Below are 72,089 nucleotides of genomic sequence, written 5' to 3' on the forward strand. Positions count from 1 at the left end.
AAGATATCCTTGTTTGTGGAAAACAACCAGAAGTGAAGAAAAAGAACAGATCCTTAATGAACCTTTAAATGTGGTGAGCACTAAATGAAAAAAAAAAGTAAATGTTGACATGTAAATATGAATTTAAAGAACACATAAAATAGTACTTTATTTTGAAAAGCATGGGGGGGGGGGGGTGAAGTTCTAAAGTTTTATGTAGTTTTATCTCTTGTCCCAACCAATCAGGGTTCAGGAGGGGCTAGACACCTAGTGATGAAACCCTTGCATGACCCTGAGCAAATCCAAAAAGCAAGGCATGTATCATTTTCTTGCATGATAGAATATCTATTAAAAACAAAACTGGAGGAAGAAGGGGACGGGTTCTCATATTGGCAGATTTTTTTAAAGCTGGTGAAGACAATATGACCTCTGACTGGTGTCCAGGTTTTTCTCAAACACTGCTCTATGAGTTATTGCACAACACCTAGCTAATAAAGGAATGAATAATTCCTTTACATTCCCATCAATGTGTGATCCTCTTTGGTCAAGTTTCTCAATAGGTAAGTGTACATGCATCATTTGTCAATCTGTATGAATCTAATCCGAATGTTGATTCCGAAAGTACTGTTTACATGTACCCTAAACAATCTGATTTAAATATTCGTTTACACTGTGACTTTTTTTTTTATACCAGATTATAACAGATCCACACCACACCATTTCAATCCGATCATTTGGATCGAGCTCAACTGGCTTTTCAATCCAACTGAGCCATCAAGCCAATTAGTAACAGATTATTTGGTTGCATGTAAACATCAATGAGGAAATGTAAATAATCAATAATCTAATAAGGAATAGTAAGTAAATTCAGTCTGAGACCTCAGCTACACTTTAAACAAGGTGAGTGTTTTTGTACACAGTGACAGGCAGTAGGATCTAGAGGAGCCTGTTTGGCAGTTTACTCGTTGGTCAAACCATTTGTGTACCAGTTGTGTTCATGGTGAATTTCATGACTACATTTGTGATTTGGATTTGTCTGTATTTCATCTTTTCTTTGTACAGTATTACTGCTGTGTGCTGAAATGAACATGTAGATAAGTGTGAATGATAAAGCTGTTAAAACAGAAGTATTTGGTTTGTTTTTCTATTATTTGTTGCACTTTCTGAAATGACATGATTTAGGCATCGATCTATGGGAAAAACTGTAATAGCTCTTCTTTGCCAGGGGTTCTCATGTAGATATGTAGAACGGAAAAGGTCCCATCCAAGATGTTTGATTAACCTAAGGCAGCTCAGGAAAGATGTTGGAACACACAGCGGGTGTTCAGATTTAGCTGATAGGTTAAAATGATTGAGTTCCATTTAACCTCCTAAGAGAACACTGGAGGTTTCTTAAAGCACACTTAAGAAAAGCTTTTTCTTGCCAAACAGAAATCTTCCCTTGGTAACAACCAACCTATTAATATGTAACAGTTTTCAATTTCTTTGTCATTAAACATCCATAACGCTTAGCAAGACATACTTCCAGACCACTGACCATGGGTATTTAGTCCAGAAAGGTAAGGTAAGAGAGCATCTGTCATCTTGAATTGTCTTCAGCCATAAAGCCTATAAGCAGTGGTTGAGGAGATGAGTGTAGCTAAGCTGATTTGATAGAGCTTCGCCTCAGTCAGGTGACATTAAGGGACAGGTAATTCTGACACAGGAACACAAGGGCACCTTGGGATCTCCAGCAGAGCAGAAAAACCTCTCTCCACAGGAACCTTATTAGCCTGCAATGAACAAGCACACTGCTGACTGAGAAAACACAATAATTAGGATCATATATTCAATACCTTATCATTTTTCCTTACTCTCCACAACAACTGCTTACCATTTCAGCAGCTATTAATATTTCATAATGACCGTGGATAACACACATACCTGTTAAGCTCAGGAAAAGAACATCGTATTAACAAAAACGTCTTGCAAAATTCTGCTGTGAAGCCGTTGAGTTGGCTCTACCGTTTCATTACTATTGAGGTTAATACTGTCGAACAAAACGAAGATTCATTTCCTTACAAACTGTTTGAAGCTTCACTAGCACTCTAATCTTCTTTGTGTTCTGGATGAGCAAAATGATCTGACAGAACTGGGCACACTGGAGAAAAGCTGTGGACAGTAAAATTGGAAAAAATGGTGTCATGAGTCATATACTAACCAAAACGATTACACTACTCACACACACACTGTAAAACCATCACACCCAACCATACACACCTCTCCTCCCTTTTTCTTATTTTATTTTTGTTTTACAGTATTGTACAATGTATCCATTTATACAATAATTCACATATTAACAAATAAGTCTTTGATGTCGTTCCAATTAAACCAACACAGGAAACATGCTTATTGTGAGAAACCCGAGGGAACCCTGCTGAGACTTTAACAGTGTGTGTGCACGTACACATGCTTCGATACAAACGTCCAAGTCTGAGGGGACACTGCACCACTTTTCATCATCATGTTAATAAGCTCCAGAATCATTCCAACTTCTAAGACATCTTAATGCTCTTAAAAATATTGGCTCAAGAGTTTATATGTTTCTATTTTGCCCTAGCACTTTTCTGTTTCTTCTCAAGAATTCCTGCTGATAACACTGTGATTCTTCATCAGATTGGGCAGGAAGGCATTTTATATCCGTCAATGTTAACAATTTGATCAACTTGATGTTAAGAAATGGTTAAGTGTCCATCACATGGTCTGTCTGATTTTGTTTATCAGGATCATGGGATCAAAAGGTGAAGCAAATATATTGTGATTTTTTAATTATTATTTGTTTGATTTTTGAACAAAACTGCTGCAGCTCAAAGACTTAAAATTTCAGATCTCTCTCTCACACACACACACACACACAAGTAGGTGTAATAAGCTTCCTCAACCACAAAAGCAAAATCCAAAACGCATTTCCCCAAAGTGGAGGGCCGCCATGATCAATTTTCACAAAGCTACACATAAATAACATTTAACAAAAATAGGTTTGAAAATCAACAACGCTGTTATATTCATTCTGTTTACACAGACACCCATATAAATCCATCACACTATAAACACGCTGGCCTTACAATCCCACAAAGCACACACGCAACAGGCACTCACAGATCGACACATGTGACACTCCCAGATTTCCTAATGTTGGCTTATCTTAGCTTCAGCTGCTGGGTGCCCTCAGGAGAGATATTGCAGTGACAGGGAATAGGAAGAAAGGGAGTAGGCCATGTGACCTGAAGATGGCGCCATTCCATTATGGCTACTATTGAGACCCGGGGGGTCGTTGAGGAACATTGTGCTTGCCTCGGAGAGAACACCAGCATTATTCCATATTAAAGCAATCTGAGAACTGCATCTGTGCAGTAAACAATACTTGAGTTTGAAGAGCATAAAATAAGTTAATAGTGTCAGGGACAGACAGAACTTAAATAGCTTTTCTCTTTTCTCTCAGTTACTTTGAGAACCTATGCTACAGGAGAAAGTATCATTTTGCAGTTAAATAACTTGGCAATATGTTTGTTTTTTACTTTTATTTTTAAATATGAATTTAGATCAAATAAAGTAAGAGGTTAAAAAACCTCAGAAGACAGGAAAAAAAAAGCCATGCACTCATCCACTCAAGGGGAATAAGGAAGGAGTGTGCAAGAGGTGGCATTGATGTGGCAACCTCTGCTGTAAATGTGCAGATCCCTGGTTAGTTGAGATTTGGCACTGGCCAAGAAACTCCAGGAACTCTCAGGAAGTGATATCACAGGTGTTGCCAGTCAATGCCCACCAGAGTCTGATTAGCTTCCTGGGCATGACCGATCTCTTCTGTGATGCTGTGCTGGCGCCAGAGCTTCTGAATCTTTCTATAGCGCTCTCGGCACAAGTGTAAAGGGTTCCCCCGTCTGTAAGGGACAGAGAACAGATAATATACATTGTGATTTATACTCTAAGTTACAAGGCAAATTGAGTGCCATGCTTGGTTTCTTACCTGAGCCCTTGGTCAGTTTCTCCATAGTCATCGAGGTATGGGGGAGCATAAAAACAGCCCTTAGTCTTTCCTGCCAGAAAGAGAACCTGACTCTCCCTCACCCTGTAAAAGACAGCAGAGTGGAAGCTAGGGCTTGATAAGGTCTTGAAAAATCAACACACACTTAACATCCGGTATATCAAGAACAATAATTCAGTTATCTAAATCAAAAGCTTTATTTGTTCACATCAATCATCACAATGAATAAAAAATGTGATGTCAGCGACTCTGATCATGGTAAAGATGTGAAGACCACATGGGCCAGTTTGATAATTTCATAAACAGTCTCTGGAGTTGCGAAAAACAAAAAACCCAAAGTGAGTGACAGTTCTGTGGGTACAAATGCTTGATTTGAAAGGGCAGATGAAAATGGGCAACATGAAGGATACAGTAACTCAAATCACACACTATAGCTGTAGTCAGTAACAAGGATCTGAGGCACAGATGTTTGAACATTACCTGAAGCTCATGACCTGTATTTGCATGTTCCTTAAAAGTGGATGATGTGTGTGTGTCATTCACGAGATTTATCATTGAGATTATGGTAAAATTTCACTTTAATGTATGGTAATGGTAAAAAAGTAACTTGTATATTACTTTAAAAAGCATCGAAATCTACTATATTAGCTAACAAGCATGTTAATTCAGCAACATAAAACAAATAAAATCATCAGGAAAGCTCAGAGGGTGCACATCCTTGGAAAGATTCAAGATGCCTCTGTTCCCTACACACCTGATCCAGTTCATAAAGGGTTCTTAGGCTCATTGAGGTGTTCAGGAGTGTTGGGGGTGTAAAAGGCAGTAAGTTTCTAGTATAGGGTAAAGGCCCACTAGTCCAATATGTAATTCAATAATAAACTAAATAGAAACTTTTTAAATGAATAAAATTATTTTGGTTGCTATTATTTCTCCAATATGCCTTTTCTCTAATATGTGTTTGTTGAGTAAGGGCTTATGAACAGAAGGTGGGATTTGGCATTCACCAGTTCTTTCTGCAAGAACTTGTTTAGCAACCATGTCTGCTTGCTCATTTCCAATAATTCCACTATGTGCTGGAATCCAGCAGAAAACAATGCTGTAATTAAATCTCCACAACTGGTTTGCTTTGATTAATATGTCAACAATTATTGGATGATTGAACTTAAATGATCCGGTGCTTGCAGGCAGGATTTTGAGTCAGTAAACACTATGAAGTCTGCTGTATGTTCTAAGACAAGCAGCAGAACATAGGCTTCTGCTGCAAAAATAGAACTTTGGTTTGGGATACAAATGCCATCTTATTTGTGACAGATTACTGTTGCTGCAGACGTCTATATTTTTGACCCATCAGCGTACATAGGACTGTGCTTAGGAAAATTGCTTCTTACGTCAAAGGCATGCTGGCAGTACATAGCGGGGGAGAGTGACAGCCTCCTCATTACAAATCAGTTCCAAGTTGATGCATTAACTTTACCAAACAGGAACTGGACAGTAGTGAGAAAGACAATTATAAAATGGATTGTGTGGGTTTCGCTTAAATGCATATTGCAGGGCATCTGATGTGAACAGATAGTTCAATTGCTTCTGTGTACAATATTTGTTTGAGGTCCTAAGGCATGTCTCAGTCCTTGACAGTCTAGCATTTGCAAGTATGGTTTTCTAGCAAAGCCATAAACCATACTCCCATAATCCAGCCTGGAGTAGACGAACAGTCTACACGGCCACAACAGAGCTGTGCAGTCTGCATACCATTTTGTTTTTGCAATGTTCAGAACTTTCAAGCATCTGTTGCTTAGGGGCTTTAGAAATGAAAGCCATTTTACAATCTCCAAGTAGATGTTCGTTTTTTATTTTAAAAATAAAACCTAAATATTAACACAAAGAACAAGCACTAAAATTAAACGATCAATAATGGCATAATCCTAAATAACTTCAAACTAAAGTTTTAAACAGAGTATTTCAGTCAAGCTGCTGTTACTTTTCTTATATAGTGTTATTTATTTTACGTCTTCATTTCCAGATTGAAGAATTGTTGAGTGTTAGTGATTAATGCAGACTGAATCACCCTAATGCCCAGCCCCAACAAACAAGTGAGCAATGCACCAACATGACATGGCAATCAACCCGGAGGCACATACAGTCTTCCTTCTTACCTGAGGAAAATGCCAACACCAGCTCCGCAAGCAAAGGTGTGTGCAGTACAGGCTCCAACATCCTCACCCTCCAGCTCAGTCTGGCAGCAGTAGCTCTGAGAACACAGCATGGTGCCACAAACCAAGCACAGCGTCGGAGCACGAGACTTATCTCCACCTGACTTAGGACAACTACAAAAACAAAAACAACAAGGTTACAAACACAAAAGCAAGACGTAGAAATGTTGACCAGAACTTTGCTGTAAGCAGATACTGGTTTTAACTAGCACAATCCAGACACAAACACACACTCACGTGAAGCTGGAAGCTTGGTTGATCAGTGCACTGTAGTCCTCTGGCAAATCAATTAGCTTATTGGATTCACGAGGAAAGCTACACACACACACACATTATATATATATATATATAAAAAATGAGAAACCATTCAGTCTTAAAACCCAAAGTACAGCAAATTTTAGATGGCTATGGACAAGAACAAAGAAGGATCACCTTATGAGGGTTTCAGGCGACTGGAGACATTGCTGCATGCTTGGATGAGAGCACCACCTACAGGAGAGACAAAAACAAAAAAACCTCAACCCATTAAAATTTAAAAGTTCTCATGTTATAATCAGAATTCAAAAATTCTGTCATTTTATAACTCAATTAGGTAGTTTCTCACCCCCGAACCAGGGGATCCAGAAGTTCCTGGTGATTATAATAGAGCTGAAGCAGGTTGGAAGGCAGACACAAATATGCACACAGCACCTCCCATTCACCCGCACCTACAACTAAATTTGCGGGCAGGGAAAGAAAAAGTGATCAGATTCAATATACTACATGCAGGTTAAGTTCTTCCAGTGATCATGTTCACATTATGACAGAACTGTGCTTTAATCATAAAGAGGACAAAAAGCAGGTTAGATCAGATTACCCAAGATTAGATAAGATTACTCAAATTCATGGAAATCGAAAAAATTACCAGACAATTAAATGAAAATCTTTTCATTTAAATTAGCCTCAAATATAGACTTGTAGGGTCAGATCAACTTTTGGTCAGAGAAGAAGTGGAGCCCTATGCAAATTCTGGTACAATTTGGACCCAAAATGTGTTTGCATTCTGGGCATGTGAAAGAAAGGGTAAAAATGTAGTTACACGAGTTTGTGGGGAAAAAAAATAAAAAATAAAAAGCACGTACCATGGAGCTCAGGTGGAGTGGGAACTCCGTTGAGATGATGGAAGAACAGAGCAGCTCCTCTGAGGAAGGGCAGGATGCCTGCCTTTACACAATGCCAGAGATGCCAACCCGAGCTAGCTTCACGCAAGCTACTAACACACACAGGTACACAAAGGTTGTGGTTGAATTCACAAGCTCACAAAGGAGTTATTTGAGAAAAGGATGTGAAAGAACACATGGCACTCCAAAAGAATGAACGAATAAATGAATAAATTACACAACTAAATAAATAAATCATTATTATTTTGCTGTCTCACCAGCCTACGTGAGTCCTTAGCATGTTGTAGAAAAGACAGACACTCTCTTCCTCCCCCCGCTCCACTCCTTCACTCTCTTGCTCCATGGTCAGCTCCTCTGTGGACACATAACCAATATTAACAAGGACCATCAAATTAACAGGTTAATAATTTGTTAATCATATACATGTTTGGGGAGAGTTCTTGGACACCGTTCATTCATATTTTTTGACCCACAGACCATGTGCTTCAGGTTAGATGCTATGGACAAAAGCGCAATCTAATAAACACTGCATCAACGTTAAAACATAAGCATAACTGTATTGCAACGTGTGTAAAAACATTTCTTTCATCTAGACACTTAAAACTTAACTTTTTAAACTTAATTCCCATAACCACTACCATCAACCAAAAAAATACAGCTGTTGGGTGCAATGAATATGTGCTAACCTGGCACAGAGGTGAAGAGGATCTGGACCAGGTGAGCCACAATGACCAAGTGAAGGAGATGCAGCTGTGCGGTATCCGCACTCAGGCCTGAGGAGTCTAAGCAGTGCAATGCTGAATAAGATAGCACCAGACTCACCTGTCATACAAACACACAAACACTAGCTGAGAGATTGATTCACACAATACAGCTGAAGAAACAACCAACAAGAACCTGTTTTATAGAAGGTTACAATTCTGGCCTACAATGTTACTTCAATCTGACTCTTATATAATGGTGTCTAAAAGACCATGTCAAAAGTTTGTCAGCTCACCAGTAAGTGGAACATGTCTACATCCAGAATACAGGGAGAACTTTTCACCTGGGGATCAGGAACAAGTGCTGCATGGAGTGCCACACACACAAATACACAATTACTAAAAACTCAAAATCTACAACAAAAGAAGAAAGAAAATGAGTACTAAATATACCTGCCAACAGTCGCATGAAGTGATTTTGTACAGTGGAGTAAGAGGAAACAGTCCAGCAAGCAGAGCCAAACCGAGCCAGAGAACTCAAACAGTCATCCTAAACAAGAGCAGACACCGAATTTGCAGTTTCAAGATGAAATCAGTTCGTTCTCACTTACAAAATACAGACAAAGCCATAGGGTACAGAATAAAGTGGAACTTAAAGATAGCATAAAACCTGAAGATATATTTATGATTCAGAATATTTAGTTTTGTGATCAAAACGACCACTAAACATAATTTAGCAAAGCTCCTGGATATCTTTAAAGCACAAATGATCCAGTGGGCATAAGAATGAGTTTTGGTATGATAAGTTGGGTTTTTATACCTGTCTACAGGGTAAACTTCCAAACAAAGGCTTCTCCTCATCCACCAATAATCTCTCTGTAAAAAAAAAATACAAGCAGACAAAAAAATTCATTGTTCGTTTCCAACAAGCAAAAAAAAAAAAAAAAAAAAAAAGGAAGAAATGTGAGCATACTAACCTATAGACTGGATGGTGTAAGAACAGCTGCCCCAGCAAATGATAGGCACTCGAGGGTCCTGCTCGTTTGGGTGCACCTGAAGGCCAACTTTATAAGATGCTGTCCCAAATGTAGTCAGCATCTCCCTTATGGAACTTGAATAAGGGTTGCTATCAAGACACATCAAAGGTCAGTGTTAGTCATCTTCAGATATCAGAACTCAAATCAAAAGGGAGCAGTGGGCACACTTACACTGGAGTATGTTCCAGCCTGAAACCCTCAGGAGGAGGATAGTCTTCAACGGTCTCTGTCTCACCAGCATCTAAACGGCAAACATAAAATATGACTGTGTATGTGAAGACACAACAACTAAGGAGTATGCACATATATCAGATACTCACTTGTTGGCTTGGCCTTCTTATGAGCACAGTGCAGGGCTCTGATCTGCTGGCAGGTAGTATTTAGCCATTGAGCCAGGCCTGGCTGCTCTTTACTGCTGTAATCACAAACATACAAGCATTTCACTATTTAACCAAAGAAAAAAAAATTACATGACACAATGGGCACAAACGGTCACTAAACATCATGGATCACTGTGTTAGTTTGTTTCTAGACATACAGTAGAAAGTCTAGACTCTACATGAGAAGGCATATAATTCAGTTCAAGAACTTGTTTCCTTTAATATAAATGAATAAAATACTGGAATGAGGCATGTATGGCTACAATGGCAATCTGTACCCATGACATTACCTAAATTGGTTACAGACTAATTGAACTAATTTCCCAATGCAACAGTTAAAATATTAAACAGCCCAGAATCAGTTTTAGGATAATCACAACCACAAGTGTGTATGTGAGTTACCTGCAGGTGGTCTTAGTAAGGGGCAGGAGAGGAATGACTGTGTTACTGAGACACTCACAGAGTGGACACAAGTACTCCCCATTCTCTACATCATAACTGGTGTGCACACGCAGCCTATGCTGTCTGCGCTGTTCCTTAGCCTGTACTGCCTCAAAGTACCTGCAAGGAAGAACATGATATTCATGAGACAATTGTTTGACTAAATTTCATTAGCTTTAAATGTACCGTGCAAACACAGAAACTGAATTTCCATCAAATATGTACTATCAGAAATCTGTAGAACAAATTTATAGATTTGCAGAACAAAATGGAATGAGCACATGAATAAGCACAACATGTGCAGCTGATACGGCTCAGTCAATCTGGTTAACATTGTTTGCTTTGCTCCTCATGATGCATAATGACTTTATAATCTTATACTGAATAATACAAATAATATTGGCTTGAGCTAGACAGTTTAAAAAAAAATGGCCAAGTGTACATAGCAGAAATTGATTTCTGTTGCGTGTCAATGATCAGCTCACTGTACTGGTTTTGGCAGATTGCATATTAAGGCTAAAACATACATTCAATTTCAACCTATTTCTGGAACTGACTAATAAAGGTGACAAAGCCCCAGTTGTCCAGACTGAATTTATTGATGAATTGATGTTCATGCAACATAGTTTTCCGTTAAATGAAATAAACAGAGAAAGCCTCTTGCTCTTCTTACTGAAAAAAATGTTTATTAATTTTTGATGTTTAGTGTTGGTTACTGTTTCTTCTGCCTACATCCCAAAGTGGCAAAACATTTATTTTGGATTTAGCAAAAGTTTGTTTAGAGTGAAAATGTCCTCACCTCTGCCAGCAGTGAGAGTGCATGATGTGGCCACAGCTGCCGGTATGTGTACCAAAGGACAGGTCAGGGTGCATGAAGAGGGGATCATAGCTATCTGTAACACACATGTATCCTCCAGAAATAAGCACACTGGCTACTCAAGCTTAACCAATTACTTGACTTTCACACTGTAACCCATAACCTTACCTGGCTTGTGAGGGGGTCTTTTGCGGTTCTTGGACATGACTGTAGAGCGTTGGACAAAGGCAGCAAGCACCATGGCTCTGCCATCAGGCCTGATCTCCTGCTCTTCCTGACACAGGATACACGTCACCACCTGCCTCCTCTCTGCTCCTCTGGCATGCCAACGCCGAGGTCCCACACACACCAGCGCACTGTCACATGAACTGGGGCTGCATCACGCAAAGATGGACAATTACAAGGATGTTTCAATCTTAGTTTTATGTTACAGTACTCCTGAAACTGTAGTATTAAACCATAAATTTACTGTAGCTGACTTTTTAATGCCTTGTTTTACTCAGCAAAACACTGCTAAAAATGACCTATAATCATCTGTAGATAAAGTTTAGTTTATTGAGGATGGTGATGGGAATTTACTTGGGAATGGTATGCGAAGGCTACCACTACATGCACGAACCTCACGCCAAAGAACAGCCTTTTGCTCAGCAAATTCACTGAACTATTGATGTATCTTAAATAAATAAATAGGTTGCAGTTATTGATGTTCGCTGCTACTATGTACTGCTGTGATTTGATCTGACAAGTTTCTCTAAAATACAAAAATCTTGTATTAAAATCAACCACCATGAGCATGCTTAAGTACCTGTGCTCTGCTGATGTAGAGGCAGTGGCATCCAGATCCTCTAAACTCTGCTGGAACAACTCTTTGTTCTCATTAATAAAGTGTCTCTGCATCTCTGACATTTGAGCCATTATCTTTTCCCTGCGCAGTCTAGCCATCTCAGCCTTTCTCTTTCTCTCTGCTTTGTCCTTGTCCCGCACAGTCTGCAAAAAACACACACACAGGTAGATTTAAGCACTTAAGGGTAAATGGTTAATATATCAATGGATTAAAAAGATGCTTAAAGATTAACCTCCTCTTGGCAGTGTCCTGCTCCTTCACAAGGAGGTGCAGCAGCTGTGCGCTCACGCATAGTTTTAATGCTAACCACCATCTGTGCAGAAAGGAGATACACAATTTAGCAAAACACTTTTTATTAAAAGTGATACAGCAATGCAGTTAGAAATACATGCACCACATCAGCCAAAATCCCATAAAACCAAGCCTATGTTCAGATGATGCATTTTTGCATGATGAATATAAATTTTATTAATTAAATTGACTATTTCTCTTTACAATACATATAGCGCATTATGGAAGTACCGATAATTCATTGTAATAGTGAACAGAAATTGTATAGCTGCCTATTGTCATCTCATTTGTGGGTAGAGAACACAAAGAATGAAGCACTAAGAGAGCAATCAAAGGCAGGACAAACCCACTGAAGATTTTTTTAAATCTAAGGCCACTCTAAATTTTACAACAGGAGAGCAAAATAAATATTGTCCACTTACAACAACCATAAGGTGATGCTATATATATCAGATAAATCATGCTATAGAAAACAGAACACACACACACATTTTATATATATATATATATATATATATATATATATATATATATATATATATATATATATATATAAAATTAATTAAAGTGAAATCAAACAAGTCCATATAAAGGCCAAGGTAGCGTGGGAAAATTTTGTTTCAGATAACTGAATATATATTTCATTTTATATGTATAGGTTCTGATTTCTTATCAAAAAATACAATACATACACCATATGGAAATTCTATTTGCTACAGTTTGTGTAACAGGAAATGCTTGTGTCATTGAAATGTTGAAAATATTCATGTTGGAATAAAAGTACTATGCACAATACTGCCATTTAGAAATCCCTAAGGCCGTCTGCAGATGATCAGCAGCCAAACTACTTTGCGACGGTGAAGCATTTGTATTCCTATATTGACAGTGGTGCTGCTTTGCCTACACGCTTAACCACCTTGGGGTCTTGTGCACTGCTTAGATTTCAAACACGTTTTGATCACAAAGAACTTCATGGTGAAAATCCTTGATCATCTGCATGTGCCATGAAGTTTGGCAGGGTTAGCATACAAAATGTTTTGCTGCCTCCTGGTGGACACACTAGGGGTTTACATAAAGAGAGCAAGCCAAATATCAAGCATAATAAAAGATGTAAATTTACTTTAAGGATCCAGCGAATCATGTCTTTGTGCACTTCCAAGTGAGGAGCGCTCTGTAAGTTCTCCAATAGAGCCAGGATACTGGGAGTATTGCTGGGAGCTTCACCAGGACCTGCCATACAAGAACCACAGATCTAGCTATACGCTTGAGACTTTCTATTGTGTGAGAAGATGCACAACACTTACGGGAGATTTTGAGTGTGAAGTTGAAGGTAACTTCATTGTCATCACTACTGCTCTCTAGTTGTTGCTGCTCCTCCAGCAAAGCCATGCCTATCAAGTGAAGCACCTGAAGCAACACACAACTGTGAACATTACGCCATTAAACATACTGGAGATCACTACGTTAACTACACCGTATCATGTCATGTTAAGAAAATACAGAAACACATACCCTCTGCAGCATAGACTCAGACCAGTGTCCTCCACTAGGCTCCACAGCCCACTGTAGCACAGCTCCCAGCATCCCAAGCAGCACGTCACACTGCAGAATGTTTACCAAGCTGGCAAACAGTGGGCAGAATGGAGGCAGAGCTGGTGGAGGCAGAGCTGTAACACAAACAATATCTTATATATATCCAACCTGCATACAACTGATCAATAATGTTCAGATAGTCTTAGACTATAATCACTGAAGAAATAACTTACCCAGGTCCTCTCCATTTTGTCTCTTAAGCTTTCGCTGAGCTTCCTCTGCCTGTAACCAATAAACCACAAAACCTGAGGCCCTGTGCACATCTGGTATTATCATGCATCTTGTGGATCATGATTTAAAACCATTCACACCTGGCCTTTTCTATGCGTCTCAAATACATCTTCACTAACGATGTGTGTCCATGTGAAAAAACAGAATTGGCAAATATTCCAAAAGCAAACCATCACTTCAAAAACATCCTCTGCAATACCAAACTATCAAAACAAAAATGGATAAGTGAATATATTAAGCTGCCAAAAAGAATTCTGTGATTGTCACTGCATTTCTCCACTGTTTTGCCGAAATAAACGAGCTCCCTCCTTAGGGTTGGGGAGCTGTTTAGGAGGGGAACAAGCAATGGGCCAGCTCTCACCTGTAGGGGTTAAGAGCAACTCAGAGCAGGAGAAAGTTGGTCAGGCTCAACCAAAAGAAATTAAAAAAAAAGGTAGGCCATACCTAGGTGGACCACCCTGGAGCCCCCTTGAATAAACAACCCCCCCCCCACCCCACCCCCAAATTTATTATTACAGTAAGGTGAGGGCAGCCTATTTTTGAGTTATATATTTACATCTTGAAATGATTTTTTCCTCTTTCTTCCTGTATTCTTTTCTCCCTCTTTCTCTCCTTCCTTTTATGTTTTTTTTTCTGTTTTTCTTCTGTGTCCTTCCTCTTCGCTCCCTTCTTTCTCTTTTCCAAAAACAAGCCCTCCATCCATGACCCCGGTGCACTTTAACTAAAGTCCTGTCTTCGAGTCATTTGTTCTTGTATTTGTTGTTTTGCTTGTCCACAATGTACTGTCTTTTGTTGTGGAAAAAATAAATAAAAAATTCTGTGATTAAAATGCTAGGCCCTCAGCAGTGTTATGTGCTTTTTTTCATCCATCATACAAAAAGAGGCTTTACACTGAAGAGAGGGGAATAAAAGAATGAAGAAAAATGTGAGTAGCAGACAATATTAGTTACTGCATAGCGTGAGCTTGGGAACATACACTATATTGCCAAAAGTATTCGCTCACCTGCCTTGACTCGCATATGAACTTAAGTGACATCCCATTCCTAATCCATAGGGTTCAATATGACGTCGGTCCACCCTTTGCAGCTATAACAGCTTCAACTCTTCTGGGAAGGCTGTCCACAAGGTTTAGGAGTGTGTTTATGGGAATTTTTGACCATTCTTCCAGAAGCGCATTTGTGAGGTCACGCACTGATGTTGGACGAGAAGGCCTGGCTCTCAGTCTCCGCTCTAATTCATCCCAAAGGTGTTCTATCGGGTTGAGGTCAGGACTCTGTGCAGGCCAGTCAAGTTCATCCACACCAGACTCTGTCATCCATGTCTTTATGGACCTTGCTTTGTGCACTGGTGCACAGTCATGTTGGAAGAGGAAGGGGCCAGCTCCAAACTGTTCCCACAAAGTTGGGAGCATGGAATTGTCCAAAATGTCTTGGTATGCTGAAGCATTCAGAGTTCCTTTCACTGGAACTAAGGGGCCAAGCCCAGCTCCTGAAAAACAACCCCACACCATAATCCCCCCTCCACCAAACTTTACACTTGGCACAATGCAGTCAGACAAGTACCGTTCTCCTGGCAACCGCCAAACCCAGACTCGTCCATCAGATTGCCAGATGGAGAAGCGCGATTGGTCACTCCAGAGAACGCGTCTCCACTGCTCTAGAGTCCATTGGCGGCGTGCTTTACACCACTGCATCCGACGCTTTGCATTGCACTTGGTGATGTATGGCTTGGATGCAGCTGCTCGGCCATGGAAACCCATTCCATGAAGCTCTCTGCGCACTGTTCTTGAGCTAATCTGAAGGCCACATGAAGTTTGGAGGTCTGTAGCGATTGACTCTGCAGAAAGTTGGCGACCTCTTCGCACTATGCGCCTCAGCATCCGCTGACCCCGCTCCGTCAGTTTACGTGGCCTACCACTTTGTGGCTGAGTTGCTGTCGTTCCCAAACACTTCCACGTTCTTATAATACAGCTGACAGTTGACTGTGGAATATTTAGGAGCGAGGAAATTTCACGACTGGATTTGTTGCACAGGTGGCATCCTATCACAGTTCCACGCTGGAATTCACTGAGCTCCTGAGAGCGACCCATTCTTTCACAAATGTTTGTAAAAACAGTTTGCATGCCTAGGTGCTTGATTTTATACACCTGTGGCCATGGAAGTGATTGGAACACCCGATTCTGATTATTTGGATGGGTGAGCGAATACTTTTGGCAATATAGTGTACTTTATGCAGTGAATTTTAAAACTGATAATGCGGTTAGTCTCTCCAGGGAGAAGATGACCAAATGTTAAGTGATGCATGGCCCCGAGACAACAGCACCAAGATTCTTCCCATAATGTCTAACCTGTAATCTTCCTATAATATTGAAGACAGGCTTCTTGGGTCCATGCCACCAATGTGTCACATTTTAGGCACATTGTTTATAATTATGTATATAATTATATTATGTATGTATAAAATAATTAAATCTATACAAAGAATAACATTTTTTTTGTAGAAAAACACTTCATGCATTTGAAACCTTTGGTGACATGATTCAATGGCTTTGGGTGAACTCGACCTAAATTATTTTCTAGATCTGTAGTGATCATTCATACACTACATTTACATTTGCAGAGCAAGCTCAAGTACCTTGGACTGATCAGCTCTGGAATAATGGTGGAAATAGAGGTTGAACTGTCTGGCTGATTCTGAGCGGAGTTCATACAGTCCTCTACCAGTCACTCCTGGCTTCCTGTAAACACAGTCAATGCAAGAATTAAATTAGTTCCAAATAAAGGTTTATTTCAAAATATGGCTAGAATGAGAATGAGACAAACACTTACTTGAACATTGCGACACTATCAATGACTCTCTCCATTCCCGTCTCTTTATTCTCCTAAAGGAAAATGCAGAATTTTGAAGTCTTTGCAACACAATATATACAAAGGCTTGGAGAAAAATATAAATGAACAGTAGCACATATAAATGTGTATGTTTACTCACATTTTCAGGCAAGGCTTTGACCAGCTCACTGTGAGCCATAGGACGAATACAAAGCTGATGAATGATCTCTCTCTTCAGTTCATCGCAGGTATCTACATGCCCAATGCCTGGTGTAAACCGCTCACCTACAATTAACACACAGATAGTAATAGTACACACAAACAGTCACGCCATGTATCACCACAAATGTAATACGTAACACTAAAATGCCAAATCCAAGTATTTAATTTGCCCCAGAATAGGCGGCACTTACCCACAGCCATTATAATGAGGTGAAGCATCTCTTCTATTAAAGTGCTGTTCTGCTGGACTACATCCTGGAACAGAAAATGATCCATAAACTGTGAGAATCTTAGGGAAAACACAGAATAGGCAATTACTTCAAAAGAAAAGAGTCAAGAATCAAACATGTATCAGACACCTTGTTAGCGTTCTCCCTGTTGTATCTTTTCCTGCAATCTGCTGAACTGAAGATATGAAAGAGCTCAAAACGACTGAGCACAATCATCAGAAAGTGGTTGGGATCCATCATGGAAGCTCCTGCCTATTCAAAATACATTAAGAAAATCATGAATCATGTTTTCACTAGGCAGGTCCCTTCCCAAATAGTATATAATAAAATAAAAACATTTCCAACCTGGAGCATCATGAGGTCCTTATCAAACATCTCAATCCTACATTTTACATTGTGGTAGTAGTAGATCTGTTTAAAAAAGCATTAACAACTGCTTAGCAAATTAAAGTGCTTAATAATGCAAATAAGACAATTTTATTTTGGTAAAGCATACCTGATTGACTAATGAGAATCCATTTCTCCTCCACATCCCAGCATGCACCTGTGCACAGAGAACCAGGCAGCGAAGCGGATGCTCAATCACCATGGGGGGACTCAGTTCACTCTGCGGGAAAGGACACACCGCGTTTCTTGGCACAAATTTTCACTCCCAAAACACACAAATCCAACCAACCTGCACGTTATGACTTACCAGAGGTAGCTGTTCAGGGAACCTGTAAGCCACTTCTGTTTTGCTAAGGAGAGCATGAAGTCCTTTAAAAAATAAAAATCAATAAGTGTAGAAAATCTGCAATTTCAAAAAACACTAATAGTATATTCTTTTTAGAAGCTTCGAACATTTCCCTACCAGCAAGCAATCTAGACACGGGTAGGTGAATGCTGACTTTCTCCTGGGAGACGCAGTAGCGGATGGTGTCCACTGAGTGGCCACACATACTAAGAGTGATGGGCTGCTCTCCATCAGTAAAACCACTGTGGCAGTGAGTCAGAACTGTTAGGCACTTCTTATAGGCTTCAATTAGCACCCGCTCCTGCAAATACATAGCAGATTATGGGCTCAGCATGAACACTACTAATATAAAGGGCAAATTGCTTGGTTAGCAGTAAAGATATTTACGTGTGACCTACAAATCCAGTCATAAATCATTTCAGGCTACTCAGGCAAGACAAAAAAAAAAAAAAAAAAGACAAAACATACATACAGGACCAGAACAGCTTGAAACATTCTTTAGTTTTCTAGATATTCACCTTGAATGATGTTTAAACCTGGTAATTCAGGAGATCGCTGGGGTGCTAATGTTCACCAAACCATTTTTAAATACTACTTACAGCATTTATGGGGGGAAGTACATCATGTGATACAAGATCATAATTGAGTGTCTTGAACAATTATTTTCAGTCTCTCATAAGTCTGGCTTTTGAGTTCTTTGCATTAATTAACAAAAGGTGATCGTTTAAAACAGTGATTTTTTTGTGGTTGTAAATTTGGGGCATTTATTAACTATGATGTAAAGTACCTATCTAACCCTGCCAGAAGCTTTGACCTGTGACCACTGTTCCTCTGTGCTGATGCCTTTTCATATACCCTGCCTTGACTTAGGAAACAGTCCCCTTTGAAACAATCAATAACTCTCCAGTTTTTGGGACTTGCAGTTTTTTCCCATTATGGGGCCAAATTGAAACTCAGTCAGTTGCCTTTTAGTTTTGAAAACTCATTAAGTGCAAATTCTCAACCGTCTTTAACAGTGGCTACATGCTGGCAATCAACACAGAACCCTTCACCCATTCAAGGTTTCATGTAGCGTTTATCATTTTGTCCACTTGCTGTATACCGAATACCTACTTATTTTCATTTGAAGGCTCCTGTACATCGACTTACTGATACAACCATATTCACACCTTTAGCCTTCAAGAATTTCATACTCAGAGCTAATCCAATTCCATACACCACAAAGACATAAAAAAAGACTCAGGATCTGTAGACAGACCTTGCTGGTTTTAGTTAGTGTAGGAATGATATGTGCATTTGCTGCTATAATGGCACTAAAAGAACTCCTGTAAAGAGTACACATATTGTAACATACTAGTGTTGGTGTGTTAAGTGTACTCACATCACTGGCACACCACTCTTGGATCATGGAGATAATGTGTGTGAGCTTCATCTGTAACGTGAAGGCTGCCTCCCACTCTGGTTCCATCTCTATGTGTTGGCCGACCTGTCGCACTACTGGGTCCATACCCTGCAGAAATCACAAACCCAACACAAATTATTTTACTGTCATTACAACAAAAGAGTTGTTCTCCTACATGATCATAACATCTATACCTACAAGTCAGCACTGCTCACTCAAACAAAAGTTATTACCTGCATGCACTTGAGCAGCTCCAAGAAAGCTTCAAGTCCTTCCAGAAACTTCTCCCTGAGTTTGTCGGTCCACTCTGTTGGACGGCTAATCAGGACATACCTAGGGGAAAAATGTTTGGACAGTAAGGAACTGTTGGACAAGAACAAAATATCAGCCTTTTTTTCCCCCCATAGAGACCTGCACAGATTTTCAGATATATATTATACATATAGTCTAACATATTTTACTACATTAACACGTCTAACTGCTTTCCCCCAGGCTTACTTGAGGTCTCCTATAAGACTCTGGACCCTGCGGAATTTAAAGGCCTGTTGTGTGGTGTAGCGTTCGAACTGAAATCGGCCCTGCAAGTCTCGATGTCTCAGGTGATCAACAAAGGTGCGGATGATGGTGGTCATCAAATTCTCCTCTGTGATCAGCATCCGCGCCTATGACAAGGGCAATAACACAATCTAATAAGTACATCTAAAAGTGACCTGGTTAAGATTGTGTGAATTCTAATTCATAAAAAAGAGTACACTTCTTTCAGCCCTTCTTTTATAATGAAACTATACATCTTCAATCATTCTTTCTAACCGTACATTCACTATACAAATGGAAACGATCCAGTTCAAGTGTGAACATTTAGACCTGAGCCAATCTAAGACTCTGTTTCCCAACATGTAAATTGTGTCAGTCACTGCGTATCAGATTATAACCCATGACAAGAATATTTTCTATTAAATAAATCTATTTTCAGAAATCAACAAGCTTTTTTTTTTTAATTGGTGGTGGTGGTTAAAGCAATTTGAGGTTACCAGGAACAAATTAATGAGAGCTGGATGGAGCTGATTTAAAAAAAATTCCTTTCCTACTCATAATTAAATTTTAACAAACTGAGTTTGATCGCTAGCCAGTACTGCTGCATTAGTAGTCAGCATATGCAAGATTTACAGTGCAGCTTAGTCTGTCAGATAAGCTTTAAGCAAGTGTTTAATAAAATAAATTTAAAAAAAAAAGAAAGAAAAGTTGCTGACAATTTCCCCTGCTTGAGCACACTTTAACTACTTAAACTAATGTAGTCATACTATGTGACTGCTAAAGATAATCTGTTGCCAATGACACGTGGTGAATGCTCTTTCAACCCCGTCAGGCTGTTAAAAATGAGACTGTGCTCTCTAACCAAATCACTCCAGGAGAGACAAAGTGAGAACTCCCACCCGAGTTATTTTTATACATGTGAGTAACACTGTCTTAACAGAAATAAACAAAAGCAAGCAGTAATGACAAGCACGTTTCACGTCATCCTCACTGCAGCAGTCTCTTCTTGTACTCACCAGGGAAGGCACGGTGAAAATTTGCACTGACAGGTCAGTAACGGAGAACTCCCTGTCATGGTCATCCTTCACGTAGTCGCTCTGCAAGCGCTCATAGTTCTGCCAGCAGCAGCAGGGCAGGCGGAGGAGAGGAGAGAGGCAGAAGAGAGAAAAAGAGTGTGTGGGGTTGAGGTACTCACCAGGGTGGGGACGGTGAAGAGTTGCACAGACAGAGAGGTCACTGACACTAAGCGCTCGTGATCATCCTCCATAAAATCTGTCTGGAGGCGCTGGTAATTCTATGAAAAGGGAAAGGGGATGGGGGCACATTCATCTTCCGGGTCAGAGGTCAGGGGGCACCTCACCCTTCATTTATACCCGGTGCTTAAACCAGTGGTACAGACTATGATGCAGAAGGAGGGCTGAGAACTTCAAGCTGCTCTGCCAGACATATTATTTAAAAAAAAAAAAAAAACTACTTAAAGATCTACAGGCCATGTCTTCCAAAGAAGGCAAAAGTAAATCTGTCCTACATAATTGTAATGGGAACACAATCTCCAGTGGTTTTGCATTCTATGGTTCTTCATATATTATTTTGATTCTGATAAACAATTAGTATGCTGTGCAGTTCTGTGACCATCTGAGTCTGAGATGTTAAAGCTGAGTTTGTAGGGAACAGCTAGAGCCAATCAAAAGCACTGCTAACCCATCAAAAGCACAGCTTCACTGAGATATTGCTTCTCATGTAGTGAGCTTTTGACACACAGCAGCAGAAGAAAATGGTTCTTTATGGTTCATTAACTCCTAAGTTTAAATTATTTACTCCTGACTTCATGGCGATATGGGAAAGTTAGGGGGCGAGTTTGTAAGATAAAAATGATTCACTTTACCGAAAAGCCGAGCATCAACAAATAATTCAGGTTTCCAAGCACATCAAAATTAAATAAAAAGAAAATTAAATTTGTAAAATGATCATGAAAATTAATTTGCCTGCTCTGTTTGTTTACAGTGCAATAAATAGCTACAGGCAATAGGTAACTTACCTTTGCAAACTGAATAGCAAACAGCTTCTTATACTTCAAATCCATAAGCAGACTGCTCATAAACAGCTGGTGGTACACATTCCTTGCCCCTAAAGGAAAAAGTTTTCAACTGAAAACTCTTTCAGGTATTGCTTTTACAACATAATGACACTAAATTTATAAAGCCTTTTATACCTTTCCACATTTTGGAGTCATTTAGCATCAAAGTGTCAACAAGGGAGTTCTCTCCATCAGCACCATTCTGCAGCCCCACCTGGCACAGGATCCTCCTCAGGGCATCTAGAAGAAAGAAAACAACTTTTACACAATAATACACAGGTTTGTTACAAAAAAAAATACTCAAGACTCAATATAAGCTGGTTAAGGTTTTGTGCATCAGTACCAATGCCTGTATGATTGTATTGAAATAGAGCTTAAAAATAAGCTTCAAGGTCTAAGAGAGAGCAAAAAAACATAGCATTAGAGAGAAACCTGAGGATCTGATGATATGGCCAAGCCAGGAGAGCGCTTTGAGAGCAAAACACTGGTGTGCTACCACTGAGGAGTGCATGACCTGAACCCGCAGGGGCTTCGACTGGCGACTGGTGTTTCGCTGCAGAAAAACATGGAGTTTAGACACTTTTCACACAAATGAATTACACTACAGCAACATGAACAACCAGCTTCTACCATTCAATCTGCATTTTACAACAGTGAAGCAAATCCTTAATACACTTTAACATGCAACTTACCACAATAACAGACTTGGCCTGTTCACAGAACTGAAAATCCCCATAACGTACAGACTTCCGCCCCTGAAAACCCAGTAAGAAATACAAAGATTTAGAGAAGAACAAGAGACTGGAGAGAAACAAAACAATAATTTATATGGGCACTTACAAATTGTAGAAAAAAGAGGACAGCACAAAAAAACATATTATAACTGCACGCTTGGTTCAGTTAACAATCAATGAGTAAATCATGGTCACTCATGCCACTGATGTTTTTCAAAACTTTCCGATAATGCAGGACATTTACAGCACGTTTGTCAAGACTGATTTTCACCCACAAATGAGTTGCTCTTGGCAGAAGCTGTTAACCAGCTGTTAAAACAGCTTACATCATTTCCAGACTGGAAACACACATAGGGCCTTTTGCATCCTAATATAATTCTAAATTATTAGCCATTACTTTTGCTCAGCATTTAGCTAATGCATCGATAAGCTCATGATTCTTATTTGATCAAAAATCACGCAGCCCTAGTGACTGTACTGTAATATGATCAGGAATAGACGGAGCTTACATCTCTGTCCACTGTAGTAGCAAAGCTGACCGCCTCTTTCTGTGTGCAGTTCACAGCTTTCTGTAGTGTGTATATGACCTGTTCGTAAGTGTGCACCTCATCATTAAACAGCATGCAGTAATAGGTGTCTCCACGCTCCCTATAAGGAAAACAAAAATAAATGAAATCACAATATTATTATATTAGCTGAATAATCTTCTAGTGAAAACGTCAGGATTTACTGATATAAAGAAAAGATGCAAGTATTGATAGAACATTTACTCATAGAGTACTGATAGGTGTGTGTGTATATACATACGGTGGTTCAAGACCCAGGGGGAGTTCATTTTCCTTGTCCCATGTGAGCATGTCCACAGCATATTTCAGGATGATAGAAAAGATGTTATATGTACGAGCAATCATGTCTGCAGAGAGACTGGCAAGTGGATCCTGGAACAACATTTTGGGAAAGCAGGAATGATTTCAGTATCATCAAAATACTAGCTGGTGGCAACTGAACAAATATCAAATGTAGCAAATTCACGGCTTAACACTGAGGCAAAAGTATAAGATTTGTACATCACTTTAATATGTCATAAGAGAAAAAAATATGTTCTGTACAGTACTCATTAGGCAGGTGTGAAGATTTATTTTCTAACACTTTATAAAATGCAAAGTGAGTGGACAGAAGAAAAATTGAAATCAAATCAATATTTGGTGTGACTACCCGCTGGCTTTAAACCAGCATCTTGCATACATTGCACACATTTAGGGATTTTGTAGGATCAAAGTCAGGTGTATGATTAAACAACTATACCAAGCAGGTGCTAAGGCAAATCATTAATGTCATATGTAGGCTGAAACAGTCATTTCCTGAAACAAAAACTGTGTAGGAGCTAAAAATTGGGTGTGGAACAGCAAAACCCTGCTACTAAGGTTGTGGAAAGACGGCTTCATGTCACAGGTCATACACCATGGCAAGACTGAACACAGCAACAAGTCACAAGATACACTATATTGCCAAAAGTATTCGCTCACCCATCCAAATAATCAGAATCAGGTGTTCCAATCACTTCCATGGCCACAGGTGTATAAAATCAAGCACCTAGACATGCAGACTGTTTTTACAAACATTTGTGAAAGAATGGGTCGCTCTCAGGAGCTCAGTGAATTCCAGCGTGGAACTGTGATAGGATGCCACCTGTGCAACAAATCCAGTCGTGAAATTTCCTCGCTCCTAAAGCGGTCGCCAACTTTCTGCAGAGTCGATCACTACAGACCTCCAAACTTCATGTGGCCTTCAGATTAGCTCAAGAACAGTGTGCAGAGAGCTTCATGGAATGGGTTTCCATGGCCGAGCAGCTGCATCCAAGCCATACATCACCAAGTGCAATGCAAAGCGTCGGATGCAGTGGTGTAAAGCACGCCGCCACTGGACTCTAGAGCAGTGGAGACGCGTTCTCTGGAGTGACGAATCGCGCTTCTCCATCTGGCAATCTGATCGACGAGTCTGGGTTTGGCGGTTGCCAGGAGAACGGTACTTGTCTGACTGCATTGTGCCAAGTGTAAAGTTTGGTGGAGGGGGGATTATGGTGTGGGGTTGTTTTTCAGGAGCTGGGCTTGGCCCCTTAGTTTCAGTGAAAGGAACTCTGAATGCTTCAGCATACCAAGACATTTTGGACAATTCCATGCTCCCAACTTTGTGGGAACAGTTTGGAGCTGGCCCCTTCCTCTTCCAACATGACTGTGCACCAGTGCACAAAGCAAGGTCCATAAAGACATGGATGACAGAGTCTGATGACCTCAACCCCATAGAACACCTTTGGGATGAATTAGAGCGGAGACTGAGAGCCAGGCCTTCTCGTCCAACATCAGTGTGTGACCTCACAAATGCGCTTCTGGAAGAATGGTCAAAAATTCCCATAAACACACTCCTAAACCTTGTGGACAGCCTTCCCTTGAAGAGTTGAAGCTGTTATAGCTGCAAAGGGTGGACCGACGTCATATTGAACCCTATGGATTAGGAATGGGATGTCACTTAAGTTCATATGTGAGTCAAGTCAGGTGAGCGAATACTTTTGGCAATATAGTGTAGATATACTGCATCAGCAAGGTCTCTCACAGGCAAAGATTTCAAAGCAGACTGGGGTTTCAACATGTTCAAGCTATTTTGTAGGAAATGAGCAATGTGGGCAATGACTGTACCAATAAGCATTCTTCAAGAAAACCTAATGCAGCAGATGAAAGGCACATCATGCTTGCTTCCCTTTGACATGGCCATCATGATTTGGGAGAAACCAGTGGGACTTAAAAAAACAAAAAAAATACATACTTCTGATGTGGAAACAAGGCTAAATGACTTGGCTATGCACAAAAACATAGGAACTGGGGTGCAAAAAAATAGCAGCAGGTGCTCTGGACTAATGAGTAAAAATGATTAAAAATAAGAATTATTTGGGAGACAGGTTGTTTGCCAAAGGGCTAGAGAGTGGTACAATAAAGAGTATCTCTGCAGGCAACAATGAAGCATGATGGAGGTTCCCTACAGGTTTGGGGCTGCATTTCTGCAAATGGAGTTGGAGAGTTGGTCAGGATTTATGGCGTCCTCAATGTTGAGAAATACCGGCAGATACTTATCCATCATGCAAAACCATCAGGGAGGTGTCTAATTGGCCCCAAATCTTTTCTGCAGCAGGACAATGACCCCAAACATACAGCCAATGTCATTAAGAACCATCTTCAGCATAGAGAAGAACAAGAAGCAGTCCTGGAAGTGATGATTTGGCCTGCACAGAGTCCTGATCTCAACATCATTGAGTCTGTCTGGGATTACATGTAGAGACAGAAGGATCTGAGTATTCCTACATCAGAAGTTATGGGGTTAATTCTCCAAGATGTTTGGAACAACCTACCTCCCGAGGTCTTTCAAAAACCGTGTGCAAGTGTACCAAGAAAAATTGATGTTTTGCAGGCAAATGTGTGATCACACCAAATACTGATTTCTCTTCTGTTCATTTACTATCCATTTCATGAAGTGATCCATTTTTTCACACCTGCTTAAAACTTTTGCACAGAACTATATGTCATTAGGTTATTTGTGCAACTTGGAACCAACAAGCTTCTTTAACATTATCTTAAGCCATGGTTTAACATATAAGATCCATATAATTGTTCTCTTATAAGTATTGCAGAGGTAAGCTAAAAGAAAAACTGGTGCCTGACCTCCTGGGAGGAGTCACCGATGTTGGGCTCATGTTTCTGACAGTAAGAACCCTTCTTCCATGCTTCTGTGTCACCACAGTCACAAAACCCCCCTCCCCCAGAGGTTGTCATCTAGAGAGAGAGAGAGAGAGAGAGAGAGAGAGAGAGAGAGAGAGAGAGAGAGAGAGAGAGAGAGAGTCATATGTCAAGGACAGGTCTGGCTGGATCGGGACACTCAAGGAATCAGACACACTTGGTTGCCTTGGTTGAGACAGGGTCACATTAACCAAATTAAGGAACTGCCATTTTCATGCTGGCTCTGCCTGCTACACACTTTGTTGCAGACTGTTTATTGCAGAGACTCCTTCACACTCATCTTTTGGAAAATTATTTAAGTAACCAGTGTGTACAGCATATGTACAGAAATGTGTCACAAATAGTATTATATAAAATGTGCAGCTATGTTATTTGTAGTAGCAGTATGTGTGCAGAGTGTCAGAGGAGTACTAAATAAAGAGTTTATTTATGGACACCTAAAGGATCTGTGTGGCGGACATATCCGTGTTGAGGAATGTGATGAACTGAGGGAAGACGCTGAACTGAAAGTCCTTTGCAAAATTAACTGTTGCACAACCCCCTAAACCACCATGTGCCATGAGTGTAGCCAGCACACACTGCTCTAAATGTTGAGCCAGGATCAGCTGGGAACTTGTAGACTGGGAACTAAAGTGTCTTTGTTGGAGATCTGAAAACCAGAAACAGTAACAGTGAACAGTGTTTAGGTGTGCATGTGCTCACTCTGTAACGGTGCTCCTTATGCACACTGCCTAAAAAGCACTGCATGCACAGCACACACGTTGGGTCAGCGGCACATTCCCTAAAGAGGACAATGAAACACAAATATATTTAAGATACAACAGATACACATCAAAAAGAAGAGTCAAGTATTTTTAAACAATTGCATTAAATGCATCAATTTAAAAAAAAATGACCAAATTTTAGACAAATTATTTACATTGAGTAAAAAAGATATGCAAATTAGCAAATGCTAATTATCTAAGATCTACATAGGAAGCAATCATGGATTCAGGTCCCCCAAAGCTTTAAATAATTAGCATTGCTCCATAAACACTTAATCTTGGTCTGAGTCACAAACTGCCAACACCCCTCCCACGATTTACTCAATGTGTAAATTTTAATTTTATTTTAATATATTGTGTAAGCAATTAGGGAAATAAACTGCTCACATGTGACATTAATATACAGACATTACCAGTCACAAAACCTGAACTACCAAGGCACCAAGTAACAGGTAAATAAGACAAATGTGTGTACAATTAAAAATCAAGCTGGGTATGAGTAATGTAGGCTAAGCCATAATAACCCCTAGGCGTGTTCCTTGAGCTATCAGGGTCAGCAGAGCAGCCCTTCCACACACACTGGCCTTAATCAGTAAGGCTGACCAGCAGCCTGCATCTATACAATTATATTTTACCAACTGTACAACAAAAGTGAATTTAGGAAACTGAACTGGTCTCCTACCTGCAGGAGTACGTGGGTTCCCCCACTTTAAAGACGTGGCCACAGAGGTGGGAAGGCTGGTTGTTCTGCTCGAGCTTGGCTAGCCCAGTTGAAGGTTCTTCTCCACAGAGGTACCACTCCATTGGTGCCTGCAGCAGCAACTGGGCCAGCAGCTCCTCACTCTGAGGATTCAGGTTTGGCCCAAGACAGTAGATCTTGGGCACATAGCAAGCCAAGTGCTGGTAGACATCTTTGGGCAGGTCTGTTGCCTGGAGCCATTTCTGTAAGAGGCACAGCAGAGGTGAAAATTATTGAACAGTTGAATTGCTTGGTTACTCCTTTTATCGTTCAGACATAAATGTTTGACCCTAGACTAAAATTAACTAGACTACACTAACTGGCCTGGTTGCCAAGAAGCACATAAATTAACCTACTGTCTGTTTACACATTAGGTAAACATACATTCAATTCAACACCATGTTGTTTTCACATTATCTTGTGGCTTCAGTAATACAGACTTGCTGTCTCAAGTCCCAAGATCAAGTTGACCGCAGTCAAGAGAATCCAGAATACTGATACTAGTTCACCATGATATTATAGCTTACTTTACCATTACATTAGCATATTACCATATAAGAGCCTTGAGTGATGGTTAAAAAAAATAACTTTATTTGTTGCTACATAGGAAGTCTCTAGGACCACAAGTGTGACAGGTGGGACAGTGACAGTGTGATAGGCAAATTTCATAGCCAATGCAACAGCCATTAAAGCTCAAGCAACCAGGATTAAATATAACTGTAATAGTGTGCATGAGAGCAGCTGATCTCAGAAGAGTATGGTGAACGTGGTCATTAAAAATGAGGGCAAGATACCATGAATTGTAGGCACACAGACGTATTCAAGAGCATGGAGCAGGTAAGTGAGCTTGCAGAGAAACTGTCATGCATGAAAGCATTTCAGTTCTGTGAGCAGTGAGTATCGAGACAGGTGAACTTCCTTCATTATCTCTGACCGGGTTCGTAAAGGTGCGTTAGTGAGCTGAGGTGTTGAACCAGGTGTGTTAGAGAACTATTCTGAGATAACCATTGTAAAGTCATCACTAGACCTTTGTAAACTCAGTTTTAAAAAAAAAAACAGGTAAACCTCTTGTGAAAATATAATCATTTAAGGTTAATTCAAGAAGCTATGATCAGGTGATTTCCTGAGTGTATGTGTTTAATTCACATGTACAGGTTATCATTTCTGGCAGTCTTTAGGCTTGTCAATCACTGTGTAGTAGGCAAGAGACTACCATGATAGAAGACATACCATGATACATGCCACATTAGACAATAATGACATGACACTGACGATACTGACAGAAATAAAATGTCAAATTAGAATACATTTATTAGACAGAAACTCGAACCAGTGCAATCATTACACAGTATTCTACAAACAGTAGATCATTAGAAATGACATTCTCTTTTTCTATTATGTTTGTTTAATCCTTTTCATCTTTAAATACATTTAATCGCGCCATTATTAATATGGAAAGATTGTCGGTAGATGGCGCCTTAAATTATTAGGCTAAATAATAATTCACAATGACATTCCCCTTGAAAAACACAAGCGCATCACACCTGCTTATTTAACAGTAGAGATGAGTAAACAACCATGCTCTTATTTTGTTGTATTTCCTCATTGTCACTGTCAAATCAACACACAACACTTCATTTGTAGATGCGGGTCTGATTCAAATCTAGCACATAGATTTGATTTTAACCTGCATTTCAGACCTTGTTCAAGCTAGCCACAAAGAAAATCAGAGTGCACACACACAAGCGCACACACACACAGTAAGTACCCTTCGCATGATGACCCTATATGGATCTTCTGTGAATTCTGGACAGCGTGAAAATGTTAAACAGCAGTAAATTACGAGACATTTCGGAAATATTTCTCAAGTTCATGTGGGCCAAATGAAAAGAGGATTTGGGCCCTGGGTTTGACAAGAGTGCCATAATGCTTCTTTTTGATTAGCTTCATTTCCTGGATTATTAAGTAAGCATGCTTCAAGGCAGCTGGTCATGTGACACATTCGACTTCAAACAAACAACTTTATAGTCTTGAGTTATCTTAGTCACTGGTTAGTCAACCTAAATGATTCAAAGAATCCACAATCAACACGTCAAGCATTCTGTCTTTCAGAATCTGCACTGCACCACCCTTCTGTCTCACACTCTGTATTATTAGCCCTGGTGAATGCAGCATCGTCCTGTTTCATATGGTCAATGCCCTGGTCTGCAGCACAAAGACTAGATTAACCACACCATCGCGTGCATGTGATGCGCTCTACCTTTAAAGTCGGAATTCATAATGAGCCGTTTGTGAAGAAAGTCTCGGCTTCCAAATTATGTATTTTTAATAACAAAATTCAAACAATGTTGTTCTGATGCTGCGTATGGTGCGTGAGTGTAGACTCAAAACAGCAGCAAGAAGCATGAGTAAATGGAACATTTCTTTGTCTTAAATACACGTTTTATCGAAAATAAACATGATCAGATGGTATGTAAAAACTGCTTGCTGAAATCCATTATCTCTCATGTAATAACCAAATCCATATTTTAACCACAGGAAGAGGTCTATAGCTATATATCCTATGCATTATGTTTCCTTAAGTATTGTTAATGTCTGTCGGAATAAATCTAATTCTCTTAGTGATACATTTTACGATTATAAAATTAAACACAAATTTCTCATACATGAAAATTGTTAAATAGACTACAAATCCCCCTGATGTGATCCAAGTAAAAAAAAAGTTAAATAAATTAAAAAAAAAAAAAAAGTTAATTTACTTTAAGGTCCTGAGAATGCAAAATAGAGAAAAACATTAAGAATATTTTTAAATAAAACAAATCAGTAAGGTGATCAGCATTCATACCATGCTCTTAGGAGTGAAAACCTTTCTGAGAATACATGTCATGAACTGACCAATGCCAATTTGCCTACATGCTGTTAGTCAGGGACTGATCATGTAAACAAGTGGAAAAGCTCTCATGAGGATCTATTTATGCCTACTTTGTAACTAAGATATTTCATGAAGCATGTAAATTACTGTAATGGACTTAATTATAAATTGTTGAGCACACAGGGATGTTCCAACAGTGATGTGTGTTGAGTCTAATACAGCTATTCCTTTGAGAAATCCTAACACACTAGACCCATTTATAAAACACAACAGATTAATAACCAAAATTGGCAGTCAGTTACTTGATCATTTTCAAAAATGTACTTAAATGTGTATTATTGTATTGAATATACATAGAATTATATACTCTATAATTGCAGAAGGAAGATAACCATTTTGTTGATTTTGTATGCATAAGGAAAATACAGAGGACCATTTAAACTTTGCCACGATTTTGATATTGTATACACAGTATATTAGCCAAAAGTTTTGGGACACCCTGAGCCAGGCCAAAACTGGGATGTCTTCCTTTACATGCACATGAATTTAATATGGGAGTTGGCCTGCCCTTTGCAGCAATAACAGCTTCAACTCTACTGCGAAGGCTTTCCACAAGGTTTAGTAGTGTGTTTATGGGAATTTTTGACCATTCCACTAGAAGCACATTTGTGAGGTCAGGCACTGATGTTGGACGAGGAGGCCTGGCTGGCGGTCTCCGCTCTAATTAGTCCCAAAAAATGTTCTATCGGGGTGAGGTCAGGACTCTGAAGTTCCTCCACACCAAACTCATCCATGTCTTTATGGACCTTGCTTTGTGCAGTGGTGTGCAGTCATGTTGGAACAGGAAGGGGTCATCCCCAAACTGTTCCCACAAAGTTGGAAGCATCAAATTGCCCAAAATGTCTTGGTATCAATGTCTTTGGTTTCACTGAACCAAAGGGGCCAAGCCCAACCCCTGAAAAACAACACCTGAATTCATTGATTTGGAGGAGTGTCCCAAAACGTTTAGTGTATTTCTCCAATTTAAAAAAAAAAAAAAAAAAAAAAAGAGTGCATAAAATCAAATAAAAAGCCTTAATGGATTTGGTTTCTTCCTAAAAAATTCCAGTGCACTTTACAAAAACAACAAGCTCTGTGGGAAAAGTGATGCAATTATAATTCCTAGCTCTCTGACTGGACAGGAGACGGGGTTTATACACACTCAGTATGCTCAACTTCAATTTATCAGGTTAGCCATGTAGAGTCAGTTACCATGGTGATACATGGTGGTACAGATAAATTGTGCAGTGTGTGACTGTGAGAGGCTTTAAGCAGTCCAAAGGCTCCAAACACTAACAAACTGCATGTCCTGTACGAAATGTGCTGAGCTGCAATGAGTTCAGTGTACAGTTATGTAAACTTTTGGCCTCAAATCTGATCCCTTTAAGATTGTATAATGCTAATTATACATACTTTTAATACATTACTGTGAAAAAGGCATTAGGCTGAAAGTGCAGAAGGGATTACATGCGCAAAAGGAATGTGGCACTTCTTCTGACCTACTAACCTGGATTACTAGTAAAGGCTACACAGATTTTTGTTGTTGTTGTTGTTGATGTGCTTTTATTTCAGTGTGATGTCAAAAAACAAATGATTAGATGATACTTGGCAAATCTTTTCTTTTTAACTTTTTGTGCACGAAGTTGTCAGGTCTATTCTGTTGCTGTTGTTGTTTAACACAACAGCCTAGAGAACTGCATACTAATAACATTTCCAAATATTAGATTTCTGTATCAATGGCTTTGGAAAATAAAACCTAATTTTAATATTACTTAACCAAATCCTAAGGACCTCATTTATTTATTTATTTAATATAAATGCAAATATTTCCGCAGTTACCAAATTTGCAACTTCTTTATCCATCGTATTTTAATAGGACTTGTTTTGCTTAACCTCCCAGAAGCAAAGTTGGCTTGTATTTGCACTTCTAACCAAACCACTGATCTGGCCAAAAACGAACACCACTTATCTTAATAAAATAAAAGGTTAATAAAAAAAATAAAAATAAAGACAACATGTTTGAATCATTGCTCCGTTACTGCATTCCAGAGCTGTAGCTAGCTTGGCTAAGTAAAGAACAAAGCCAGTGTGGTGTTTATCAATTTCCTCAGCTTTGACAAAACATCCCTACAGTTAGCCAGCTAGCTAGCTAGCTAATTCTACATAAAAAATAACAGTTTATAAAACACCCCAGGCAAATAAGCTCGTTTCAAAACGCAAATAAACACTCTCTGGGAAAAAAAAGGACTAAATATAAACATAAATATAGAAATAAACGCTGTTGTAATAGCTAATTAGCAAGTCAGTGCTGCTGCCTACCTGCTAGTAGAAAAACAAGTTATCAAGCAGGCTAGCTTATCACAGCGTTAGCACTGATATTAGCATTAGCCAAGACGCAGCGAAAGCTACCCAAGCAGCGAGAAAAACAACCTGAGTAGAAAAAAAAATCTGAAATATCACCACGAAACAAAGAAGAACCGCGCTCTCACATACACCAGTCTGAAGCTTAACGATTTCTGACTTATTCTATCAAACTGTCGCTTACCGCAGCGGTGTCCTTGGCAGAGAAATGGAGAAATTCGCTGCACAGAGCGGTCGGTGCTTCCCGATCAGTCTCAGCCGCCGCCATCTTTCACTTCACTGGCGAGCGAAAAGCGACGGAACCGGAAATCAGCCGCTCGCGCAACTTCGGAGAAACCGACTAACTTTATTTTTTGCTGACTAATGAAAAGGGGAAAAAAAGTTCTAAATCACACGTGGACGGGTTTCCAACAGCGTCCTATAACTCGATTAAAGGAATAAAGTCACTCACAGCAAAGCTGTAACATGATCAATGGTTATATTTTGGCGAAAGGATCAGATCAGCAGTTGCCAGAGAAGTACCTAGAGAAGGCGGGGGGGAAATCCGGACTTTAAAAAAATCTGCATAATATTACTCCCAGTGTAAACATACGGTAATAAATCCTGTAATATTGCTGATAAAACACGTTATCCTGCTCATGGATCCGGAGACTATACCAGGAATAGTGGGTGAAAGAAGGACCATAAACACACATCAGTCAATCACAGGGTACATACAAATACAGGGGTTAGACAAAATTATGTGAACACACATTATTATAGGGGTTAATGTTATTTGTGTAGGCTACTGTGACAAAATAAATATTGTGATTATCATTTCTGTATTTTGCGGTATAGGTTGCATGCCAGTATAAAAGAAGTAGTGATCAGCAGCGGTTAGTTTAAGATATTGTTGACTTCCCAAGGGGAGAGATCATCGGAGCCTGTATAGCATGAGCACCTTAACAGTTTGGTGTTTCAAGATAAACAGTATCCATGATTCTGACTGCGTATATAAAGCATGGCAATACTTCATCAGCGGAGAAGAACAGTGGACGAAATGATGGGGACCGTTGAACACTAGGAAGGATTGTGTCCAAACAACACTGAACAACTGCATCAAAAGTGATAGCAGAATTTAATATCCTGTTAAATACCCTGTTTCTACAAAAACAGTCTGCAGAGAACTTCACAGACAGTAATGCAAAAATAAGATGGTGTCATGGTCATAAAACCTGCACAGCTGAAGACTGGAAACAAGTGATAAGGTCTGACGAATCATCATTTACATTATTCCCAACAGCAGTTCGAGTTTATGAATGGAAAAACCCCAAGGAAACGTACAACTACACTGTCAAACATGGGGGTGGATCTGTAAAGATTTAGGCAGCCGTATCTTGGTATTAAAGATATTGGGCAGAGGTAGCTCAAGTGGTTGAGGCTCTGGGTCGTTGACCGGAAGATTCAAGCCCCAGCACCACCAAGCTGCCACTGTTGGGCCCTCCAATTCACCCTGCTCCAGGGGCACTGCATCATGGCTAACCCTGTGCTCTGACCCCCTCTGGGATATGCGAAGAAAGAATTTCACTGTGCAGTAATGTATATGTGACAAATAAAGACAACTTAACTTCAAAAAATTCTGCCTTCCCCATTATTAGCCTACATGGTCATGTTACTGCCAGCAAGTGTTTGGAAATTCTAAGTGATCAGGTGTATCCTATGGTCCCAATGTTGTTTCCAAACAATGACGCCATTTTTCAATATGATAATGCACCTATACACATAGCCAAAACATTTCAGTCTTGGTTGGAGCACCAGTATGAATTTCAACATCTGCCCTGGCCAATTCAATCACCTGATTTGAATATCATCAAACCAGTGTGGGAAATTTTGGAGAGAAGTGTGAGATGCAGATTCCCTGCTCCAACTTTTCTGAAGCAACAAGAAGATATTCTGCTAGATGAATGGTACAAAATTCCACTAGAAGATATTCAGAAGTTGGATGAATCTATTCCAAGAAGGTTGGAAGCTGTATTAAATGCAAATGGTGGTCCAACACCTTATTAATAAAGAAATAATACATATTTCATCGGTATTTACATTATTTTGTCCAACCCCTATATAACGGGGACCTTTGAGCTGTGAGACAGCAATATGACCTGCTGCGCTACCATGACACTTTATCAAACATGCACATTATGACCAAATATTTTTCACCATCACACTCGTATGGTTCTTCTTCAAACATTTGCTACAAGTTTGGAAGCACACAATTGTATTAAATCTCTTTATATTCTGTAGCATTACAATTTACATTTACAATTTAAAAGGGACCAAAACATGTCCCAGTATGATAATGCCCTGTGCACAAAGCAAGGTCCAGGAAGACATGCATGTGATCAATACATGTGTTAGCACAGCAGCAAAGCGTCACCTGTTCTCCTAAGTATGTGGAAAAACTATAAGAGTTATTCAGAAAAAGAAAAGAATAACAGTATTAATGGATTAATTTATTGTTCAGAAATTTAGTGTGGAGTGTACTATATAAAATGAACAAACCATGTCTTTTAAAAAGTGATATATCTAAGAATAATATATGAGATGATTAATACCTGTAATATTCTTAATAATATTGAATATTATATAGAAAAACATGTAGTTCAATCTCTAGTGGCAAACAGCAATTTCTGAAAATAATCACTGTCATTATCATCAACATGCATTTCCTCATTTTAGCAGACTTTTGCACTTTTTTCATAATGGTCATAATAGTTTTCAAGTGTCTCCTTCAACTTACACACCTAGAAAAAAGCAAGATTATACTGATATACTACTACTACTACCATTACTACTAAGCTGCTGATTCCTCTTCTTTTTGGCTGCTCCCTGTTCGGGGTTGCCACAGCGGATCATCTGATCTGCATATTTGATTTGGCACAGGTTTTTACGCTATGACCTTCCTGATGCAACCTTCCCATTTTTTATCCAAGCTTGGGACCGGCCCTGAGAATTAACGCTTCAGTGGCTGGGTTGGGCTTAATAGCAAAGTAATTTTATGATACAAAAATAAATAATAACAACAGTGATTTATCAGTAATTGCTATCAGTGTGTGTTTCTCTCTATTTTCTTTGAATGCAATAATACAGATTCTGTTTTCCTTTCATTTTTGTATCATTGGGGAAAATGTCCTGCCACAAACCGCTTAATGACATATAGTTTTTAGAAAATAAATCAGACAGTGATTCCCAAACTCAGGTCCAGGAAAGAATTAGATTTCCATCAGTGAAACACACACAGCTAACATATAAGTACGTTGGACCTGTTTTAAACTGGACCATTTACATCATTTGCCACAGGTGATCAAAAAAAAAGAGAGAGAAAATTTAGGTTTGTCAAAATATCCAGGGTTCAGATTTGACACATATTCATTCAAGCATACCATATTCTGGTCACATACCAGATAATAGCTACATTAGTGGCATATTAGTGTAAAAATGTATGATCAGGTAAAACAATTAATCTCTGTAACACACTCCAGGTTTGTAGGGCGCTGCAAAACAAAAAAAGGGGAATTTGGCCTCATTGCATAAAAGGTGTCAGCTTGATAGATGGAGAGCATATGGCAAATGTCTCTGCACCCTTTGTGACATAAAAGGCGTTCGAAGGTTGCATCATTTCCAACATTTTAGTTTCATGCTGTGCTCTAGTCTGAGTGCCAGTTCCTCACCAAAAACAAATTTTCAGCTTACATTGAGTTTTTGGCTTACACTTACCCCCCTCAGTTTGTTCACCAGTCTTTTCCCGCATCCCGCTTCACCTTCTGCACTTTTTCCTGATCTGTTTTATTCATTTTTTGCAAGATTCCTGATATGTCACTGTATATTGCACAAGTCTAAACAGCCTTGGAGGGTCCAGGCAACTGCCTGTCATGTCTATTCTACAGACAGTCCTCCAGTAGATCAATGGAAATGCTATATTAACTTGTATAAAAGACTAACAACATAATTTGTTTGATGATATAATTGTTCTACTTTACTGTGCTGACCTGAGTATGAGTTGTGTTCACATTCACGGGAATCCCAGCACAGTTCCAGTGCAACTAAACTCACACAACCTCCTACAGGTAGTCTCGGTTTGAGTACCACGGTGCGCTTCCCGCTACACATGACAGCTTTCACCTTACAAGTTATTTATGCAAAACTACTAGTGGGAAAGCCCCCTAGGTGATCTCCAGTTAAATCAAGTGAAACCAGTACCAGCACACCAAATACTTAACAATTACCCACAAGTTCTTGAGAGTTTGTTATAGTTAACATATGCTTGTTAACTATGCTTCGCTTCTTGCCCAACTTGGAAAAACCAAAACATGGTACGCTCCACCCTACCGAAGCACTGCTGAAGATGAACTTGGCACATCGGCAGCTGTGAATAGAAGCACAATCACATAAGTGATTCTAATATACTGTATTAAGAAGCCAAAAAGCACGGCTGTCAGCTTTCCATTCCCTTTTTCCTGCGCCAGCATGAGACAGCACTTACACGTTGTAGGATTTGACTGAATCAGCTGTAGCAGTAATCCCTGGAGCCTTTTTACATCTCCCCTTAGCTCTCGCAGATCCTGAATCTGCTGCCGTTGGTCTATCTCCAGTCTCAGTAGACCACTGAGATGTTCTTGTTGAGATGAATAACTATTTCATTTGTAAGACACAAATTGTTTGGTTTTATTCATCTTTAAGTCATGTAGGTAGGTTACTCTTTATATGATACATAATATAAAATGAGAACACATAGCTTTCTATTGTAACAGCAAGTCCCAGATAAACTCACCTGGGAGATTTGTTATCATCATTTGTTTGAACTGGCTTCAGTAGTTTAGCCTCTTTCTGTATGGTCAAGTATTCATCCAAAGTATCCTGCAGAATTGACAGAATTAGGCCCGTATATTCTATTTTTATTCCACAAGTGACATTTTGATGAAAGGAATCAAAATATTTTCTTAGAAATTTTAATACAATCTCATACAAATGTTGCTATGATCATTAAGAAGCTCCATTTACCTGCCCATCAACAGAAAGGCACCACCATATCTATATCAGATGTTATTTGGGTAGTGGATATGGGTGTGTCAGGGTCAGTGGTTTTAGCCACTGTGTATTTTTATTGTCTTTTTATTAGACACCAGAGATACCAAGACATGTCGTAAGTCCAAGTCCAGTCCTTACAGTAGTCCTGCATTTTGATTAACACCTAAACTGTGGTCTGTATTTTCCTGCCCATAAAGAAACTGCTCCTATATTATTTGTTGACTGAACCCTGTTACACATTTCTGATGTGTCTATACGTCACTATATTTATTAAATTTAATTGGAAAAACATCTCAATTCAGGTTTCGGTTGAAATAGAAAAAAAGAGGTCGAAGATTGTGGCCCAAACCGATTAAATAGGCTCACAACAAAGTTTCAATTATAACACTCTACAAATGGTGTTAAAAAAAAGATCATTAGAAGGTTAAATAATATGCATTTATTAATTAGAAGGTTAAATAATATGCATTTATTCAACAATGAGCAGCATCAACAGAGAAAATGATGGCCATGGATATTATACAACCAATTTGTAAAAAAAAGTATATTGAAACAGTAATGTTTACTGCAAATACTTACAGCACAATGGCTTCGCAATAGCAAGCACCAAGTAGACTGTTTTGCTTGTAATTTGTGTCTTGAGCCTGTGTTGCAGTTGCAACTGTTGCTGTATTCGGGGGTAAACTAGCCATTTTCTGGTAGTAGCCAAATATATATGTACATGCTACTTCATGTAAAATCATACACTACATGTATTTTATAATGTAGTGAAATTCTGGAAAATGTTAACCTGTTGCTTTTCTTTTCCTTTTGCCAAATAATGATGAACAGATAAATAATATGATAAGATAATAAATGATAAGAGAAGGTAGATTCGACATGGGATAACGTGCTATAGGGTTGGTTTGAGGAATTCACTGGAGCCAGTCATTGTATTTGTTATTTTACTGTGCCATAGCTAATTTGCATAGAATTGTCAATAGAATCACAGCTCTATGTTGTGCACATATAGAAAGAATGAACATTCAGTGAGCATGATTATAGACTGTACCTTAATCTCTGCTGTTAGTTTCTTCATCTCTTCATGGTGACCTGGATTTGTTATGATGTCATCGTCGTAAAACTCTCTGAGTGGGGCACAGCAGCTGTGGATATACTGTTTGTCAAAGAAATGGTGCAGGTGAGGCATGGATTCTTCTACCTGCAGGATGATGGAAGCCTGTTGCATCACTGCATTCGCCAGGGCATTGTCATATACTCTAGAGAAACAGTGCACAAAAGTTTTACTGAATGCTCAAATCACACCATTAGCTGGTCATAAGTGGACTATTACTCCTACCTTTGGAATGTGTCTGAGAGAAGAGCAATCATTAGGTTCACACATAGAACAGCAGACAGGGCCAGGAAAGTACCACAGAGCAAGTGAGCCATAACAGGGTCCACAGCCACCATGGCATCAAACTCATACTCGTCCACCAGGGTCATGCGGTACAGACTGTAGAGCATCTGCGGCACTGTTTGCATGCTAGGTACAGCTATTAAGCCTTTGTGCATGAGTGAGAAATAGGGAAGAGAATATTACTTCACAGGAAATTTAAGCATGTGCAAAATTAGTCAAGATAGCTGTATTTGTTGATTGACGTCACCTCCAAATATAATCCAGAAAGCACAGGCATATGGGACATAGATCTCTGCATATAAGAAGAGGAAGCGCAGCACATCACCAACTATCTTTCCCAGCATGACAATGAAGGGACCCATAACCCTAAGGATTAAAAGGAGGAAAACCATGAAACTGTGGCGTATCTGTGACCATACTGGGCTAATAGCCAAAAACTGACCACCAGAGAATGTTCTGTAAATAAATGACTCCAAATTGGGGACTTTGACCATATGGTTAACAAGACACTGATGACCAGGTTTCCATAGTTTCTTTGGTATTGAGTGGCCTCTGAATCACCATGGTTACTTAAGCACAAAGCAGGAAGCACCTGTAGTGTGCAGTGAAACCTGAGAAAAGGCCATTGGCTACTATACTATTGTTACTATTCTTAATTAGGTACTCTGAAAGAGCAATGACCCCCAAGCAGGTGTTATCTTATCTATATGGCTGGGAATGTCTATCTGAAGCCTGTGGAATCATGGGAATTGTATCCACCCAGTAAGTGAGCCATTACAATTCAGTGATGAGAACAACCTCATGTTCTGGTGACTTTATCACAATGGACATGCTACTGAGGAGAATCATCTTAATTTCCTTTATACCAATGAGTCAACCAATCTCAGTAAAAAAATTCTTAGTATACCATATTTCCATTTTAATTATTAACAAAGTAAACACTATTCGTGAAAAAAAACCTCCACAAGCTCAGCAATTCTCTGCCTGGCAACTATACAGATCCTCCAGAAGTTATTCATCCCCATGGTCATTTCTCTATGAATATTTAAATGTCTTTATTTGCAAATGATTTGCAAATAAATATATATTTTTAATATTCATTCTCTCAGTGTGAATTGTCATTTGGCAGCAATTACAGATCTCAGTACTCTCAGATGTGTCTTTATGAGTTTTGCATATTTTGACTTAACCAATTTCTTCCTTTCTACAATGCATTCTTTTCTCAAACTCTGTTACATTAGATGGAGAATGATAGTGAATGGTGGATCTTCAGATCATAACACAAATTTTTAGATGGATTTAAATCCAACTTGGATTTAAGTTTTGATTCGACTATTCCAAACCAGAAAGCTTTTTCTGTCCAAGCCATTCCTTTTTTTTTAGTTTTTTTCCCTGTACTCATTTTCCTGAACATACTGTATATTTTTGCACTGAATGCAAATTACTGGCTTTGATTCTGACTATTATTTATTTGGCTGAATCCATCCTGTGATGGCAACAAGCCATTTCTAGTTCTTCATGCTGAAGGGCATGATTTTGCCACCAACATGACAGTCACAAGAATGCTTTTGCTGTGGTCTGATCAGATCACAAAATCATTTTCCTAAAACTCTCAGACCTTTCTCGGATGTAGCTTCCTTCTGGCCACTCTTCCACAGAGGCCAGAACTGTGCCTGCACAGGTTCTCTTATCATATCAAGTGTGCTCTGTAATTCCTTCAGGGACTCTTGGACACTTTCTCTGTATTTTCCATCTTTTACATTTACATTATTGGCATTTAGCCAACACTGTTATCCAGAACAACTTACATTTTAGCTCATTTTTTATACAACTGATCAGTTGTTAAAGGCCTTGCTCAAGGCTGAGTAGTGGCAGCTTGGTGATCCTGAGATTTGAACTCACAGTAGTCCACCATCTCAAATATTGAGCTACCACATCCACCTTCACTATCTTCAACACCTCAAACCTCAATTTCAACATATCAAATCGTCACAGTGACAGTAAGCCTGATCAGATTTGACATTTTTGTTGTGAGACCTCCCAAATCAGTGATATTTATTGTGTAGTCATACAGTTGAACAATGGAAATAAAATGAATACAGGTGTGGCCTGTTTAATATATTTAGCATGAGCACTCAAGAAAATACTATTCCTAATTTTAATTGGTAAAAGAAAAGGGAGATGATTGAACTTGATAAGCATTCAATACTTATTCATGATTTATTGAATACATTTTAGGGGCACAGGTGCCAATGTTAATCAGAAATGTATGAAATGTAAGAGAAAATCAAATAATCTTTAAATATTATTATTATTATTATTATTATTATTAGTAGTAGTAGTAGTAGTAGTAGTAGTAGAATTCTTAATGATTTGGAATGTCAGAGAAAAGAAAGCAAGCACATAAAGATGTTCCTCATTACCTAAATGCTCTGACATGCTTCATCAGCCTGAGCCAGAGGAAGATGATGGCCACAGCGAAGATGCGGAGGCTATACATCCGTAGTGTCTGAGAGACCAGGTAAACATCAGCCAAGTGAAGACCCAAAACTGCTATCAGCAATGTGTACACAAGCCAATCGAATATATTCCTGGAAATTGAATATCAATGAAATTCCCAATACAAAATCATTTACATAAATTGCACTTATACATATATCCCATGTTTTGGGTAAGGGAAGTATTACAGAGTTTTACCAAGGGTCTTGCATGTAGCTTCCCTTCATGTTGCAAACGAACTTAATCTGACCCTCGAGGTAGCATCGTTCCTTTAGGACATAAGTCAGATAATTTACATCATTTCTCGGAATTAATTGGATATTAAAATTATTTTTAAAAAATTTATTCCTTTTCCAGTTCATCACATCATCAACATCAAGACTTTTTAAGGCATTTTTATTCAAAAAAGGCTGTACTCTGTAAGGCTGTAGTCTGCAACTTAATTTCAAAAAGTTACATCAGCTCACATATGTGCTTGTATTTCTGGACAGTCTGAAAGTGACATGTATACAATTACCCTAATTTTCATGTCTCTGTGTTGACCAGATGTTTCTTGTGTTGTGATTTTGTGACATGAATTTTTCAGTTATGTCTTGACTACTCATATTTAAAGATATGCACTTTCCTTCAACACAAAAAGGATACGGGATAAAAATGTGGACCTACAAAGCAGATAGTATTTTTCCCACTGGTGCTAATTCCAGGATGTTGCAGCATTAATGTGAGAGAATACAAAACTGTTAGACTAAAAAGAAAATACTGAATACGAATAAAAAGCAGGCAAAAAAAAAACACCCACATTATTTGACTGCCATAAAAGCCTATTAAAGCACTTGAAAGAGAACATCCTAATTTTCTGCATGCTGAATTAGAAATAGATATATATATATATTTTCTGTCATTATTTTAATGTAGTACTGGGCACTTAATGAGACAATGGAGATACAAAATTGATGTCATGACACTGTGTGCACGTACTTTTCTCATGCTTTGAATGTGCTATTTCTATATTTCAAATTAATGAATTGTGCCCATGTTTTGGATCATTTGCACTTTCATGCCATGATTTAATGGATAAACTGGCTAAGCGCTCATCTGTGTCATGTACAGCTGTAGTTCCTGAGTGTAGTTCCTAAATTTATTCTAGTAAGCAATGAGCCATAAAAATGAGTCATATGATTAATTAAATGAACATATTTTGGGGTGTGTTCACAATTCCCTGGAGTACTGCATGTCTTAATCTAACATGATGTACTGATGTTAGCATGCTTTTAAAAGGTAAATACTGAATATAGCCCGAAGTAAACTGTTTAAATCTGTGTACAGATATTTAGATTTTCATCTAAATACAGGATTTAGTAAATCAATCTTTAATAATTACTGTATGTATGATGGGTATGCTACCTCTGGCCACATGGGGTGTGTGCAAGCCAAATCCTCATTGAGCCTCTGTTCACACCATTGCTGCCAGTCTTTTAGCTTTCTAACCGAGCGCAGAATCTCCATCACCTCCCTGTACACCTCCAGCAGTGTCAGCCCTAATGCTATCATCACCACAAGCACACGCCACCAGTCCTGTAGAGAGATAGTAGTAAGCCAAGGGTAAAGTGTGTGTTATCTACAATATGGGGCTCCAATCTGTGTCATACCTGAGGGAAAACATAGCGTTTGTTCTCTTCTGGTGACACGGACACCGATATGGCCACCGTGGTCCAGGAAACGATAAACAGAAAATTGAGCAGCAGGAGAATCCACGCACCAAGTCTAAAGTCAAACAATTTTAGATCCCAGTTTAATTAATACTTATTTCATTGCTAATTAATGCTTTGCCTAGAAACAGTACAAATATGTAGCAGTGCATTTACCTGCCATACAGGTTCCATTTGACTGAAATAAGCTTTAACACTACAGGATGCATAATGAGATCTAGTTTCCCCTGATGGACAATGAACTCTAGCTGTTTAACAGTGAGAGAGTGTGTTATTAGACTTGATTAATCAATGTCACAAGAACTGGCTCTGGTTTTATATATATATATATAAGAACTCAAATGAAGAGAATGATGAAGTCTTTTCAGGCTGATGATAGCGTACCGGTGATGTCGGCTCACTTCTGATATTTCCTAGAGAGTAAAAATGAAATATATAATTATTTTTAATATTTGTGTTTTCCCAGAAATGTCACAGGCTCTCGTGATTCCATCCTGCCTCTACCTTGTGTTTTTTTCATCCGTGCATTCTCTGGCTCCAGTAAATGAAGGTAGAAGTACTGCTGGCGCGTCAATCGGTCCTTCACGTGAAACTGATTCAGTGCCAGATTGGCCTGTGGAGGACGAACGAGATCTGAGTCACGGTGAGTATTCTAGTGTATGTGAACTTCTTATGAAACTAGATTATTGACACTGACCACAGTCGTCATCTTGCCAATCATGGCAGTGATACACAGCTGTCCATCAGAATCCTGAACCCCAGCATCCGCCCCCAGCTCCAACAGTGTGTGTGCGGCTTCGCTGCGATCTTTGAGCACAAATACACACCTTACTCTTTCTGTTCCTTTTAATATACTAATAATCATAAAATTATTAGTGTGTTCAGGTTAAAGGATGTGTATGGGGTGTGAGCATCTCTCTCCTTATTCTATAGTAAAATATTAATCACACCTCAAAGCCTCTCTCTATTTTATGTTATTTTTTATATTCATAATACTTTAAATTATATTATAATATAATAATAACTTATATTTCTCATAGCGTATATAACTCTGTACAAAAGATTCAAAATACCATCAACAACCTACATATAACTGTTACATTTGTAATGCTGCTTTTCTGGGTATCTAACATCATGTGTAATAGAAGTTGTTTCACTTCTTTGGGTTTGTGTAAAATCTGTCTTGCCAGTGTTGCTTGATATTTCTTTATATAGCTAATCCAGGTCTACTAAATGATGACTCCAAACACTAAATAGTATGTGGTTCACCTATAGATCTTCATGTGTCTTTATACTGATCAAATTGATCTATATAATGTTTTTTCCCTCTATATCAAGGTTGTAGAGTAAAGAAAAAGTGTTCTGCAGTGTATAAATGCATAAACAAAAATGCTTATAGCATTGGTATTTTACTGTGCATTATTTTTTCTTATGTATTTATTTTATTTTATTTCTCATGTTTGCTTTCTCCAAGGTTCTATAATTATATACGGTGATTTTAATGTATGCATTTGGTCATATTTTATTTAAAAGTATCTTTATTTCTTAGCATGAATTAATCACCTCACCGGACACCACATTACTCTGAAACATGCTCTAAAATATTTGACTTGATCAACATATGAAGTACAGATTGTGCAGGAAAGTTTTTTTCATTTTACTGTGTATCACATCAGCGATATATGGTTGAAATGACAATAAAAGCCTCATGACTTGACTTGAATTGATATAGTAATATTTCTTTATAGAAAGCTTTACCTAGGTTGACCGCAAGCTGTAGTGGAGTTCTTTGTTTGTAGTCGTGTGCAGCAATATCTGCTCCATTCTGCAGCAGAATCTGAATCGCCTCAGTAGCGTCATTCTTAGCAGCAAAGTGTAATGGCGTCTGCATGTCTTTACATGTGCGGGCCTCAATGTCAACTGAAATAGCAGATAGATAGTAAACGTGTTATAGTTCATAGCTTCTCTATGCAACACACAGAGGCTTGTTTTCACACGTTCTCACAATTTCTTTCAAAATAAAAAAAATTATAATCAGAGACGCAGTATTTGTGAGATCATTTGCAAATCTTCTTATCTTATTATCATTAAGGCATTTGATTGGATTATTAGGATGATATGGTGGAGGGAAGTGTTGCTGTCTCAGAGCTGCAGGGACCCCAGATTTATCCCCTGTCTCTGTCATGTTTCATATGTTCCTCCAGGTTCTCTGGTTTCCTCCCGCCTCCAAAAGAACATGTCAGCATATGGACTGGATACACTAAACTATGCTAGTTGTGAATGTGTGTGCATAGTGCCCTGTTATGGAATGGTATCCTATCCAGGATTTATTCCTGACTCACGACCAGTGTTCCCAGGATAGAAACTGGATCCACGCTATGATTATTCTGACCAGGGATATATATAATATCAGGGTGTTTTTTTCTGTGCCACCATAGCTTCTAGCTTGCTAATTAGGGATACATTTTAATAAAATATTTTTCATAGTAAATTGCATTTGAATTACTTCTTCATGTTAGATATTCATTTTAGCATAGCATGTGAAATGTGATGGGGAAGTAACATGACAAATCCAACTAATGACATTTTCAATGCTCAGCTGCATGGAGTGGATCATTTTCATGCATGGTATGGTCCACACATGAGTGCCCATGAACCATACGGTAGAAGTGGACCAGATGCTGGTTACCATGACGACACCCTGGTTTGCCAGACTGGTTTGTGTCGGGTAAAAAGTGCTAAATGTAAACATAATGTAACAGATTCATTCTACCTCCTCTTTCTAGAAGAAAATGAATCATATCTTCATAGTCCAAGGCTGCAGCCACGTGGAGAGGCGTAACCCCGAACGCATCAGGTCTGCGAATATCAGCTCCTCTCTCGAGGAAGAACCTCATCACGTCTACATTCCAGGCTCGAGAGATCTACCAGAATTTATTTATAGTTAAACACATATAGAACACTCAAATCATTATGTTGAATTCCTTGCAGAGATTCCTGGGCATATCATGCTCAAATTCTATTTTAAATGTTTTTTTTTTCCAAAAGATTCCCATAATCACATGTGAAATGCATGTGGTTTCTTTTTTGGAAGGGAAATGAATCCTTGAACTGATCTTCATACACACAGTCTGAACCAGCAGTTAAGTGTTTGCTTATGAGAAAACTCCGTATCCAACGGTTGCATCTGCGATCCACCATCTGTTGCTCTGAGGCTGATCATCTCACCTCATGAAGCGCTGTCTGACCATATTTGTCTATTGAATTGGGATCAGCTCCATCTCTAAGGATTTCGTTCAGGTACTGCAGATCAACCTGGAGCAAAACAGTAATGTTCACAAACATGACATCAAGCTTTCTCAAAGCTTTCAAAAATGCCCCATAACACAGCACATTCCTGGCCTTCATAACAGCACAGCAAACTAAACGCTATCAGTTACAACCTCATCTGTGTCTTCGTTGTTAGCAGCCAGCACTCTGAAGTGATCCAGCAGGCGTTTGTTCAACTGATGCTCTTTGGCAACTCCATCTACAACATCTTCCTCCCACGCAAGGCCCTTGTACTTGCTGCTTACAGATTCCCCTATCAGTACACAGTGAGATTAATGTACAAGTGGATAATCTCTAAGCAACTAAAATGCAACAAAGATATTTATTTAACCTCCTTAGCTTCTGAATATGTAAGCAAAGTATCCTACCACTGACACCATTAAAGAACATAGGGACTGTTATACAGTGTATATTTCCACTAAACTGTTGTACTCTGTACTTTATGTGACTGCTGATAACTGCTCTGTTTACATAATGCACAAAAAACATATTACACAATACACATATTCTATTTTAATCTATTCCTAAGTATCTTTACTGTGTTTAATAAATACAGTAGTTACACTGGTCGGCCATAACATTAAAACAAGCAAGTGAGCAACAAGTGAGCAGTAAGTTCTCTTGGAAGCAGGTAAAAAAGCCTAGAGATCTGAATGACTTTGACAAGTGTCAGATTGTGGTGGTTAGAAGACTGGCTCAGAATATCTCCAAAACAGCAGGCCTTGTGCAGTGTTTCAAGTATGCAGTGGTTAGCATCTGACAAAAGTGATCCAAGGAAAGACAACCAGTGAACCAGCGACAAGGTCATGGGTGCTCAAGGCTTACTGATGCACATGGTGAATGAAGGTTACCCAAATGAGGATGAGGTTCCCTTCTGAGTCTGGTTCCCCTTCAAGTTTCTTCCTCATATCATCTCAGGGAGTTTTTCCTTCCCACTGTCACCTCAGGCTTGCGCATTAGGGATAAATGTTTGGGATAAATAATATTTTAACTTTCAAATGTTTCATTTTTTCTATGTTTCTAAACTTCTGTAAAGCTTCTTTGAGACAATGTCCATTGTTAAAAGCTCTATACAAATAAATAAAAATTGAAAAGCTTAGCTTGTCTGGTCCAATCCCACAAAAGAGTTACGGTAGCACAAATTGCTCAATTGCACAAAAAGTTCCAATGTTGAGACCCCTGTTCACTCTTATGTGCTTAAAATATGAATGTGATCATCAGAATTGGTCGAGGGAGCATTGGAAAAAGGGGACCTGGTCTGATGCATCACACTTTCTTTTACATTGTGTGAATGGCCAGATGTGTGTGTCACTTATCAGAGAAAGAGATGGCACCAGGAAAGAAGGCAAGCCAGTGGAGACCAGTGTGATGCCCTGGGCATTGTTTTGCTGGGAAACCTTGGGTCCTGGCATTTATGTGGATGTTACTTTGGCATGTACCACCTACCTAAACATTGCTTCAGACTAAGCACACCCTTTCATGGCAAAGGTATTCTCTAATGACAGCGTACAATCATACTGCAAAAATTGTTCAGGAATGGTTTGAGGAACATGACAAAGATCAAGGTATTGACCTGGCCCTTCACATTCCCCAGATCTCAATCTAATCAATCTGGAATGGAATGAGATCCAATCCATGGAGACCCCAACTCACAACTTACAGGACTTTAAGGATTTGCTGCTAACATCTCGGAGAACGATACCACAGCACACCTTCAGAGGTCTTGTGGAGTCTAAGCCTTGATTCATCAGAGGTTTTTTGGCAGCATAAGTGAAATTAATGTAATGGCAGATGGGTATATATTTTAATATGTATGCATTGTAAATGGTTCTTTACATAGTAACAGTTACATAAAAATAAATCTAAATGGCAGTCAGCATGAACCTAACTACTCCCACTGAGACACAAAAAGGTGATTATCTTACATTTTAAACTGATTAAACTGATGCCTGCCTGGGTGACTGATGAGGCTTCTCAATATGTGTCAAGTACCTGATGGTTTTCTCCTCATGCATTTACGAGTAGCCCGTTTCCAGCGACCCTGAGCGTATGAAGCCCACTGGCTAACCGAGCGCACCATTGAGGCTGATATTACAGAGGTACGGGAACTGGGATGTTGCTGCATTGACTGTTAACACATGCACAAAGTGGTTACAAAAAACACCAATGATAACAAACTGAACCTGGTAAGAAAGATATTTCTTTTAGGTTTATTGGTAGGTTTATTGTAGCACACAGATACAGTAAACTCAGCAACCTTACCTGGCTGGACACTGCATCACCAAGCTCCAGACCTGGGTTGTCATGGCCACTGGCAGAGACTCGACTCACTCTCTTCATACCTGGTCTGGTCGCACGGATTCCCGAAGCCACCTTCACTGCTTCTACCTTCAGATACTGTCATGTATTATTCCTTATTTAACAATTACTTTTACTTAATTAACATTACATAACTTTGATAAACTACTTCAGTGTAATAGTAAATGCTTACTATGTTAACATCAACTTACTAATATTAAAAAGGTATTAATGTTTGTATAAATGATATCACAACCAACAGCATGATGTTTTTTTGGGTCTATGACTAAAAATTAGTTCAGATAAATAAAGATGATTTAAATGATAGCATGTTACTAAGCTAAATGTCTGAGGATAAATATTGGCACCCATTCATAAAATACCACCCAAATACACATGAATTATTTTAACTCCTGGAAAATTTCTTTAAATTCATATATGTTTATCATCTGGCTTATTTGATTGTTCATTTACAACAGCATAAATGAATCTTTAATTTACTTTACATACGTTAACAGATTGTTTTCTGGGTGTTATCAGATCCAGATTAAATATTACTCATTTATTTTCATTTTATTGTTTTCCATTTTAATTTACATTTTTATAGTTATTGTCATAATTCTGTGATGAAGCCATGCTGAGGATAAAAAAAAACAACAATTTCTTTAACACATTTGCTCATTAGTTAATAATTTCTGCCGATATTTGGCTAATAGATATTATTTGATTTTGACCAAGTGTTCCTGTTGTGTTAGGGTACTAATGACAGAAATTGAATGTAAATGGGACGGTGTTGCTTTAAAACAAAAAAATTAAAGCAAACAATTGAGAATTCTGTAAGCTTAAAACATTCGCACCCTACTGATAGATTGCTGTTTGAAACCGTAATAGCTGAAAACTACTTCTAAAGATGATTCAATAAACACATCAACTCTACTGATCCAAAAAGAATCGAAACAATGGTCAAATCTGTATATATGACACTGAATATAACTTTAAAAACAGAACGTTCTGCACAATACCTTACCTCCTGTGAAGTCTGAGTTACTTGACTGTCTACTTCACCAAGACATGCGACTGTCAGGGTATTTAAACTCCACTTGTGTTTGTATTCACATGGTCCGTTCCTCAGCTACCTCTAACCGGTGAATCGTAAAAGCATGCTCATGTACACGTTACACAACAGTCCATCTGCCCTTAAATCAGTAATAAGTACTAAAGTGATAAAGTGCACTGTAAGAGCATTTATCTTATAGCGCTCGATAAGAGCAGAGCTCGCAAACTAAGAACACAAGCCAAAGCCTAGAACTGTGTTTATGGCAACTTTATCTGCTCCTGCCTGTCTTAAAGCACATTTAATCACCAAGCAAACACAATGATAATCATGTGCATCAGCAATAATCCACATACACACAAGGACCTTTTTGATATGAATCATATTCCTTTGCTAATTAACCCTGAAATGACACACATCTCACACACCAGAGCAGAAGTCTGGGGTAGATCAGTCACAGGCTGGGGTAGATTACTGTCACATTCCTTCAGTCTCTTCTTGCTCTTTGGAAGTTTCTTATGCATTTGAAGGAATTTTAAGTTTCTCCATAAATGTCGCTAAAGATAAACAGGCTAATAGGACGTCCATTACATTAATAAATAGTGATAGTGAGCAAAACACAAAAACACTTCAAATTATAAATAATTTAATTGAAAAAATAATCAATAAAAATCAGAAATAATATTTAATATATTAAATATATTTAATATATTTTTAATTATTTTTAATAATACAAATTATTATCTCTCAAAATAACAAGTAACAACCAGCTTAAATCTGATCATTAAAGGTCATGGCTTATGTATTGCAGATTTCTGCAAGTAGAACAGGCTTCTAAGCATGCAGACCACATTATTTATTTTTTTTTACATAAAATCCAACAAAAATATGAACATCACTGTTACAAATACAGTGGATAATTGAATTGTGACTCAAGGACTTTCATTGAAATATTTTATTAAGATTGAATAGTACACACAATATCACGCAGACAAGATTCTATATAACTTAAACAATGTGCCTGATATGAATATTTCCATTTTGATTCACATGTGTTGAGTTCAGCTTCCTGAATTTCATTCACATTTGCATGGTGTAATAACATTGATACTGATTCTACTCTGATTTTCTGTGCATGTTGCAACTGGTGGCCTGCTGTGCAAATATTTCCCCACAGATACACTTCCCTGAGAATATGCCAGCTTTAGAAATGTGCAGCTCATCCAAACCAGTGGTTTCCCATACAATCTCTATTCCACTCCACACGGCACAGCCAGCACCACTCGAACTTGCACTGGGCACGAGGACACACCATGTGCATGCAGCCACCTGAAAATACACCCACAGGACAGCTACAGCATCCACAAAGATATAGAAACAGATATACACTATATTGCCAAAAGTTTTGGGATGCCCCTTCAGGTGTTGGGCTCGGCCCCTTAGTTCCAGTGAAAGGAACTCTTAATGCTTCAGCACACCAAGACATTTTGGACAGTTTCATGCTCCCAACTTTGTGGGAACAGTTTGGGGATGGCCCCCTTCCTGTTCCAACATGAATATGCATCAGTGCACAAAGCAAGGTCCATAAAGACATGGATGAGTGAGTTTGGTGTGGAGGAACTTCACAGAATCCTGACCTTAACCCGATAAAACACCTTTGGGATGAATTAGAGCAGAGACTGCGAGCCAGGCCTTCGTGTCCCATGTCAGTGTCTGACCTCACAAATGCACTTCTAGTGGAATGGTCAAAAATTACCATAAACACACTCCAAAACCTTGTGGAAAGCCTTCCCATAAGAGTTGCTGTTATAGATGCAAAGGACAGACCAACTCCATATTAAATTCATGTGCATGTAAAGGCAGACATCCCAGTTTTGGAACGGCTCACAGTCTCCGCACTAATTCATCCCAAGTGTGTTCTATCAGGTTGAGGTCAGTACTCTATGCAGGCCAGTCAAGTTCCTCCACACCAAACTCTCTCATCCATGGACCTTGCTTTGTGCACTGGTGTGCAGTCATGTTGGAACAGGAAGGAGCCATCCCCAAACTGTTCCCTTAATGTTGGGAGCATGAACTTTTCCAAAATGTCTTGGTATGCTGAAGCATTAAGAGTTCCTTTCACTGGAACTAAGGGGCCAAGCCCAACCCCTGAAAACCATAGCTGAATTCAATGATTTAGAAGGGTTACCCCAAAACATTTGGCAGTATAGATACACATCCATCCATTCAGTGGGGTTCAAAATTTTAAACCAGTAGTAGAATAAAAAATCTAAAACCAAAAAAGCAGCATCTCAACTATACAACTATGCAACTATATTTGAGATCTTATTGAAATGTAAGCAAATGTTTGATATTGAAAAACTGCCTTGAACAAAAGCTCATGTCTAATCTTTTCTATTGAAACATGTGTTCAGACAAAACTCTGATGAATTATCTTTAGTTTCGTGTTTTGTGAGAATCCTTGTCACTACTTGTAGCAAGAGGCAATAGCTGCATCCCAATCAGGTTGCACAGGTAGTCCAGGTCCTCCAGGATGACACATCCGTACATGCTGTCACAAGCAGGCTTGGCGTGTCTCCCAGCACAGTTTCAAGAGCATGGTGGAGAAAACGAGACAAGCCATAGAAGTGCAACAACCCAGCAGCAGGACCGGTATCTGCTCCTTTGTGTGAGGGGGAACAGGATGAGCACTGCCAGAACCCTACAAAATAACCTCCAGCAGTCTACTGGTGTTCATGTTTCTGACCAAACTGTCAAAAACAGACTCCACAAGGGTGGCATTACTGCCTGACATCTTCAAATGTGACCTGTGCTTACAGCACCATACAGCTCAACTGGTACTTGCCAGAGAACTCCAGAATTGGCAGGTCCATGGATGTGAAAGAGTCTGGATATGCCGTAGGGAATGTTATGCTGCCTGCAAAATCATTCAGAATGACTGGTCTGGCAGTGGGTTAGTAATGGTCTGGGGAAGAATATCCTTGGAGAGCAGACCTCCATGTGCTAGCCAGCAGTACTCTTACTGCTGTTAGGTACTAGGTTGCACTGCTCAGAGCCATTGTCAGATCTTACACTGGTGAAGTGGGCCCTGGGTTCCTCTTAGTGTATGAATATGGCCTCATGTGGCCAGTTTCTGGATGATGAAGGCATTGCTGCCATTGACTGGTCCTCCCATTCCCAAGACCTGAATCCAGTTGAGAACCTTTGGGACGTTATGTATCGGAGTATCCAAAGCCACCATGCAGCGGCACAGACTGCCTAGGAGCTCACTGATGCTCTGAGCTCCTAGGCAGTCTGTGCCGCTGCATGGTGGCTTTGGATACTCCGATACATAACGTCCCAAAGGTTCTCAACTGGATTCAGGTCTTGGGTAGAGATCCTCCAGGACACCATCAGTCATCACATCAGGAGCATACTCAGATGTTGTCAGGAGTGCATACAGGCACATGGAGGTCATACAAACTACCAACTCACACTATGATTTGGTGTGAGGAATTTCAAGCAATTTGGATCAGGCTTTAATTTTTTTTATTTTATCATGAAGTTACAGTAATGATTATCGTAGTAAAGATTCAGAAATGGTTGACTTGAACCTTACTACAATATAATTTAATAATACTAGAAGAAGTTCTGTTTATAGGTCTACATTCTTCACAGTGTAATTAGTTTGGTTGTTCTTCTTGTTGTTACTGCTTAGGGATAAAAAGCTCTAAGAGTTCTAATTAATAAATGATTGTACATAATTGCCCTGATGTGACTCATATTAGTAGCTGGAGGAGAGTCATAAAATAAACCTATGCAGCTCTCAAGAAAATCACGTGATCCCTGGCTGCAATAAACCCATGTGCTCTCAGGTATACACTTTTGTTTTTATCTCTCTCTCTCTGTTTATCTATACCAATCAGCCGTAACATTATGAGCACTGACAGGTGAGGTGAATAACACTGATTATCTCCTCATCATGGCACTTGTTAGTGGGTGGGATATATTAGGCAGCAGGTGAACATTTTGTCCTCAAAGTTGAAGCAGGAAAAATGGACAAGTGTAAGGATTTGAGAGAGCTTGACAAGGGATAAATTGTGATGGCTAGACGACTGGATCAGAGCATCTCCAAAACTGCAGCTCTTGTGGGGTGTTCCCGGTCTGCAGTGGTCAGTATCTATCAAAAGTGGTCCAAGGAAGGAACAGTGGTGAACCAGTGACAGGATCATGGTCGTGTTCAGTGCTCAGTTGTGAACTTACTCAGCGTGGTACTGGTGATGCCTTTCAACTCCTTTTTACTAGTGCTATGTGAACACACCTATTCGACAGAAGAGATTAGACATGAAGAAAATCTGAGCTTTTGTACTGTAGCATTAAAAATGGTTAATATCACACAATTACTTATATTTAAACATGGACCAACATCTTGAATACAGAATATTTGCACATTTTTATTTAGTTTAAAATTTTCACAATTTCAATTTCCACAATTAAAACCCCACTGTATAACGTACATGAATACATCCAGTAGATATATTCAGTTCAATTGAACACACATTGCATCTCACTGTACACTGAATACAGTGAACATAATGAATGAAGACAAGCGTACCATTCTTCTCCACAGGGACTCTGCATTTGGGACAGGGCCGCGTCGTCTCTTTTATAGTGTCCTGAGAAGCTTGCTCCCAGCGGGCCTGCAGGGCAGCCTCTTCATCCACCACATAACCCTGTCACATAACAAACAAGAGCAGACCACAAGAGAAACACATCAGCATAGTGTAACCTTTCCTTAAATGATCTGAACAGTATTTCTCAATCCGTGTAAATGTCAACTGCAATTATGTACATGAACTTTGGATGTGTGGTTTGGAAATCATGTTCCATGTTTAAACACTTTGTAAGAAAGAACAGTGAAGAATTGTGTATTTCCAAGTTGTGGCCACTAACATTTCCAGTTTGGTCAAAAACTACAGTATTAGTCCACTAACAGAGCTATCAGTTTTTACTTCAGAACTTCTAATTACAGGTAAAATTGCACCTAAGCTGATATCTTATAATAACAATTTCACTGGATTCGAGCTAAAAAGCCTCTAGCTTCTTAGAAATACTTGTTTGAATTGTGATCATATATAAAGGACAATTGGCTCGACTTTCTATAGAGTATGTATTTCATCCTCTATTCATTTAGCATCATAGCTATTAGTAAATAAAAATTTTGTTGGCATTAGATATTAAGTATGACTTAAGATATTAATGGAATATAATTTGTAACCCTAGACTGTGTGCTAACAAACACCCCATCAGCCAGTGAGAGCCATCAATCAACAGCTTTTATACTCTGAGGGGTCCCTGAGGCTCAGTGTCACTAAAATGTGTGTATGTGGTATACCTGCATGGGGCCTCCTGCTGCAGGGGAACAGTGCTGTCTGCACTCGCCTTCATGGTACTCCTCCTTACAGTCCCGACAGAACACAAACTGCACACAACAACAAAGCTTTTTAGAAGCAAACCTCAACATCATGTTTTAAATCATATTAGAAGTGCATGGCTGCACAAATATGCTGATTGGGATTTGGGGAATTAATCCCTGCAGAATCTAGAGCTGCCTTCATGTGGTATTATAATTACTATATAAGGGTTCTTGATGATCTCCGCCTCTGGGGCTGGGGGGTTTGATTCCTGACTCAACCCTGTGTGAGTGCATGTTCTCCCTGTTTCCTCCAGGGACTCCGCTTTCCTCCTCAGAACAAAGACACATGCTGTAGGCTGACTGGCATCTCTAAAGTGTCCATAGTGTGTGAATGGGTATGTGATTATGTATGTGTATGAATGTGCCCTGTGACGGACACACAGCCTGTTCCTGTAGGATAAGCAGCACAGAAAATGAAAGGATGGTCCTTAAGCTTGCTCATGAATGCATCTTTAAATGATAATTGCAAGCAGAAGCTTGAGGAATACTTTGATATCTAGGTTTACTGATAACACCCTTACTTTTACATTAAAAAACTTCAGTGGTAGGTAATGCTTTACTGATAAGGCACAGATATTGGATGAAGTTTCAACCCTGCAACACTCAGAGCACACACAAGGTGGCGCCCTTTTGCTACGTTCCAACTCTACTGTCACTTTTTAATATGATGGACTACTACACAGGGATTAGAGTGTTCCTCTTATTTTTAGCTCGGCAGCACCTTTGAGGCGCAGCACTGATTTGGCACTTCTTCAAAGGCGGGGAAATGTGAGGAAGCCGGCATTCTCTCTTCTCTCTCATTCATTTTGCTTTTTCTTTCTCGTAAAGGTGACAGATAGCAGCTCACATCTCTGAGCCTCATGACAGACAACTCTTTGTTTTCCTACTCCATGTGCAGTGACAAGGGGGAAGAAAAGAATGATCTGACAGAGACGTTTTCATCCCACGCTGCTCCAGTCCACAGATATTTTCCCATCCCCCTGATCCAAACAGACGATCCAGAGTTGAGATCCTCATCATCATCACCATCATCATCATCATCATCATCATCGTCCGCAGCAGTCATTTCATCAGCCGCCTGTGGCTTCAGAGTGCTGAGATGATGCGTTGTCAGTGTGGGAAGGAAAGCACTTTGTAGTTTCATGTCATGCATGGAACATTTTTAATGTCTTCATGCATTCGCATGGCAGCGTGATGAAACAAAGGAGTGCACCCAGCTAACACCCACGTGTACACACCAGAACACACCCACATCCATACACACAAACACATATGAGCATACAAAGAAATCGGGCTGTGATTTCTGGTGTGTGTGTTATGAGTGAAAGATAATATCTGAACAGAGCAAGCTAACATGTGTTAAATAAGTAGGCAGGTTAAAATAGTATAAAGGCTGATGGTGAGTGTTCTCTGATCTTTTGCTCCTTGTCTGTTGTAATCTCTCTCTCTCGCTCTCGCTCCCTTTCTCTCTCTCACTCTCTCACACACTCACACACACACACACAACACCCCTCAAAAGTAATAACAGTCCCCAACTGATAAACACTTCCAGACTTGAATCACTATAAAGCATGAACATGGGAGATGCAGACAGATGAAGAATTATACACACCATTAATGTGACAGAACATCTCCCGAAAACAAGATGTGCGTTCCTGAAATAACCCTCACCTAACCACCCACACACCGCATTCAACTTTCAAATTTTACTGTTAAAACCTGGAACGGAAATAAACTTTTTCGGGACTATGTGTCATGAATGTACACAGAAAAACCCGTGTTAGAAAAAGAAAACTAGTTGATAAAATTATTTACATAAATAAAATCTCTGGTGTGATGAGAACTTTTTGACATTAACTGTTAAAAAAAAAGTTTGGTGAAAGCTCTTCATTGTGAGAACACTATCCTCACAGTAAAGCATGGTAGTGGTAGCATCATGTAGTGAGGAAGTTTTCCATCAGAAGAGACTAGAAAACTGGTCAGATCTGAGGGGCAAGACGAAAGAAAACCAAACAAAGTATAATCTTTGGGGGGAAAAAACATTCTATTCTAGAGAGTGTGAGGTCCACTTTCTGACAGGACAATGACCCTGAGCATGACGCCAAAGCTAAAAGACTAAGCCTCAAACCGATTCCTGAATCTTGGCAAGGTGAAAAGTGCTGCTCCCTGATGGTCTGTACCAATTCTAAGTGAGTGCCACAAATAATGGTCAAAAATACCAGAATCCTGATTTTCAGAGTTGACAGAAACACATCTCAGATGACTTTCAGTTGTAACTGCATCCAAACTGTGGTTCTAACCATGATCTGTGGTGAATATTTACTGTATGAAACCAACAAATGACACTCCAGCATTTTAACCTAATATCCATCTTCCAACTCCTGTAGAATAACAAACACATGTTTTACTGTATTGAGAAACAATCAGAAATCCTACTGACTCACAACTAAGTCCATGAAACAGCCTATAAATATTTATGTAAAGCAAAATTTTGCATCTTGATACTAGAAAAATGTAAAATGTAACCATAATGTTATTTATCGGTCCAGTGGTATAAAACAACATAAACACCATGAGAACATTCTTACAGGTGAGCCTTCAAGACTTCTGTCCTGAGACCGACATTCCAGCAAGACTTCTTTTACTGTATTTTGTCGTCACTATTTTTCTTTTTTCAGGAAAGGGAAGCGTGGAAATTTATTTCCATGGTAACACGTACACTACAAACGTGACACCTGGAGATTAGGTTGAAAATCATTAAAATATTGAAACACCTTGACAATAGCTGCCTGTGTGCTTTGTCTATCAGATAGGAGCGAGTGCTACTGTATGCTGCAACTCTCACTGCTCACACACTCAATTTGCAGAATCAAAAACAAACATATAAAGCTGGCCCCCAGGCACATATGTGATCTCACACACATAAAAGCACACCCCAAAGCCTTTCTTTAGTCTCATTAATGGCACAAGCAGGTCTGGTTGCAGCACGCTGGACACAGACAGCTTTACTTTGGCTCACGGGGAGATCATCTCCTCCACCACCACCGCTACCACTACCCCAAAAAACACACACACCTGTGGCAAACATATACAGCAAGATGATTAACATACCTGTGACACAATAAGTGATTTTTTCCATGCACATCATAACTAAACATAAAACAGTGAAGCTATATAAATTATATATATAAATATAAACAATAGGAGCAATATCAGTCATGTGACGTGATTGTGTTACACTAGGAATAAACATGAGGTGAGCTTGTAAAGTTTCTTTTTTTGTTTGTTTGTTTTACAATATCATCATTTCTAAAATTTAGTTGTTCCGTTTCTCGATATATATAAATGCCTGCTCTTGTAACTTCCCAGTTGAGGGGACCAGCTATTTGTATCTGGATATGTATCTGTTTAGAAGACATCAACCCAAACACTGTATTCATATCCCTTATTGAACACCTTGGTGATTTACCTGACCCCTCTACAGCATCTTCATAAGAAATGCAAGTATGTGTGCACCACCAGGGAAGGATACGGGGAGTGCAAGTTTGAAAGCCAACTCCAATAAAGCCGTTATCTGTGGCAGCCAGATCCAGCACTGCGTGCAGTGACCATACCATCACTGGCACCTGGCACCCAGACCAAGCAGACACTAACCCACTGTACTACACACACACACACACACACACACGCAGAAGCACTCTCTCACTCTGACAGCAAGATTATCAGTGATTCATAAATGATGGTTGTGGCGCTGAAGTAGAAGCTCAGTCTGTGGATGAAGCTTCTTCTTTACTGGTCAAGGCATGTCTCTGTCTTCACCTATGATCAAAAGGGTATAGAAAGACAATCCTCAAAGTAAGACTTCTCTTCCTCCAAATTCAGATATGTCAGCTGAAGTAGTTTGGCCACCATTACAATAATTCTACCTTGTCAGCTCCTGCTGGAGTTCTATTACACATGTGGCACTGAACATCAAACCTCAGGGCAGACCCAGGACCTGTTGGACAGATTAGATCTCATAGCTGGCTTTGGGATACTCTGGGGATCCCCCAGGAGGAGTTGTAATCTACAGCAGGGAACAGAGACATCTGGACTGACCATCTCACACTGTTTGTTCTGACAACTTTCTATCATAGTCAGCATTCACTTTCTCAGCAGTTTGTGCTACAGTAGCTCTTCTGTGGGATCAAATCAGACGAGCCAGCCTTTACTCCCTACACACATCAGTGACCCTGTCACCAGTTCACCGGTTGTCCTTCATCGGACCTGTTTTGGAAAGAACTAACCCTTGAATACCAGGAATACCACACCTAACACCCAACAACAGTCATTTTTCGTGATGCTCTGACCTAGTCGTCTAGCCATCACAATTTGGATCTTGTCAAAGACACTCAGATTCACAGACTTTCCCATTTTTCCTGCTTCCAACGCATCAACTTCAAGAACTGTACTTTCTGCCTAATATATCCTACCGCTTGATGGGTACCATTTTAACAAGATGTTAAAAGTGGGAAGTGTGACAAACACTTCAACTTCTGTTAATAATCAGGCGAGCTAAGGGTAGTTAAGCATTTTTGTGTTCCATTTAATTTCTGTTACATAACTAATGCTTACCTTCAGCTTGCTTAAATTTGGCTTTGTTCTTTCCTTTAGCACGGTCCATAGTCCAGCCTCTGTTGTAATTTGTTCAAGACTGTTTACTGTTTTATGTATTGTGTACTTACTTTTTTTTGCTGACCGGCCATATGGTGTTAAAAGACTGGCTCTTTAAGCACATTAAACTCAATGAGATGAGTTCCTCTGATGTGTTTGAAATCTTTTTGGTAGCTGGTTGCCAAAGTCACATCCAGCGTCAGACAGTAAAATGTTACAGGCTTCATTTAAAACCCAGACCTTAGCCAAGGTATGCTTGTTGACGTAGAGCTCTAAATAAATGCAGGCCAAGGTCCTTTTTTTCAGCATTTCACATTAATTAATCTTAGACGCAGACAAAGTATATGTCCTTATATTTATATTTCATGCAAGTATTACACCTTACAGCTTTTAAACAGCATATAATGGGATCGTAGAGACTGATATCAGAGGCTGAATATGGTGCACATATTAAGGTCTATAATGCCATGATATTATACTCTATTCAGTCATGTATATGTCTGAGACTATAGTCTGAGACTGCTAGAAAACGATTTGATGGTGGGTTTTTATGTGGGTACTAGGTAGCATAGAAAGAAAAATCTAATGTTAATGTGGGTAAATAAACATAAAACAAATGCAGAATGCTACGTTTCATTATAAATTTATGATCACTGCCTCATGATTTTTTACACTTTAGACGATACAAATGGTGAAGTAGAAAACTGTAACTGAACGCATTCAAATACTGCATGCAATTATTTCAAGTAATCATAATTCAAACGGAATTTTAGGGAATAGTTATAGAGCTAGTGTGGGTAAGCAAAACTGAAAATGTAAGATTATTTCTCCCCAATTTCCTCTGATAACTCAGATGCACATTACAGGCTATAATAGTGTTACATACACCATCAAACAATTCTTGGGTTTATTTCTGACACACAAACACACATCACAGAGAATATTAAACAGCACTGCTATTCTCTTAGACTCTGATAAAAGTTCAAATAAACTGAGTTGAAGCTCAGCCCAATCTGCATGCAGGTAAGACTTTCCGCTGTTCAAACTGGGACATCGTGTAGAGATGAACTTCCACCAAGTACGTCACTGCATCCCTGCACTGGTGTTGGTCGTGTTTGCAAACATGCAATCAGTCAGCACTAATGGCTGCCAAACAGCACTCTAATCTTTAATCAGTCAGCTAATTAGAAAACATCATGCAAATGGTTTGGCAATTACACTCTAATCGCTGTATGATTGGACAATAAGAGTAAAATGAGTGGCAGAGAGCAAGGACGCCACCATAAAGTAGAAGGGTCAGAGGCCACTGAGCAGACTGGGAAACGTACTGTTACTGGGCAGACTGATAGCAGGGTTAAGAGTGGATGAATTTGGGGCAAAGCCATTATGAAAATATGTTGTTCAGCACAGCAGTCTGCAAACTTCTCTTATACACACTGTGAGACTATCATATTACACAAAAGAATACTTGGCAGAATTGAGTTTTGGCATAAATTATAGATATTGTTTAAAAATGGAAAAACTTTACCTCATGAACACCTTGGTATGTGTATTTATTATAATAGATATTATAATTATAATATATATAAAATATAATATATAAATTTAAATAATATGATTTAAATAATATAAAAAAATAATAAAAACAAACAAAAAATATAACTATTTTGCAGCTGATAGTAAATCCAGAGGAGTTATGTATAATAGTATAAAACTAATTGTGTACTTATTATTGACTTTAACTGTCTGGTATAGTTATATAACTGTCAGCGTATAAGAAAACCCAAAAGGAAATATATATATAAAAAAAAAGATTTCATGTAACTGTATTATTTTGCATTCTAACATACTGATGCTTTACTTCTGCTTGAGCTTCTGCACATGTGACTCTGCTGCTGTGGACGGTCCCATATGGATAATCTAAACATTCACACGTGTCAAGATCAGTCTCACCCTTGCTTCAGCGGAGAGTCTCACCTGAATACTGTAGATTTTATTCCTATGAATTGCTGCTGTAATCATAAGCACAGTCTTGTGCTCATCTCATGTTTCTGATTCATATTCTACTCAAAATGAATATCCTTTAATGTCACCTGTGACCTGTAATGAATTATAATCCCACTATCCTGTGTCACCCAGAAGAGCTTCATTTTTAAGCTTTCTTCCTCTTGTAGTTCACACATGGTGCCTCTGGCTTGCTCATTAAGGATATAAAGCTATATTCATATTCATGTGTTAAAGTACCAAACATGTAGAGTAGGAGCCATACAGAGAAATGAATTATGTTAAAGTTTTTGTCATTGGTCTGTTATTTGGCTTGCTATATGTATTGGTTTGTACCATCTCTGGTGATGGGATGAATTGCACCTGTTTTGGCACTTCCTGTTGGCAGCCATTTTAAACAGAAAGTGAGGGTGAGAGATTTTCTTGTTGTTTGTTTCAATAAAGAACCAACCCATACTTTTCTCCAACGGAAGCGGTGACAAATAAGAAGTGGGAGCCACTACATGTAGTATATAATCTCTGATCTGTTTCTGAATATCCTGTATAGTGTCTAAATAGTATTTGACTTCTAATTAGAATTATACTCTGTTTGACTGACAATCTTTCCATAAAGATATAATCTTTAAGATCACACAATGCATTATACAACACATGCTAGTTGTTAATGTGTGATTTACACACATTCCGACAGTATTTAATTTTTATTAAAAACAAGCCCAGTTTCATTTAGTCAGCATCTTGGATTTGGTGTAAAATCATCGATATGCCTGAAGATAATTTCTTTAGATACTCAACACTGTGAAAGTTAACAGTGTATCAGCACAGAGCAAGTTACAGATTTTTAAGCACTAGCAGACAACATATGGTGGAAAATGAGCTGGTTTGAACATTAGAAGAGTAGTTTTCCCGTTTAATAGATGTTTAGGAAGTGAATATTTTTGCAGGAGGAGAGTGACTCACCCCGCATCCAAGGCCATCTTTCAGTTCACACTGCACCCTCCTGCGTTCATCCTCGAGGAAGAGACCCGCCCCGCAGCCTGGAGCAGGGCAAAGAACTCCCCCCATCTGCAGCAAACACTCCTCCGCTGCATAGTGCTGGTACCGTTCATACTGAGAGAGAGAGAGAGAGAGAGAGAGAGAGAGAGAGAAAGAGCTCAAAGATGGTGTTTAGAGACAGTATAGCTCCGAGACAAAAGAGCTGAAGAGACGTAGAGAGAGAAAGAGCACTATAATGAGCGATCCACACATTTGCCACAGCATGGTAATCTAAAGCCAACAAAAGAGAATCTTTCTTGATGGAGCTCAAAATCTCCGCTTTGCACACACAGCTAAAATTCACTAAAGAAAACCTCAGATACAAGAAAAACCTTTTTGTTTTTTCACTCATGTTTCAGATTTGATGAAAAAACCTGTTGTGAGGCAGATGGTGGTTGTGGGTTAGAGAGATGGAAAGATAGTGACAGAAAGCAGGAGAGGGACAGAGTGAGAGAGAGAGAAAGCTGCTTGCTGCTTGGAGAGGACTTATTGAGTGGCATGAAAGAACAGCGAAGTAGCCTATTAAGAAGCTGTCAGATAGGACAAGCTGTCAATATTGTCCTTCGAGAGACAGCAAACGCGCGCGTGTGTGTGTGTGTGTGCGTGTGTGTATTCAGAGCTTAGTTTTTGCAACACACCTGCTCATTTCCCAAGACCCGGAAATGATGCAATTCTTTAATGAGAGAGTCCGAGCATCCAGCTAGAGGAAGGAAATAAAGAGAACCACAAATGAAACACAAAAATAAAGAGACTGATGTTACACTGATACTAAAACCAGTAATACTCAAACACAGCACTATATCACTGCTCATAAACTAATCACACACACACACACACACACACGAGGAGAGGCCACCGCTCTCTTTTTTTTTACACCTGCAAAAAGAAGCAAATGTGACAAAGTGTGAAAGTCTTTATGAGAACTGTAGGAGATTCTCCAAGAACCTTTCCAGCCAATTTCTTACACAAACTGTATCTCTTAGGACTAATGTGCCTAAGACTTGTGCTTTATATTCAGTTTGATATTCATGAGTCCTATATATATAAATATATAAACCTTATTAAACTTAGCTCAGATTACTGCACATTTAAAAGGTGCCAGTCTTTAAAATACCACCTATATATACAGCAGATCCTAAAAATAATAATGGTAACAGGCCAAAAGAAGAAAAGCTCAGTTTTTCTTGTTATGAACTAGTAGCTGCACTACTGAGAGATCTTCAGTGCACAGCATTTCTCTAAACTGAAAAACACTGTAAATATCCTGAATATACTTAAACTTAAATAACATTTCCTATTACAAGATATGAAAACCAAATAAAATTATTCAAGCTTTCTTGTCATGTTTTTTAAAAATAATTCTATGCTTGAAATAATATTTTTTTCCAATCGGATAATTTTGCTTATTATAAGTATTTATTTCTAGAAAGAATCAAAAACCAGAAAACGTAACGTCTAAAATGAGAAAAACTGTCTAGAAATAGATTTCATTATTTTATATATGGTTAACTTATAGATAAATCTGATTCAATTCAAGACATTTTCCTTTGCTAAGATGACATTTTTTGCACTGTTTGTAACACTTCCTTAGAGAACACCTCAGAAACAGGATTAAAAAATCCTTTTGTGCTTGTACTTTTTGGCATGTTCAGCAGGCAGTAACATAAAAAGTAGAAAGTAAAAGTGCAGTAATTTAGATCACTCGCTGCTTATTCCACCCATTTCATGAGCACAACTGCACACAGAGAGAGAAAACAATCAGTGAATTGAACATAAAATCACTCCTTTGGTTTGTCCCCAGGTCAAATCCCTTCATTGCAAACTGACACTAAACCATTCCCCACCATCAAGTAATATCAAAACCATGTGGAGAGAATCATTTGTAAAGTCTTCCTAAGGTACATTTGTGATTTTCTTTTTTAATCAAGGCTTTGGGTTGTGTTTAACTAAAGAAATAATCCAGAAAAAAAAGGTTTTTGTTTGTTCACAGAAACTATTTGCTCCCTATTCAGCTTCATCAGAAGAGCACACTCTCACTAAGCAGTTTATCAGGAAAACCTGTACACCTACATATTCATGATCTAATCAGCCAATCACGTGGCAGCACTACAAAGCATACAGTCATGCCAGACAAACAGGTCAGCAGCTTGATTTCTGGTGCCAGGCAGCCAGCCGTTTCTCTAACTGCTGATCTCCTGGTATTATCACTCACAACAGTCTCTAGAGTTTACTCAGAATGGTGCAATAAAGAAAAAACATCCAGTGAGCAGCAGGTCTGTGGACAGAAACGGCTAGTTGATGGGAGAGATCGACAGACACTGAGTCTGATTTGAGCTGACTGAAAGGCTACAGTAACTCAGACAACAGATCTGTACAACTGTGATGAGCTTAAAAACACACAATATCCAACAGCAGAAAACCACATCAGGTTTCACTTCTGTCATCTATCTATCTATCTATCTATCTATCTATCTATCTATCTATCTATCTATCTATCTATCTATCTATCTATCTATCTATCTATCTATCTACCTACCTACCTACCTACCTACCTACCTACCTACCTACCTACCTACCTACCTATCTATCTATCTATCTATCTATCTATCTATCTATCTATCTATCTAGGGTTAGGGTTAGCTAGCTACATCCATCATGATGATGAACCTTGTCACAAATCAAAAGTCATTGTTTGGTCAACAAACTGGTTTCATGAACATGGCAGTAAGTTCAGTGTTCTTCAGTGTTTTTCCCAGTCACCAGATCCAAATCCAGTAGAACTCCTTTGGGATGTGGTGGAACAGGAGATTTTAACATGATCCAGAATCACAAAGAAACGTTTCCAATATCTAGTGGAATTTCATAAGACTGAGTAGTGAGGCCCTACTTAGTATTAATATAGTGTTTCTAATAAAGAGCTTAGTGTGTGTATAATGTGTAAATGAGCAAACATGTAAACATGCAGATGGCGCATCTGATAGTATGACTCATAAAAGTGCAGACTTTAAATACAATACAATAAAAACCAACAAATATATTACAAGTCCAAACAGAACACCTTATTCTTTATGGATTATATAAAAGTTTGTGGACATCTGGTCAGTGCATATGTGCTGGTTGAACATGTGCATGTTTCCAGATTTAGTTCCACTTTCACGTCTAGGAAGGCTTTCCACTAGGCTTTTGAAAAACCACCCGTGATAAACAAAAATCCACCCCCAAATGCTTTTTCTTTTTAATTGTTTAAGCCGTAAATGACCCTCCCACACTCTTAAACACACACAGAAAACATTTGCAAGCATATAGCGAGATGAATTTTGGGTAAATTCGTAGAAATATCACATTTATACTGTGTACTCATACTGAGTACAGTATGAGTACTGTATGTATGTATGTTCCTTGCCAGAAGGCTTAGAAGGTGCAGAGCATTTGGGCGACATAATAGGGCTTGCAGAAAAACCGTAAAAATACAGCGTACACAGAACAAAACCAAACACCCGGGACAGTGACACACGAAAAACTGGGATGCTGGAGAATTCTGCTTCCCTTTCCCCAAATGCACACACAGCCAGCAGCCAATCACAACCGTGATCAAATGAATGGGACATTCCGATTGGCCAGATTCGTTCCTTCAGCCGCACTGTATGTTGATTTTCAGCATCCCCGCACCGTGCTTCCATAAACAACACTACATGTTCTTTGTCTCTTGAGTAAATATGCTATACAGTATTTTTTATACTATTAACATTTTACTTTATTTTAATTAATGTTTATATTTTGTATTTAATAACTATATTTTTATTAATAAATTACCTTATTTCAACATAAAAACAATTCACTATAAGGTTGATATTGTGATATACCGGGAATATCCGTAAAAATTAGTTATGTTCCAAATAAAAATCTGCGATATACTGGGACCACGATATATGAACCACGATATAGAGGGGGATTACTGTATTATGGATGACCCCACGCATCCTTCACACAAACTCTTTACTTTTCTGCCGTCTGGAAAAATGTACTGAAGCATTCAGGCCAGACTGGACTACACACACACACACACACACACAATTTCAATGCACAAGCTCTGCACTTTACTTTTTTAAGGCTGCTACAATCTGCTGCTAACTGTCCTTGATGTTTACACCTGTAGCATCTTTACCTGCTCTATACTCAACTAAAAAACTGCACTGGAACAGGTTGGTGTTGCTCTGTGTATAATATTGTATTGTATTGTACTGTACTTGCATTGTATTCCACTGTCTGCACACATTTGTACACATGCACTTTATGTAGCTCCTGGAGGAATGCTGTTTCTTTTCACTGTGTACTGCACCAGCTATTTGGTTGAAATGACAATAAAAAGTCTCTTGACTTGACTTGATAGTCTTAAAGTAATTTAAAGTAAATAACCCTTGATATTTGGCTGCACTTGCAATAAATGTGACTCAGTGACTCTTCTTTTGTGATGCTTTTCCAGGTTTGCACCGCAGCTTATTGGTTGTTTTGGGAAGTATCTCCCTTCTGTCTCCTTTTCAGAAGATGAAATGTTGCTCAGTTGGGTTAAGGTCTGCTGATAGACTTGGACTCTAAAACCTTCCAATTTATTCCTCTGATGAAGTGCTTTGTTGTGTTGGCAGTGTGTTTTGCCTCTTTGTCTTGCTGTATGATGAAGTTCCCCCTTCCTTTCTTCCTATGAGTTCCATCATCAGTAAAGATTAGTGAGTCTGTTCCAGAGGCAGCCATGCAAAAGCTCAAGCCATGTTTTGGATCATGAGCAGATCCTTTCTTTCTCCACATTTTAGGCTTTCCATCACTTTGCTAGAGGTTAATCTTTCCAGAGTCCAGAACTTTTGCGGCTGATCTCTGTATTTCTTTGTGAATTCCAATCTTGCCTTTAGTTTCTTACTCCTGTTAAGTAGTTTGTATCTTGTGGTATAGCCTCTATATTTCTGCTGTTGAAGCCTTGTCTGAACAGTGAATTGTGATACCATCACCCCTGCTCTGTTTTGGGGTTATTCTTCACAGTTCTAACAATGTTTCTATCATCAGCTGCTGCTGTTTTCCTTGGCAAACTGTTCGATGTCTTGTTAGTACACTAGTGTTTTCTTTCTTGTTCAGGATATTCCTGTATTGGCTATTGCTTGTGCAATGCCTCACAATGATTGATTTTTCCTCTTTTCTCAGCTTCAAAATGTCTTTCTATTCTCCCATACACAGCTCTCTGGTGTGGACTTCATGCTGATTTATACTTTTTTTTAAAAAACAAAACAAAAAACAAATTCAGTTTTCACAGGCAAAATTTAGGGTTCAAACCAAGAAGAGACGTTCAGAGCTATTAATTGTTTAAACAACCAGTCTAACACGTGAATATTAATCTATTATCTATTAATACTCTATTATATTATAATGTATGATATTATTTTTGATCACTTTGAAAAATGGGTGGATTCCCAAGAAATGGTGCCAAGTCATTTAACACAACTACATCAATCAGGCATAACATTATGATCACCTGCCTAATATTGTGTTGGCCCCTTTTCCTGCCAAAACAGCCCTGACCTATTGAGGCATGGACTCCACTAGATCCATGAAGGTGTGCTGTAGTATCTGGCACCAAGATGTTAGCAGCAGATCCTTTAAGTCCTCTAAGTTGCGAGGTGGGGCTTCCATGGATCGGATGTTTGTCAAGCACATCCCACTGATGCTCGATTGGATTCAGATCTAGGGAATTTGGAAGCCAAGTCAACACCTCAAACTTGTTGGTTTGTTCATCAAACCATTCCTGAACCATTCTTGCTTTGTGGTACGGAGCATTATCCTGCTGAAAGAGGCCACAGCCATCAGGGAATACCGTTTCCATAAAAGGGTGTACATGGTCTGCAACAGTGCTTAGGTAGGTGATACATGTCAAAGTGACATCCATATGGATGGCAGGACCCAAGGTTTCCCAGCAGAGCATTGCCCAAAGCATCACACTGCCTCCGCCAGCCTTCTTCCCATAGTGCATCCATGTGCCATGTTCCCCTGGTAAGTGACGCACACGCACCGGGCCATCCACGTGATGTAAAAAAATAAAACATGATTCATTGGACCAGGCCACCTTCTTCCATTGCCCCGTGGTCCAGTTCTGATGCTCACATGGATATTTTTGGTGCTTTCGGTGGTGCACAGGGGTCAGCATGGGCACCCTGACTGGTCTGCAGCTATGCAGCCCCATACACAAGAAACTGTGATGCACTGTGTATTCTGACACCTTTCTATCAGAACCAGCATTAACTTCTTCAGCAATTCGAGCAACAGTAGCTCAGTGTTATTCACTTCACCTGTCAGAGGTCATAATGTTATGTCTGATCGGTGTATATGTAAATATTAAGAAATGAAAATGTAAATTTGGATTTATTTTCGGATTTAAACTATTCAGATGTTATATAATTCTGGTTCTGACACAGTTTGTCTGTAAGAATTTCCGAAAACAGCTAATTCACTGGGTGTGTGGGATCCATGACTCCAGGGCTCACTTCTTGATGTCCTGATATCACACTGAGAGCAGCTGCTGACCAGGCAGCCTGTCTACTGTGTGCACAATGCCATGCAGTCTGGCTTTTGAGCAGGAAGGTGCTGAGCCGAAGCACACAACTATAAATATTCTCTTGATGTTGGATTTGTAGAACTGAGACAGAACTGGCTGTAAGTTGTTTGTTTTGTATATTGTGTTTCTAGAACATTCTTAGCAAGAACACTTGCCTTTTCCATGGGTGTGATATAACTCATTTTTGCATGTCTACATGTGTGTGTATGAAGTGTGTAAGAAGTGTGTATGAAGTGGACCAGTGGGTGAAGGGAAAAAATGGAAGTGTAACATATATTCTTTTATCTTGCTCTGTATCTTTACTTTTTACAGTACAGATTTTAAGGAACAAGGAAATGTCCAGATCGAACATATCCATACTTCAGTATTGATCTGTTCATCTGAAGCACACAGTACTATTTGTTACTATCAATATAAAAATGCATAAAGTTTATAGAGTGAAAAACATCTTGGCTAGTCGTGCCTATACAAATGATTATTATATGATGTCGTATTTATATGTTTAGATATGGATCCTAAATATGATTTCTTAGTTTTGTTTGCATTTATACTGTCCATAAAACTGCAGAACTGAATATTGTGCTTACATCAAATAGTCAGACAGTGGCGCTGCGCTTCTCAGTGATGTTGTGAAACAAAAACGGAGAGACAGAGAGACGTCTCTGGCTTGCATTTAAAGTCACAGATAATTCTAATGTCTGAATAACAATGTGCACAATTTGGGGTTTCGCTCGTCACTACACACGCATCCAATTGTGAGTGCTGTTGTCATAACACACACACACACACAGACACACCACAACAGCTGAGGTGAAAGTGTGTGTTAAAGCTCAGTGGCAACAGGACAGTGGGTGTATTCCTCCAGCCTCCTGATAATAGAGATGAAACCTTCATCCCTCTCTGTGGTGTATCGACACTTTCACACACTCTTAAATATCATAACTAAAACTCACACTACACAAGCACACCACCTGCTCAGGGGCAGAGTGGCTACATCTTCACATCCTATGTGCTAATTTATCTGGTGCGACCACCTGCCTTCAAAATCTTCTTGACAGCAGTGTCCACTCACTGTGTGTGTGCTTGCAGCTGCATGCAGGTTTAGGGAGGATAGGAGGATAGGAAAGGTGACACCAGCAGCACCCAGAATTCACTTGAGGCCTGTGAGCTTTGGAATGCTAATGTTGCTAATCTTCCTCTAGGGTCGCTAACGCAAACACGACTCACTTTTCTTATGCAAATAGCGGCAGCATGCACTAATCAGGGTTGGACGCGCCTGGGGACTTAGCCACTGCCAGCAAATATTAAACAAGATGAGGGGAGAAAAGGCTCACATTTGTCTAAAAGTAATTAAAGAAGTAGTCCACAGGGATGGCATGATGTTGCCATGGCAATAAAAGGCCAGCAGAGTCACCCAAAAAAAAATGGATTAGGAGAAGGAGACATTACACGTAAAGAGAAGTGAAGAAGTATAGATGGTAATGGACAGACATGAAGACACAAAGAAACACTAAAAAGCAAAGACAAAAAAGAAGGAGCGATGCATGTAGGATGTAAGAAAAAGAGATGCAGATAGTAAGAGATAAGAGACTGAAAGAAGCCACAGAAATATGGAAAAAAACAAAACAAAAAAGAAGAGAGGAGAACTGTGGGGGAAGAGAAACTGGAAAAAAAATTGAGTGACACATAAAAAGAGATGAGTGTGTAGAAATAAAGCAGTCAGAACAAGACAGACAGGCTAGAGTGAGATATAAGTGGAGATTGAAGAGTTGACAGGGAAAATGACAGCAAGTCAGAAACAGAGAATAAGGTGAAGCACGAGACAGACAGACAAACAGACAGACAGACAGATAAGAGAAAGGGGAAGAGAGAACATCAAGCTACCTGCCAAGTGCAGTTGGCTTCACTAAACACTACACGAGGAGCGATCATTGAAAGCAATCAGCTCAATGAATTAACTCACTCA

General features: G+C 39.1%; 4 protein-coding genes across 7 annotated transcripts in view; 1 reads left to right on the forward strand and 3 right to left on the reverse strand.

Annotated features, from left to right (window-relative positions):
- The window catches only part of prph2b (peripherin 2b (retinal degeneration, slow)), a 3,990-nt gene extending 3,915 nt beyond the window's left edge, over positions 1–75 (forward strand). The window contains exon 3 of the mRNA XM_058386488.1: positions 1–75. This exon is cut by the window's left edge and continues 259 nt beyond it. The gene's annotated coding sequence lies outside the window, so the exon portion shown is untranslated.
- A 3,449-nt stretch (positions 76–3,524) lies between these two features.
- On the reverse strand, positions 3,525–33,525 carry ubr2 (ubiquitin protein ligase E3 component n-recognin 2). Of its 4 annotated transcripts, none has more exons than XM_058386483.1 (47): positions 33,213–33,525; positions 27,700–27,959; positions 26,956–27,034; positions 26,179–26,289; positions 23,276–23,406; positions 22,978–23,116; positions 22,427–22,489; positions 22,167–22,287; positions 21,870–21,974; positions 21,696–21,784; positions 20,674–20,772; positions 19,622–19,785; positions 19,357–19,456; positions 19,103–19,231; positions 17,839–18,022; positions 17,683–17,744; positions 17,485–17,595; positions 17,334–17,399; positions 17,118–17,240; positions 16,950–17,013; positions 16,697–16,821; positions 16,537–16,589; positions 16,343–16,445; positions 13,651–13,699; positions 13,397–13,551; positions 13,189–13,291; positions 13,005–13,114; positions 11,826–11,906; positions 11,555–11,736; positions 10,918–11,123; positions 10,732–10,825; positions 9,894–10,052; positions 9,432–9,523; positions 9,283–9,352; positions 9,052–9,200; positions 8,895–8,950; positions 8,528–8,624; positions 8,371–8,438; positions 8,060–8,195; positions 7,631–7,727; positions 7,335–7,465; positions 6,818–6,926; positions 6,646–6,702; positions 6,451–6,528; positions 6,157–6,327; positions 3,986–4,087; positions 3,525–3,899 (listed from the first exon to the last, which is right to left on the reverse strand). In XM_058386483.1, exons 1-47 carry the CDS (start codon positions 33,294–33,296, stop codon positions 3,758–3,760), a joined length of 5,259 nt encoding a protein of 1,752 aa, XP_058242466.1. In that variant the 5' UTR covers positions 33,297–33,525; the 3' UTR covers positions 3,525–3,757. The 4 variants fall into 4 exon arrangements, with proteins under 4 accessions (XP_058242466.1, XP_058242465.1, XP_058242464.1 ...); XM_058386482.1 differs by having other exon boundaries at positions 9,432–9,526; positions 33,213–33,523; XM_058386481.1 differs by lacking the exon at positions 20,674–20,772 and adding an exon at positions 20,853–20,951 and having other exon boundaries at positions 9,432–9,526; positions 33,213–33,523.
- A 1,755-nt stretch (positions 33,526–35,280) lies between these two features.
- On the reverse strand, positions 35,281–50,458 carry si:ch73-193i2.2 (transient receptor potential channel pyrexia). The gene is made up of 21 exons (XM_058386485.1): positions 50,355–50,458; positions 49,292–49,426; positions 49,022–49,157; positions 47,143–47,282; positions 46,928–47,014; positions 46,473–46,623; positions 45,458–45,619; positions 44,397–44,506; positions 44,204–44,312; positions 44,084–44,112; positions 43,856–43,947; positions 43,640–43,754; positions 43,395–43,565; positions 42,189–42,259; positions 41,915–42,082; positions 39,739–39,857; positions 39,432–39,636; positions 39,144–39,351; positions 37,836–37,921; positions 37,548–37,696; positions 35,281–37,430 (listed from the first exon to the last, which is right to left on the reverse strand). Exons 2-21 carry the CDS (start codon positions 49,367–49,369, stop codon positions 37,390–37,392), a joined length of 2,427 nt encoding a protein of 808 aa, XP_058242468.1. The 5' UTR covers positions 49,370–49,426; positions 50,355–50,458; the 3' UTR covers positions 35,281–37,389.
- A 673-nt stretch (positions 50,459–51,131) lies between these two features.
- The window catches only part of prkn (parkin RBR E3 ubiquitin protein ligase), a 113,150-nt gene continuing 92,192 nt past the window's right edge, over positions 51,132–72,089 (reverse strand). The window contains exons 8-12 of the mRNA XM_058386486.1: positions 64,167–64,228; positions 63,454–63,603; positions 55,756–55,842; positions 54,976–55,093; positions 51,132–51,710 (exon numbers count right to left, since the gene is read on the reverse strand). Of these exons, the coding sequence (XP_058242469.1) occupies positions 51,601–51,710; positions 54,976–55,093; positions 55,756–55,842; positions 63,454–63,603; positions 64,167–64,228 (527 nt within the window). The 3' untranslated portion in view covers positions 51,132–51,600. The remainder of the gene's footprint in view (positions 51,711–54,975; positions 55,094–55,755; positions 55,843–63,453; positions 63,604–64,166; positions 64,229–72,089) is intronic.

Source organism: Hemibagrus wyckioides, linkage group LG03 (genome assembly GCF_019097595.1).
Source record: "Hemibagrus wyckioides isolate EC202008001 linkage group LG03, SWU_Hwy_1.0, whole genome shotgun sequence".
NCBI classification, from domain to species: domain Eukaryota; kingdom Metazoa; phylum Chordata; class Actinopteri; order Siluriformes; family Bagridae; genus Hemibagrus; species Hemibagrus wyckioides.

Coding starts and splice junctions, on each gene's coding strand:
- ubr2 (XM_058386482.1), bottom strand. CDS start 33,296: ATGGCGGCGGCTGAGACTGATCGGGAAGCACCGACCGCTCTGTGCAGC. Junction 22,490..22,977: donor CTACTACAGTGGACAGAGAT/GTAAGCTCCGTC, acceptor CTGGGTTTTCAG/GGGCGGAAGTCTGTACGTTA. Junction 19,786..20,673: donor TTTTCACCGTGCCTTCCCTG/GTGAGTACAAGA, acceptor CCCTTGTCATAG/GCGCGGATGCTGATCACAGA.
- si:ch73-193i2.2 (XM_058386485.1), bottom strand. CDS start 49,369: ATGAAGAGAGTGAGTCGAGTCTCTGCCAGTGGCCATGACAACCCAGGT. Junction 43,948..44,083: donor GAAGTGAGCCGACATCACCG/GTACGCTATCAT, acceptor ACTGTTAAACAG/CTAGAGTTCATTGTCCATCA. Junction 43,755..43,855: donor AAATGGAACCTGTATGGCAG/GTAAATGCACTG, acceptor GTTTGACTTTAG/ACTTGGTGCGTGGATTCTCC.